The 72,089-nt window shown below is 39.7% G+C and overlaps 2 protein-coding genes across 3 annotated transcripts; both read right to left on the reverse strand.

The window, feature by feature from the left end:
- Positions 1-29,938: 29,938 nt before the first annotated feature.
- Positions 29,939-31,249, reverse strand: LOC147623197 (cellulose synthase-like protein H2). Its single transcript, XM_086821279.1, has 2 exons — positions 31,061-31,249; positions 29,939-30,962 (listed from the first exon to the last, which is right to left on the reverse strand). Exons 1-2 carry the CDS (start codon positions 31,247-31,249, stop codon positions 30,318-30,320), a joined length of 834 nt encoding a protein of 277 aa, XP_086677405.1. The 3' UTR covers positions 29,939-30,317.
- A 20-nt stretch (positions 31,250-31,269) lies between these two features.
- LOC147623198 (cellulose synthase A catalytic subunit 7 [UDP-forming]-like) lies at positions 31,270-34,397 on the reverse strand. Of its 2 annotated transcripts, XM_086821278.1 has the most exons (8): positions 33,956-34,397; positions 33,482-33,818; positions 33,192-33,368; positions 32,953-33,069; positions 32,646-32,858; positions 32,265-32,394; positions 31,860-32,029; positions 31,270-31,416 (listed from the first exon to the last, which is right to left on the reverse strand). In XM_086821278.1, the coding sequence occupies exons 1-8, from the start codon at positions 34,258-34,260 to the stop codon at positions 31,270-31,272; spliced, it is 1,596 nt and encodes a 531-aa protein (XP_086677404.1). In that variant the 5' UTR covers positions 34,261-34,397. The 2 variants fall into 2 exon arrangements, 1 of the variants encoding a protein (XP_086677404.1); XR_015269342.1 differs by lacking the exon at positions 32,265-32,394 and having other exon boundaries at positions 31,279-31,416.
- Positions 34,398-72,089: the final 37,692 nt, after the last annotated feature.

Raw genomic sequence — 72,089 nt, forward strand, 5'->3', positions numbered from 1 at the left:
GGAGAGCATACTAGCTCTCCGAATGGACCAATTGCACATCCATAGTGCATACGGACCGGCTGGACGGTCCGTATATGCTATGCTAACGCATTTGGGTGCATGTCAATTACACCTTGAAGAACTATTTTATGCAAGGTTACTGTAAGCCTCTAATATGGACATAAGTATAGTAAGAAGGTATGATTACAAATTAACTAGTTTCTACTGAGGGAAGAACATTATTCCTAACCTGGGGATAAGCAAATATGCATTGTGCGCTACCATAGCATTTACAAACACTTCTAGGATGATATTGTATGTGTATTATTTTTGTTCAAGTTTTCTTTGATTTTTAATGATATTAATATGACATTAATATTTTATGAATGCAGATTCCGGATCATCCTCTGGGACACCGCCTCCTCCCACTCTTCCTGTGCGTCCATCTCTAGTTGCGAGAGGAGATGGTTCCTCTTCTTCCACATCATCTACGACACTAGGCGACTCACAAACATATTACGTTGAAAGAATCCCATGTTGGTGTGCAGCATGCCATGGCACTCATCGACGAATGCGACGCATATGTTTTGCCCATATGGAGCAGTATGGTCCATGTCCTGATATGCCACCGCAAGAGGAACGGGAGCATCCCATGGTAAGTGATGTCATTTTAGAACTATGTATAAATTCATATCCAAGTTTACTCCGCACTATTAATCGTGTTCCATGTGTGTCTCACCCTTCATATAATCAACAATGATGCATTATTCAGCATGTACCAGTTCTACATCCTCGATTTCATGAGGATTGTGAAGACCATGGAATTGATCCTTCATTCCTTCCACGCACACGATATGGTCAAGCCGTTTTTCAGTTGCAAATGGAGGCATCATCAACTTCTTTGCCCCTCGGTGCCCTCGGAGCCCAATCAGAGACATTGGGTGATCATCCATTGCCTGATCGTCTTCTATCTCTCATTCAAATGTACGATCGTAGACGCTATGGAGGATGGTTGGGAGCAGCCCTTCCAGCAGACGGAGAGGTTTTGAGCTTTTGGGGTGCTCGATATGTGATTGCACCATCTACCATTCCCAATGGTGGACGAGGTCTCTTTATTGCACAAGATTTACGCGTGCCCGCAAACTCAGAGGTGACTCTTATGTCATTTTGTGGGCCCATTTATGGTTGGGGCACATGGCATGCACTTGTTCGCTTTATCAGAAGTATGACAACATATGGGCTTTGTGCTAATGCGGCCTCACTCACCGAAAGAAACATTAGATATAATTGTGGATCGTGGCTTTATATTGATGGAAGACCCTATGCTCAAGGAAATATAGCAAGGCTAATCAATAGTAGTAGAGGGAGAAATGAGAGAACAAATTGTAACTTTATGGAGTGTGAGAATAGTCACGAGCCATGTTATATGATTAGAGATGTACCCATATATATAGTAGTGTGTGCTACAAGATCATTACAAGCTGGCGAGGAATTATTTATAAATTATGGATGGCGTCGGCCATCACCAGCCCCTCTTTGAGAATGAAATTTGAGATAAAGTGTCGGCCTCTTAAATTATGGATGTTTCAAATAATGTATCTAGCTTTGTAGCCCAATGAACATTTAATTTTGACAAATATTTGATGATATATTTCATAGTCTCGTCAGTAATACAACTAAGGGTATTTTAGTGTCTTGTCTAAGGTTATCTTGAGTATAGATTTTTGCTGCTAATATGCTTGAATTGTGTTGTAAAAAGGGTTTTAATGTTATGATTATATCACTTAATAATTCGATTATTGTTACTTTAAATCATTTCTTCATGTAGACTATGTTTATACATGCAGTGTCCAGATGTTGAGGGTGTATCTAGCTCTCACTGAAGTCACCATATCTTGCCAGAGGAGTACATGAGGCTTTTACGTACACAAGATCCAAGTACATATCAACGACTTAGAGATGAGTACAATGCAAAATGCAGAGAAAAAGCGACCAATGAGGGACATGTTGATGATGACATCAATGAGTTTATCGACGATTGGTTCCAAGCAAGTAGTGAAGAAGAAACTTGTCCGCATGAAAAATTTCTATGAGAAGAAGCTTCAAGGCCCGTCTACGATGGTGCATCCATATCAAGATTGAGTGTGACCTTACTCATCTTGAATCTCCAAACACGCTACCAATGGAGTAATGCATCGGTTTCTGCATTACTATCGTAAGTTATATTTGTATTTTGTTTGCATAAAAATAATGGCTCTCAATCACTTTTGTGCTCATTAAATATTTACAATTGAGTGGTAGGCTTCTTTCGAACAAGATTCTACCATCAAACAATGTGATCCCAAAGTCGAGGGATGAGGCAAAGAAAATGATCGCATCCCTTGGACTCGAATACAACACAATTCATGCATGTGTCAATGATTGCATTTTGTATCGTGGAGAGTATGAAAATGCAACCACTTGTCCCAAATGCGGTATTGCTCGTTTCAAGGCAGGAACCTTGAATGTCCCTATGAAAGTTCTGCGACACTTTCCCTTGGCACCACGAGTTGAACACATCTTCCGCAGCCCCGAAATAGCCAAGCTTATGAATTGGAGTTCGAGAAATGCAAGTATAGACGGAGTCATGAGGATTCCAAGCGATAGCAAAGCATTTAAGCATATCGATGCTACATGGCCAGAGTTTCATTGGGAGCCTCGCCATATAAAATTTGGAGTTGGCTTGGATGGAATCAATCCCTTTTCCATGCGATCGAACTTGGCCCGTAGTTCTTATCAACTACAACATCCCACCATTCATGTCAATTAAGAAAGAGCATTTAATATTGTCTTTGTTGATTCCTGGTATGTGACAAATATTTGTTGATTCCTGGTATGTGACAAATATTCTCATTTCTAAATAGCACACTCATTTCTATTTGAAAAATGTCAAATTTAAACGATGCATCAATGTAGGGAAGCGGCAAGTTAAAGACATCAACGTATATCTTGCACCGCTCATTGATGACTTGCAACAAATATGGAAAGGAGTAAATGTTATTGATATGTCAAAACCTGTGGGTAATAGAAGTTTCAAGGTTCGTGGCATTTTAGCATGGACAATACATGACTATCCTGCCTATGGCCTTGCATCAGGTATAGCAGGGCTCTTTAGTTGTTTGTTTGTTTATACAATCAAAAAATTTGGATGTTGAAAACATAAAAATAATTTTTGTTTCTCTCAGGCCTATCAACAAAGGGTTACAAAGCATGTCCACCATGCGGTGATTGGCTACGCTCCAAATATAGTCGAAGTTTGAGTAAAAATATATACCTTCGACATCGACGATTTCTGCCTCCAGATCATGTGCTACGTTCCAAAGCGAATGCGAGACATTTTAATGGCAAAGTGGAGAATGGACGTTGTCCAACGCGAATGACTCCAAGAGATTGGTACGTCAAGTGGACAAACGGACCTCTAATAGATCCGGAGGCAGAACTTGCAAGCGATAATGATAACGAATATGATTTGCGGTAGTCGTCGAGAGGCAAGAAATCAATGACACAGAATTCCTCCATATGGTATACGTTGGAGTATTGGGAAGATCTAAAAATAACTCATTTGCTTGATCCCATGCACATATTTAAAAATGTTACACACTCGCTTTGGAATCATCTTATGGGCTTCAAGGATACAGAGGCTACAAGGGCAGACCTAAAGATTTGCAACTGCAAACGATCACTATGGCCTATAATCAATGAGGAGACAGGAAATATTACTTATTCACAGGCACCATGGGTACTCACAAAGCAAGAGATAAGCGTCATCAATGAGCGGATACGATGCATACGTACTCCTACGGGCTATGGTGCTTCATTGCAAAACATGTTTACCATGGATGATAACTCTCTTTCGGGTCTAAAGACACACGACTGGCATAACTTCATTAAGGTATGGTGCCTCTCTAACATGTATCGTCAATTTCTAATGAAGGTGCCATTACATTATCATTTGTTAACACTAGAGCTAATCTGTGTGCAGCACGTCTTGCCACTTGTTATCGACGGTGGTATTAGGGATGTTATATATCGATTGGGATCATTGACAAGGTATTGACAGTGGAACATCATATTGTTCTTACTTCTGTCACAAAAATCTTATGCTAATCACATTGTTTCTCTTTATAGATGGATTACATCCAAAGAGATCGACTCACGTGATATCCCGCAACGAAAGCTAGAGTGTATTGAGCTCCTTTGTCTGATGGAGAAGGAGATACCTACCTCCTTTTTTGACATTCAAGTCCATGTTATGATCCATCTCGTTGAAGAGATAGAGATTGCTGGGACCGTGAGTACACGATGGATGTTCTGGGTTGAAAGGTACATGGGGTATTGAAAGGATTTGTGCGCCAGCGAGCAAGACCCGAGGGATCCATGGCAGAGGGATGGTTGCTTCACGAGTGCATGTATTATCTATCCGAGTACTTGCAACATGTGGATAACGAAGCTCCTCCTGGTTGGAGAGAAGAACAATCAGACAACGAAACCACAGAGATGTTATGTGGGCAAGGGGTCCCACTAAAGATAAGTGCTGAGGAGAGGGAAGCGCTTAGTACTTTTGTGGTGTATAACTCAGATTGCATGCAAAAATGGATTGACAAGCATGACAAAGAATGCAAAGAGAGAAACAGGAGAAGTAGGGCATCCAAAAAGGGTCGGAGTGCACCTCCAACGATGAGCCTAGAATGGTTGAATACACATATCAGAGAGATGCGAGGGCAGGGGTTTGAACTCTCACGAGAAGAGTTTGAGCTTAGCCTAGGATGCAACACCATGGTAAGTTACTCCAATGTTATATTTTAATTTGAATAATACTACATGTTTTTCTGGATTCTAACCATACATGTTCATGTGGTTCCCATGTGGTTTTAGGTCCGAGCTCACACTAACATGTGGGTGTGTGGTCAGCATCTCCGCGTCAAGAGAATTGATGATCTTCATGTTACTCACGACTCTTGCATCGTTGCGTCCTTTCATCAACTCTCTCGTGCAAGTGCTTGTGACACAAATTTGATTGAGGATGAGCTCGGCTACGTAGGGGATCTGGAGGGCATATACGAAATTAACTATCGTGTTATGAAACCGGTACGCATGATTCGTTTCAAAATATTATGCAAACCAAATGATTGAAATATTCAGCATCTTTGAGTAACAAGTTTATATACATTATAATATTGCAGGTAATTTTGAAGGTGCGTTGGTTACGAGCGGAGTACAAAGGAAAAAGGGCCACCTTGAGGCACGAACAACACGACTTCTAGTCTGTTGACTCATCGAAGCTCCTACGAGCAACCAAAGAGCCCTATCTCTTCCCGATGCATGCGCAACAAACTTTCTTTTACAAAAATCCAAATGGCAATCCATGGTGGCAAATTGTTCATGTGAACCCTAGAAGCCGAATATTGTTTGATACCACCTTTTCTACTGAGCGTGAAAATACACCACACACAACAATGACCTCTACAGAGCCCGATAATACACCAGACACAACAATGACCTCTATATCACATGGGCAAGGAGATACAATTCTTCACATTAGAGAAGCAAATTTGATTTCACAAACAAATGTCACACCACCCTCAACGGATGATGAAGGGGGTGATCTGGGTAAAGATTTATCGGATGATCTAGGAGAAGATCTACTAGAGGCTGACATTGAGCAAATCTCAGAATCCACCTCGAACAATGCTCCACTCCCTGATGGACTCGGCATATGCCTAATAGAGATGGAACTTCAAGAGGCTATGGCTGACAATGACGAGGTGTTCTTAGAGATTGATATCTTTGGCGAGGCATAGTTTCCAATTGTTCATAAACAGCTTGGCTCATCAATTCAAAAGAAAATGGTAATGTGTTTCTACCTCGATATCCTTTTTTTTCATCGCTTGTTTTGATTGTACATGATACTAACTATAGGGTGGGGTGGTAGGGGGAGCCTCTTGGTCTTAGAGTGGCCTTATGCTGCTACTACTTAGGGGTTCGATTCCCCTTAGGCTCATGTTCTATAGTCATGAGTCCATGTACTATGCGTGTGTGTGTTTTGTCTTACAGGCAAAAGTGTTGTGAAAAGAGCTGATCGTGAAGCTAATGCGCAATGAGCAGCTGACGTGGTTGATGATGTAACTGACGATGCTGATGTGGCATCAAGAGCTGAGGTGGCAAATTAGCAACATCTAGTTAGGGTGTGCAAGCATCTAGTTAGCAAGACTGGACTTGAGAGGTTTCCGAGACAAGTAGGGGAGAGAGGGTATAAAACTACTCATACCCTTTATACCGGCTTTATGCCAGAAAGAACTCGCTTCTGCCAGAAGAAGCTGGCCTTTTTGACCAGTAAAGCTGCCCTTTTCCTCTAATGGCGAGGAAGAGCTATGCACAAAAAGAAGAATTGGTGGGCTAATTTGTGTGTGTGTAAGTGCGAGAGTATGTGAACTTTCTAGAGAACGTTTCAGGTGTTTGACATTCCAAACTTTCTTTATTTAATTTAACAATAATTCAACCATATTACTCAAAGAAAGAAGTAGACTTGAATAACATAGCAAAGCAAATAATTGTACCGTGCATTGTTCCGTCGATGCTTTAGAGGCATTTGCATCTCATGCAATACAGCGGTCTCGTCCCAACCAACACCGACTCCTGCGCGAGGATTGCCAACACATATTTCTTGTCATTATCATCTTGATCCCTACAATTTGAAAAAAAAAGTCACTTTAGTTAGATTTATCATTTGATATCAATGTATACAGAGATTTTAAAAAATACATGAAAGAATTGGACTTACCGCCAGTGGATGTGTATCTTGGGCATGTATGTGTGCACGAGCTCTCTCAAGCGGCGACGGAAAAGTGTCCCACCGTCTACATACTGCACTCGCCCACTCTGATCCACCTGAATGCTAATGGGCATCGTGCCCGATAGCATGCGAAGCTCCGAGGTGGCAGGTGGAGGTGCAGAAGGAGGCACACATGGTGAAGAGAGTGGTGATGGTGATGGCTGACTACTATTACTGCACAAAAAACACATATAATTTTTAAGATTCATTTTGGATGGTTTCATGAAAATTACACCTAGACATGGAGTAGATTAATGCATACCTCGAACGGCTGCGCCTCTGTGCCAAGGGAGTGCCCTCAGCCTGTGTCAAAACACTGGGGCCCGGCGTCTGCTGCACCTGCGTCTGCACCAAAAGCGTATGCACGGGTTGGGGTGTGCCGCTACCTCCGGGAATAGGATCCCTCGAAGAGCCCTCCCCAAAGGCTACTAGCCGTACTAGTGTCGAGAGGTGAGTGATGATTAACTCAAGCTGGAGTACAGTCATGGCAGCGTACTCAATCATATCCTCCTGGATGGACTCTCTGTCTACCGCCATTTGTCTCAAGATCCTCTTGATGACCATCAAGAGGATTGATGACCATCAAGAGGGGAGCCTTTTCTTGCTCAGCCATAGCTATTTCAAGGAAAAAAAATTGTAGTCAACTCATGAGAAAGAGAGAGCCAATAGAGATCATGCGTAAAGGACAACACAGTTATGTGCTTGGGCAAGAACTAAGGAAGTGCTGAAAAAGCAAGCAAGTACACGTCAACTTTTTCTCGGAGAAAAAGTGAAACCAAGGTGCACATAGGCCAGCCAAAAGCTACTCTGCCCCCAAGTTATGCTCAAGTGATGCGTGGACTACCCCTTTTATGTTCCCCTCCTACTCTCGCTTTTATTTACAATATGCTCTAAAAATAACAAGCATGTATTCTAAAAAAAACGCAGCTCTTTAGATCCCCAACTCGTGGAATTAAATTTTAATTTTTATTTTTATTTTACCGCGTGAACTCCACAGACTTCACACGTGGGATTAAATTTTAATTTTTTAAATTTTATTATTATTATTATTATTATTATTATGTACCATGCGAACTTCTGTTTCACGCCATGAAAAGCTTTTCACGCGTAAAGCGGACTTCACATGGTATTAAATTTTACTTTTTTTTTAAATGTGAACTTCTTTTTCATGCCGTGAAACACTCTTCACGCAGGAACCAGACTTCACGTGCGTGGGATTAAATTTCAATTTATTTATTTTGGCCACGTGAACCGGACTTCACGTGGGATTAAATTTTAGTTTTTTTTAACGCATCAACTTCTATTTCATGCTGTGAAAAACTTTTCACGCGTGAACCGGACTTCACATGGGATTAAATTTTGCTTTTTTATTTTTTACCGCGTGAACTTTTTCACGCCGTGAAACACTCTTCACTCGTGAACCAAACTTCATGTGGAAATTGAAATTCAATTTTATTTCATTTTATTTTTAATTTTTATTTTGCCTCGTGAACTAGACTTCATGTGGGACTAAATTTTGATTTTTTAATTTATTTATTTATTTTTGCCACGTGAACTTCTATTTCACTCTGTGAAAAATATTTCACGTGTGAACCGGACTTCACGTGGGATTAAATTTTGATTTTTTTTAATGCGTGAACTTCCTTTTCACGCTGTGAAACACTCTTCACGTGTGAACAAGACATCAGGTGGAAATTAAAATTTGATTTTTTTTAAATTCTTGCCACGTGAACCGGACTTCACGTGCGATTAAATTTTTTTTAATTATTTTTTTCCACGTGAACTTCTGTTTCACCCGTGAAAAACTTTTCACGCGTGAACTGGACTTCATGTGGGATTAAATTTTGATTTTTTTCTCTTTTTGGTGCGTGAACCAGATTTCACGTGGAAATTAAATTTCAATTTTTTTTTGCCACATGAACCGAATTTCATGTGGGATTTAATTTTGATTTTGATTTTATTTTATTTTACCGCGTGAACTTTTATTTCACGTCGTGAAAAACTTCATGCGTGAACCGACTTCACGTGTGATTAAATTTTGATTTTATTTTATTTTTTACCGTGTGAACCAGATTTCACATGGGATTAAATTTTGATTCTTTATTTATTCTTTTTTGCGGCGTGAACTTCTATTTCACACCGTGTAAAACTTTTCATGCGTGAATATGACTTCATGGGGGATTAAATTTTACTTTTTTTAAATTTTTTTGACACGTGAACTTTTGTTTCACGCCGTGAAAAACTTTTCATGCGGCGTGAAGTCGACTTCACTTGTGATTAAATTTTGATTCCTTTTTTTTTGCCCCGTGAACTTCTTTTTCACGCCGTGTAACCCTCTTCACACGTGAACCGGACATCAGGTGGAAATTAAAATTCAATTTTTTTTTTCACGTGAACTTCTTTTTCACATCGTGAAAAACTTTTCAAGTGTGAACCGGACTTCATGTGGGATTAAATTTTGATTTGTTTTTATTTCTATTTTTGGCCATGTGAACTTCTTTTTTACGCCTTGAAACACTCTTCACACGTGAACCAGACTTCACGTGGAAATTAAATTTTAATTTTTGATTTCTTATTTTTTTAACCTCGTGAACTTCTCTTTCACGCCGTGAAAAACATTTTAAGTGTGAACCAGAATTCACATGGGATTAAATTTTGATTTTTTTTGACATGTGAACTTCTTTTTCACGTTGTGAAACACTCTTCACATGTGAACTCGACTTCACCTGAAAATTAATTTTTTTTAAATTTAAATTTTAATTTTATTTTATTGCATGAACTAGACTTCATGTGGGATTAAATTTTAATTTTTTTTATTATTTCTTTATTTTAAATTTTTTTATCGCATGAACTTCTATTTCACGCTGTGAAAAATGCATGAACCGGACTTCACGTGGGATTAATTTTTTTTTGTGTCGCTTGAACTTCTTTTTCATGCTGTGAAATACTCTTCACGTGTGAACCGGACTTCACGTGGAAATTAAAATTTAAATTTTTTTGCCACATAAACTAGACTCCACATGGGATTAAATTCTAATTTTTGTTTTTTATTTTTTGCCGCATAAACTTTTGTTTCACGCCGTGAAACACTCTTCACGCGTGAACCACACTTCACGTGGAAATAAATTTTTTTTTTTGCGTGAACCAAACTTCACGTGGGTTTTTTTGCGTGAACTGGACTTCATGTGGGATTAAATTTGAGTTTTAATATTAATTTTTTTTATTTTTTATTTACCACGTGAACTTATGTTTCATGTCGTGAAAAACTTTTCACGCGTAAACCGGACTTCAAGTGGGATTGAATTTTGATTTAATTGTATTTTAATTTTTACCATATGAACTTATGTTTCACGCTATTTTTCACGCGTGAACCGGACTTTTAATGGGATTAACTTTTGATTCTTGTTTTTTTTACCGCGTGAACTTTTTCACGCCGTGAAACACTTCACATGTGCAATGAACTTCACGTGGAAATTAAAATTCAAAACTTTTTAAATGCCGCGTGAATTTTGTTTCATGCCGTGAACTTTTCACGTGTAAACCAAACTTTATTTGGGATTAAACTTCAATTTTTGTTTTTTTTAAAAACCACGGGAACTTCTTTTTCACGCCGTGAAACACTCTTCACGCGTGAACCGAATTTCACATGGAAATTAAAATCTGATTTTTTTTTTGTGTTTCACACCGTGAAAAACTTTTCACACGTGAATTGAACTTTTCACATGTGGGATTGAATTTCAATTTGTTTGTTTTTTCACGCATGGACTTCTTATTTACGCCATGAAACACTCTTCACGCCACATGAAACGGACTTCACATGGAAATTAAAATTTATTTTTTTTAATTCTTTATTTTTATTTTTATTTTTTACTGCGTGAACTTTTTTTCGACGCCGTGAAACTCTTCATGTGTGAACAAGACTTCACGTGGGATTAAATTTTGATTTTGATGACGTGAAACAGAAGTCCACGTGGTTTAAAAAAAATTCAAATTTTTAAATTCCACGTGAAGTTCGGTCCAAGCGTGAAGAGTGTTTCATGACGTCAAAATGAAGTTCGCACGGCCAAAAAAAAAAAGAATCAAAATTTAATCCCATGTAAGGTCTAGTTCACACGTGAAAACTTTTTCACGGTGTCCAAGAGAAATTCACACAGTATTTTTTTTTAAATATCAAAATTTAATCCCACGTGAAGTCCGATTCACGTGTAAAAAGTTTTTCACAACGTGAAACAGAAGTTCACGCATGGCAAAAAGAAATTAAAAAACCAAAATTTAATTCCACGTGAAGTCCGGTTCACGCGGCAAAACAAAGAAAAAAAATTTATCCCACGTGAAGTCCAGTTCATACATGAAGAGTGTTTCACGGCGTGAAAAAGAAGTTCATGGGGCAAAAACAATATTAAAGAAATTGAAATTTAATCCCACGTAGACCGATTCACGATGCGATAAAAATAAAATAAAATAAAATAAATAAAACATTCCACGTGAAGTTCGGTTCACACGTGAAGAGTGTTTCACGGCATGAAAAAGTTCATGAGTCAAAAAAATAAAAAAAATCGAAACTTAATCCTACACATGAAGTCCGGTTCATGCATGAAGAGTGTTTCATAGCATGAAAAAGAAGTTCACATGGTAAAAATAAAAAATAAAAAATAAAGAATAAAAATAAATAAATTTTAATTTCCACGTGAAGTCTGATTAACACGTGAAGAGTGTTTCACGGTGTGAAAAAGAAGTTCACGCGTCCAAAAATAAAAAATAAAAAAATAAAATTTAATCCCACATAAAGACTGGTTCACGCGTAAAAAGTTTTTCACGACATGAAACAAAAGTTCACGTGGCAAAAAAGAAATTTTAATTTTAATTTTCACGTGAAGTGTGGTTCACACGTGAAGAGTGTTTCATGGCATGAAAAAGATATTTACACGTGGTAAAAAAAAAGTTTTAAAAATTAAAAATTAAAAATTTAATTCCACATGAAGTGCGGTTCACATGTGAAGTTTTTCATGACGTCGTGAAATAGAAGTTCAGGTAAAAAAAAATTAAATTAAATTTTAATTTCCACGTGAAGTTCGGTTCAAGCGGCGTGAACAGTGTTTCATGGCATCAAAAAGAAGTTCACGCGGCTTAAAAAAAAAGAATTAAAATTTAATCCCACGTGAGGTCTGGTTCACGCGTGAATATTTTTTCACGGTGTCTATTACAAATTCACGGGGTAATTTTTTTAATATAAAATTTAATCCCACGTGAAGTCCGATTCACGTGTAAAAAGTTTTTTACGGCGTGAAACAGAAGGTCACGCAGCAGAAAAAATTTAAAAAACCAAAATTTAATCCCACGTGAAGACGGTTCACGTGACAAAAAAAAAGAGAAGTTTTATCCCATGTGAAGTTCGATTCATATATGTGAGGAGTGTTTCACGACGTGAAAAAAAGAATTCATGGGGTAGAAAAAATATTAAAGAAATTAAATTTTAATCCCACGTTAAGACCCATTCACGACGTCCCAAAAATAAAAATAATAAAAAATTTGAATTTTATTTTCCACGTGAAGTCCGGTTCATGCGTGAAGGTATTTCACAGCGTGAAAAAGTTCACGAGTGAAAAAAATAAAAAATAAAAATCGAAACTTAGTCCTACGTGAACTCTGGTTTATGCGTGAATAGTGTTTCACAACATGAAAAAGATCGTTTAAAAAAAAGAATAAAATAAATTAAATTTTAATTTCCTCATGAAGTTCGATTCACGCGTGAAGAGTTATTCACGGCGTGAAAAGAAGTTCACGCGTCAAAAAATTAAAAATAAAAAAATAAATTTTAATCCCACATGAAGTTCGGTTCACGCGTGAAAAGTTTTTCATTGCATGAAACAGAAGTTCAGGCGGTAAAGAATAAATTTTAATTTTAATTTTCATGTGAAGTCTGGTTCACACGTGAAGAGTGTTTCATGGCATGAAAGAGATGTTCATACACGGCCAAAAAAGGTTTTAAAAAATTAAAAATAAAAATTTAATCCCACATGAAGTGTGGTTCACATGTGAAAAGTTTTTCATGGTGTGAAACAGAAGTTCACGCAGTAAAGAAGAAATTTGAAATTTAATTTTCTCGTGAAGTCTGGTTCACACGTGGAGTGTTTCATGGCATTAAAGAGATGTTCACATGCGGCAAAAAAAAAATTTAAAAAACTAAAAATAAAAGTTTAATCCCACATGAAGTGCGGTTCACATGTGAAAAGATTTTCATCACGACGTGAAACAGAAGTTCATGCGGTTAAAAAAAATTTGAATTTTAATTTCCATGTAAAGTCCGGTTCAAGCGTGAACAGTGTTTCACGGTGTCAAAAAGAAGTTCAAGCGGCCAAAAAAAAAAGAATCAAAATTTAATCCCACGTGAGGTCTGGTTCACGTGTGAAAACTTTTTCACGACATCCAATAGAAATTCACGCGATCATTTAAAAAATAAAAAAATCAAAATTTAATCCCCACGTGAAGTCTGTTTTACTTGTGAAAAGTTTTTCACAGCGTGAAACAGAAGTTCACGCGGTAAAAAAAATTTAAAAAACCAAAATTTAATCTCACGTGAAGTCCAGTTCATGCGACAAAAAGAAAAAAGAAATTTAATCCCACGTGAAGTCCGGTTCATATGTGAAGAGTGTTTAACGACATAAAAAAGAAGTTCACAGGGCAAAAAGAAAATTTAAAGAAATTGAAATTTAAGCCTACGTGAAGACCGATTCACAACACGATAAAATAAAAATAGAAAAAATAAATTTTAATTTCCAAGTGAAGTCCCGCTCATGTGTGAAGAGTGTTTCACGACGTGAAAAAGTTCACCAGTCAAAAAAATAAAAAATAAAAATCAAAACTTAATCCTACCACGTGAAGTCCGGTTAATGCGTGAAGAGTGTTTCACAGCGTGGAAAAGAAGTTCACGAGTGAAAATAAAAAATAAAAAATAAAAAATAAAGAATATAAAATTTAATCCCACATGAAGTCCGGTTCACGCATGAAAAGTTTTTCACGACCTGAAACAGAAGTTCACGTGGCAAAAAAAAATTAATTTTAATTTTCACGTGATGTCCGGCTCACACGTGAAGAGTGTTTCATGGCATGAAAAAGATGTTCATGGGTGGCAAAAAAAAAAGTTTCAAAAAATAAAAAATAAAAAATTTAATCTCTCATATAGTGCGGTTCACATGTGAAAAGTTTTTCATGACGTGAACAGAGGTTCACGTGGTAAAAAAATAAATTCAAATTTTAATTTTCACATGAAGTCCAGTTTAAGCGTGAAGAGTGTGTCACGGCGTCAAAAAGAAGTTCACGCGGCAAAAAAAAAGATTTAAAATTTAATCCCACGTGAGATCTCGTTCACGCGTAAAAACTTTTTCACGACATCCAACAGAAATTCTCGCGGTAAATGTTTTAAAAAATCAAAATTTAATCCCATGTGAAGTCCGGTTCACGTGTGAAAATTTTTTCACAACGTGAAACAGAAGTTCACGGGGTAAAAAAATATTAAAGAATTGAAATTTAATCCCACGAGAAGACCATGGTGTTCACGATGTGGCAAAAATAAAAATAAAAAAATCAAATTTTAGTTTCCACTCAAAGTTCGGTTCACGCGTGAAGAGTGTTTCATGGTGTGAAAAAGTTCACGATTTAAAAAAATAACAAATAAAAATCGAAACTTAATCCTAGAGTCCGGTTTACACGTGAAAAGTTTTTAACGGCGTGCAGCAACAACAGAAGTTCATGGGTAAATGAAAATTATAAATTTTAAAATTTTAAAAAATAAAATAAAAAATCTAAATTTAATTCCACGTGAAGTTTGATTCACGCGGCATGAAAAAGAAGTTTACGCGGTAAAAAAATAAAATAAAAATTGAAATTTAATCACACGTGAAGACCAGTTGACGCGGTAAAAAAGAAAATAAAAAATAAATAGATAAAATCAAATTTTAATTTTCACATGAAGTCTGGTTCACTCGTGAAGAGTGAGTGTTTCAGGGCATGAAAAAGAAGTTCACGTGGAAAAAAAATAAATTATCTAGTTCACACGTGAATTCTCATCGTACGAGTAGTAAAAAATATAAATAAAAAAATAAAGAATTCAATGTAACGTGAAGTCTGGTTCATGCGATAAAAATAAAACTAAAATTAAAAAAGTCAAATTTTAATTTCCACGTGAAGACCTGTTCACACGTGAGAAAAGTGCTTCACGGCGTGAAAAAAGAAGTTCATACGTCAAACTAATTTTCTTTTTGAAATTTAATCCTACGTGAAGTCCGGTTCATGCGTCAAATGTTTTTCACGAAGTGATGAAATCAAATGTTCACGTGGGCCAACAAAATTCAAATAGTTAAAAATTAAAATTTAATCGCATGTGAAGTCCGGGTCACATGGTAAAATAAAAAATAAAAATAAATCAAATTTTAATTTCCACGTAAAGTCCGGTTCACGCATAAAGAGTGTTTCACGGTAAGAAAAAGTTCACACAAGAAAAAAAAAAATTTAAAAATTAAAATATAATCTCACGTGAAATTCGGTTCATGCGATAAAATAATAATAAAATTAAATATTAATTTCCACGTGAAGTCCGATTTAAGCGTGAGGAGTGTTTCACTGCGTGAAAAAGAATTTCATGCGGTAGAAAATAAAAAAATCAAAATCAAAATTTAATCTCGCATGAAGTCTAGTTCACACGTGAACGTTTTAAAGGCGTGAAACAAAAGTTCACGCGGCAAAAAAAAAATCCAAATTTTAATTTCCACGTGAAGTCCGGATCACGCGTGAAGAGTGTTTCACGGTGTGAAAAAGAAGTTCACGCGTCAATGAAGAAAAAAGAAAAAAAAAGAATCAAAATTTAATCACACGTGAAGTCAGTTCGAGCATGAAAAGTTTTTCACCACATGAAACAAAAGTTCACACGTCAAGAAAAAAAAATTCAATTCCACGTGAAGTCCAATTTTTTAAAAAAAATTATATTTTATCGTGTGAAGAACCGAACTTCACGTGGAATTATATTTTGATTTTTTTTTAATTTTAGTTTTTTTTTTTGCCGCATAAACTTTTGTTGCACGCCGTGAAAAACTTTTCACAAGTGAACCGGACTTCACGTGTAATTAAATTTTGATTTTTTATTTAATTTTATTATTATTACTTTTTGCAACGAGAACTTATGTTTCAGGCTGTGGTGGGAAAAACATTTCATGCGTGAACCGGACTTCACATGATGGGATTAAATTTCAAAAAAAAATCAAAGGTGATCTTCTTTTTCACCCTATGAAACATTCTTCATATGTGAACCGGACTTCACGTGGAAATTAAAATTTAATTTAATTTTATTGTATTTTTATTTTTTATTTTACAACGTTAACCGGACTTCAAGTGTGATAAAATTTTATTTATTTATTTATTTTATCCCGTGAACTTTTGTTTCACGTCGTGAAAAACTTTTCACGCGTGAACCAGACTTCATGTGGGATTAAATTTTGATTTATTTTTTTTGACGACGCGTACTTATTTTTGACGCTGTGAAACATTCTTCACGTGTGAATCAGACTTCATGTGGAAATTAAAATTTGATTTTATCGCGTGAACCGGTCTACACGTGGGATTAAATTTTGATTTTTTTTCCACGTGAACTTCTTTTTCATGTCGTGAAACACTCTTCACCCGTGAAACACTCTTCACCCGTGAATCAAACTTCACGTGGGATAAAAGTTTGATTTTTTTTTGCCACATGAACCGTTCACGTGGGATTAAATTTTAGTTTTTATTTATTTTTTTGCCACTTGAACTTATGTTTCACGCCGTGAAAAACTGTTCACATGTGAACCGGATCCGCTTCATGTGGGATTAAATTTTGATTCTTTTTTTTTCCACGTGAATGTCTTTTTCACCTTGTGAAACACTCCACGCGTGAACCAAACTTCACATGAAAATTAAAATTTGATTTTTTTCTTTGCCGCATGAACTTATGTTTCACGCCATGAAAAACTTTTCACGTGTGAACCGGACTTCATGTGGGATTAAATTTCAAAAAAAATTGACGCGTGAATTTTTTTTCACGCCGTTCTTCACCCGTGAATCGGACTTCACATGGAATTAAATTTTTGATTTTTTTATTTTTTATTTTATTGTCACACGAACTTCTTTTTCACGCTGTGAAACACTTTTCACACCACTTGAACTGAACTTCACGTGGGATTAAATTTCTAATTTATTTTATTTTATTTTGTTGCCTGAATTTCTGTTTCATGGCGTGAAAAACTTTCACGAATGAACCAGACTTCACGTGGGAGATTAAGTTTTGATTTTTTTTATTTTTATTTTCATCGCGTGAACTTTTTCACGCTATCAAATACTCTTCAACGCGTGAACCACACTTCATGTGCAAATTAAAATTCAATTTATTATTATTATTTTAGCCGTGTGAACTTCTTTTTCACATCGTGAAACACTCTTCATGCGTGAACCGGACTTCACGTAGAAATTAAAATTAGATTTTTTTATTTTTTTTATTTTTTTCTGCGTGAAATTCTTTTTCGCATCGTGAAACACTCTTCGCGCGTGAACCGGACTTCACATGGGATAAAATTTTTATTTTTTTTAAATTTATTGCCATGAGCTTCTTTTTCGCATAGTGAAACACTCTTCACGCCGTGTGAACCACTTCACGTGGGATTAAATTTTAATTTTTGTTATTTTAGTTTTTTTACCTCATGAATCTCTGTTTCACGTCGTGAAAAACTTTTCTCGCATGAACCGGACTTCAGGTGGGATTAAATTTTTTTAAAAAAATTCGATGCGTGAACAAAACTTCATGTGGGATTAAATTTTGATTTTTTATTTTTTTTTATTTTTAATTTTAATTTTTTATTTACCGCGTGAACTTCTGCTTCATATCATGGAAAAAACTTTTCACGCATGAACCAAACTTCACGTGGGATTAAATTTTGATTGATTGATTGATTGATTTATTTATTTTATCGCATGAACTTCTTTTTCACGTTATGAAACACTCTTCACGCGTGAACCAGACTTCAGGTGGAAATTAAAATTTGATTTGATTTTTATTTTTTATCTTACCACCTGAATCAAACTTCACGTGGGATTAAATTTTGATTTTGATTTTGATTTTATTTTTTGTTTTTTGCCACGTGAACTTCTGTTCCACGACGTGAAAAACTTTTAGGTGTGAACCAGACTTCACGTGGGACTAAATTTAGATTTTTTTAAATTTTTTTGACACGTGAACTTTTTCATGCCGTGAAACACTCTTTACGCGTGAACTGGACCTCACGTAGAAATTAAAATTTGATTTTTTTATTTTTATTTCTATTTTTATTTTTATCGTGTGAACTGGTCTTCAGCTGGGATTAAATTTTGTTTTTTTTTTAAAACATTCTACCCCGTTAACTTCGTTTTCACGCCGTGAAACACTCTTCACATGGGATAAAATTTTATTTTATTTTTGTAGCATGAAACGGGTCTTCACATGTAAATAAATTTTACTTTTTTTTAAACCGCGTGAACTTCTGTTTCACGCCGTGAAAAACTTTTAAAGCGTAAACCGAACTTTACGTGGGATTAAATTTTGTTTTTTTGTCACGTGAACTTTTCTTTCACACCGTGAAAAACTTTTCACGCATGAACCGAACTTCACGTGGGATTAAATTTTGATTCTTTTTTTTTTACCGTGAACTTTTTTTCATGCCGTGAAACAATCTTCATGCTTGAACCGAACTTCACGTGGAAATTAAAATTTTAATTTTTGTTTTTATCGTGTGAACTTCTATTTTACGCCATGAAAAACTTTTCGCGTGTGAACCGGACTTCATGTGGGATTAAATTTTATTTTTTACTTTTTTTTAATCGCGTGTGAACTTCTTTTTTACATCGTGAAACACTCTTCACGTGTGAACCGAAATTCATGTGAAAATTAAAATTTGAATATTTTTTTTGCTGCATGAACTTTTGTTTCACGGCGTGAAAAACTTTTCACGCGTGAATCGGACTTCATGTGGGATTAAATTTTTATTTTTTTTTGACACGTAAACTTCTTTTTCGCGCCGTGAAACACTTTTCACGCGTGAACTCTGGACTTCATGTGGAAATTAAAATTAAAATTTTTTAATTCTTTGTTTTTTATTTTTTATTTTTACCACGTGAACTTCTTTTTCACACTGACACACTCTTCACGCATAAATCGGACTTCACATGGGATTAAATATTGATATTTTTTAAAATTACCACATAAACTTCTTTTTCACGCCGTGAAATACTCTTCACGTGTAAACAGGACTTCGTGTGAAATTAAATTTTGATTTTTTTTTGTCGCGTCGTGAACTTTTGTTTCAGGCCGTGGGAAAAACTTTTTATGCGCGTGAGCCGGACTTCACGTGGGATTAAATTTTGATTTTTTTTATTTTTAACGTGTGAACTTCTTTTTCACGCTATGAAACACTCTTTACGCGTGAACCAGACTTCACGTGAAAATTATAATTTGATTTTTTTATTTTTTTGCGTGAATTTCTTTTTCACGCTGTGAAACACTCTTTACGCATGAATCGGACTTCACGTAGAAATTAAATTTTAATTTTTTTTGGCGTCACGTGAACTTTTGTTTCACGTCGTGAAAAACTTTTCACGCGTGAACCGGACTTCACGTGGGATTAAATTTTTTTTAAATTTTTAAAATTTTAAATTTTAAATTTTTTTAATTTTTTTTAAAGTTCTAATTTTTATTTTTTTGCCATGTGAATTTCTTTTTCACGCCGTGAAACACTCTTCACGCGTGAATCGGACTTCACGTGGAAATTAAAATTCGATTTTATTTTTTATTTTTTTACCTTGTGAACTTCTTTTTCACACCGTGAAATACTCTTCACGCGTGAACCGGACTTCACAACGTGGGATTAAATTTTGTTTTTTTATTTTGTTTTTTGATAGTTTTAAGAAATTTTTTGAAAGATTAGGCTACTCCTAATGCTTGCAAACACTCTAATCCAAACAATTTCAATAAAAAACTCACAATTAAACTAGAATTAATGATCTTAGATCTATGTTTAAACTAAAGAGAGCAAACATTCATTAAGAAATGCATTCTCTTGCATTGTTTGATGCAATGGATGCAAACTAAGCCTAATTCAAACTATGTGCAAGCTCTAAGAACATGAAAAACCACAAAAACAACAACAAAAACAACAAATTAATCTAAAAATTAAGCAAAAAATATTCTTTTCAAAAACAAAAAAGAGAGCTATTCTACACCAAATCTCACACAAATCCACATCTTTTTCATGGAAAACCACTAATCAAGATAATGGGCAATGGGTTATGTGTAGGTTAGAGACAAAACGATGGACAAAAGCCAAGGGATGGCTCCCTGCTGACAGCAACGCCAAAAATGTTAAGGCTCACCCTAACCCTCCTTGAAACACATCCAAAAAGATATTACCTGGTGAACCACAACTATCGTGAGGATCTTTCCAATGGCCGAGCTCGTAACCCTCGAGGTCTCCAAGCTCTACAACTCCTTGAGAAGCAATTCCACCGCCTCTCCCGTGAGCGTTATCACACTGCCGCGTTGCGCTACGGGTCCTCGTCCCTCCTCTCACCTCACTTCACTCACACACACTCACTAGCATGCATTAGGGAGAGAGATTAGCAAGAGCAAGACTCAATTGCACAATGGAAGAGTATGTTGTATTATGAGAGAAATTCACTTATATACATGGCCATAAGTGTTTACACTCACTTAAACTATGGTGGCCGGCCGAGCACTTTAGGCTCATAAGAGGCCTAATACTATTACAATGACTACTCTCATAATATATCCATGAAGTACATCACTTAGGACTTCATCCTATCTTGCTACCACATGCTCTTGAAGCGGGAATTGCCATAAATACTCCGTTAAACTATTACAAGCGCCCATCCAAGTTGTAGCTTTGGACACTATTGCTTGATATCTTGAATGTATGACCCTTTGATGTATCCACCGTCACTCCTTGATGTAAAATAATGGCGGTAGCTCTTAATAATCCTAGAATTGGATTAACATCCTCACACAAGGTAATCTCTATCCCACTTGTCTCTCCCACCTCTTCATATATTCATGGTTTTTGAATGGTGTGTTTAGAATTAGGGTTTTTGATTGGTATTCTCTTCACTCTCTCTTTCTTTCTCTCTCATGCATAAGCTTCTTATGTTTAAAATTTTTGAATGGTATTCACTTCTCTCTCTCTCTCTCTCTCTCTCTCTCTCTCTCTTATGCATAAGCCTCTTATGCATTCTTCTCTTTCAACATCACCAAAAAGAGGTAAGTGATTTCCTATCTTTTTATCCTCTCTTTCCTCTATTTTTATCTACCAAAAAGAGGGGTTTTGTTTTGTAGGTCCTCTATGCATAGAGCTTAATCTATGAATAGAGCTCTAATCATAGAGCTTAATCTATGCATTAAGCTCTATTCGTATAGCTTAATGCATAGATTAAGCTCTATGCATGCATTCATAATGCATTAAGCTCTATTCGTAGAGCTTAATGCATAGATTAAGCTCTATGCATGCATTCATAATGCATAGAGATCTATGCATAGATTAAGATTTATGCATAGACCTCTATGTATGCATTAAGCTCTATGCATAGAGCTTAATCTTTTCGATTCTGTATGTATGCATTAGGTTCTTAGGGCTTTTGTATGTATGCATTATTAATCCTTTCCTCACCCTTTTGTTGATTTTATAGGCATTCATAAATGCATAGATTAAGCTCTATACAACATTAAGCTCGATGCATGCATGCTTAATGCATAGTACCGAGGTACGGTTTAGTTTAGGCTAGCGTGGCTTGCATAGTGCTTTATGCATAAGCCTCATGCATAGCTTTATGAATAAGGCCTCATGCATAGCTTCATGCATAGGCTTTATGCATAAGGCCTCATTCATGGTTTATGCATAAGCCATATGCATAATGCTTTATGCATAAGGCCTCATGCATAGCTTTATGCTTAAAGCTTTATGCATAAGGCCTCATTCATGCTTTATGCATAAGCTTTAGCATAACTTGCATAAGGCTTGCATAGCGGCACTCTTTTGTTGGTTTTGTAGGTTCTCTAATCCTCTCTTTCAATATCACAAAAAAGAGGTAAGTGCTTTTCTATCTTTCCTCTATTATTATTGCACCCTTGGGTACTGGGGATTTGTTTTGTAGGTTTGTGCATAAGCTTGATGCATAATGCTCATGCATGCCTTATGCATAATGCTCATGCATGCTTTATGCATAAGCTTTATGTATAATTCTTTATGCATAAGCCTAATACATAGCTTTATGCATAAAGCCTCGTGCATAAGGCCTCATGCATAGCTTTATGCATAGACTTTATGAATAGGCTTTATGCATAAGGCCTCATGCATAGTTTTATGCCTAAGGCCTCATGCTTAAGGCCTTATGCATAGTGCTTTATGCATAAGCCTTATGCATAATGATTTATGCATAAGCTTTATGCTTATGGCCTCATGCATAAAGCATTATGCTTAAAGATTTATTATGCATAAGGCCTCATGCATAAAGCATTATGCTTAAAGCTTTATGCATAAGGCCTCATGCATCCTTTATGCATAAGCTTTAGCATAGCTTGCAGAAGGCTTGCATAGCGGCATAGTTTGCATAAGGCTTGCATAGCGACATAGCTTGCATAAGCTTTTGTATGTATATATTACTAATCCTTTCCTCACCCTTTTATTGGTTTTGTAGGTCCTCTAATCCTCTCTTTCAACATCACGAAAAAGAGGTAACTGCTTTTCTATCTTTCTCTTTCCTCTATTATTATTGCATCCTTAGGTGCTGGGGGGATTTGTTTTGTAGGTTTGCGCATAAGTTTTATGCATAAGGCATCATGCATATCTTTATACATAGGCTTTATGCATAGTTTTATGCATAAGCCTTATGTATAATGCGTTATGCATAAGGCCTCATGCATAGTTTTATGCATAAGCACAAGGCCTCATGCATAAAGCATTATGCTTAAAGCTTTTTTATGCATAAGGCCTCATACATAAAGCATTATGCTTAAAGATTTATGCATAAGGCCTCATGCTGCATGCTTTATGCGCATAAGCTTTACCACAGCTTGCATAAGGCTTAGGGCTTGCAAACAAGGGGCTTGCATAGCGGCATAGCTTGCATAAGCTTTTGTATGTATGCATTACTAATCTTTTCCTCGCCCTTTTTTTGGTTTTGTAGGTCCTCTAATCCTCTCTTTCAACATTACAAAAAAGAGGTAAGTGCTTTCATATCTTTCCTCTAATATTATTGCATCCTTGGGTCCTAGGGATTTGTTTTATAGGTTTGCGCATAAGCTTTATGCATAATGCTCATGCATGCTTTATGCATAAGGCCTCATGCATAGTTTTATGCTTAAGGCCTCATGCATAGCTTTATGCATGAGGCCTCATGCATAGTTTTATGATTAAGGCCTCATGTTTAAGGCCTTATGCATAGTGCTTTATGCACAAGGCCTCATGCATAGCTTTATGCTTAAGGCCTTATGCATAGTGCTTTATGCATAAGCCTTATGCTTAAGGCCTCATGCGTAGCTTTATGCATAAGCTTTATGAATAAGGCCTCATGCATGCTTTATGCATAAGGCCTAATGCTGCATAATGCTTTATGCAAGACTTGCATAAGGACTTGTATAAGGCTTACGTAATGTATAGTGCTTTAAACATAATGCATAGTGTTTTAAGCTTATGCATAATACTTTAAACATAATTCTTGTATAAGGCTTCTCTAGCTTGCATAAGGCTTGCATAATATTTTTTAAATATTCTCTTTGTTTGTATAGATGTGGCATGGGTCCTCGTCCTCTTGTCCCAACAGACCCACAAGTTGAGGCTCGAGTCTCAACGACGGTTTGCTAGAGGGAGGTAGAGGGCATCATTGGTTGTAGTAACATCCCTAAGAAGTTGGCAGCCTATGCAACAGGCACCCCTTTACTGTCAGGTCTGCCCACAGTGCCCAATAGAGTCCATTGCCAGGCTCTTTGCCCTTGCTAGGCACTTCACCTGCCTTTACATTCACCCATCATCCGTCGTCAGCCCCCCAGTTAGTGCAACAAGATCTCCTACACCTCCACCTTCAGGAGATGTGACACCTCACAGTTATCATGGCTCTCATGAGAGTGGCAATCGTCGTCATAGAGGGAGGGTAGTCGTTTGTTGGAGATAGTGGCGGTCGTACCTCACACCGCACTAGCACTGAGAGTGGAGGTAAAGGAGATAAAGGATGCCTAGGGAGTGCTTTGGGGGTGGGGATAGTTCTTCAGAGTCACCACCACATCATGGTGATATATCATATTATGATATCACAGATGTGGGTGGCATAGTTTATGGCTCTCATGGGAAGGAGGAGGTGGTAAACTACTTGCGCCAAGTAGTTCTTGCACACTATAAAGACTGCTTTATACATTTTAAGCAGCAAAGGGAGAGCTTAGTGGATGATTGCATTAAAGCTATCCACAAGAAGTATCCTAATCCTTACGACCAAAGGTTTAACACTAGATGGGTGCGACACAAAATCAAAGACATCTTTAACACTAGTTTGGTACCAAAACAGGACACTTGAGTGTCCTTTTTTGGGGGTTGCGAAAAAAAATCAAACTCCTAATGTAGGCTTTAAAAACCAAAATGCTTCATTGGGCATGTAGAACATAACCCTATGCTTATGTAAAAAATGCTAAACATATAAAATGCCTTTTTATTTGGAAGTACATAAGCAACAAAGTAGCATATGTCTTGAAAATGAACATTTTTCAGGATTTTTCCAAATATGCAAGGTTCATTCTCTCAAAAAAAAATCCAATGATATCAATAGCATTTTTCCCAAGATATTTTGATAGTATACATCAGTCCAAGGAGGTAGAAGTTCACCAAAAAAATCATTTTCCTTTCCTAGAATTTTTTCCAAAAAAGTTGTATGAAATCAGCAAAAGTAACGCGTATTATCAAAACTCAATCACGCCACTAAAAAAAATTGTAGCCCTATCAATGAGAATGTTTATTATTGGTTTTCATGCTTGAGAAGAGATAAATAAGCCATAATTTGATGTGTATGACACTAACTTAGCCTCCACTTAAGTAGATTCTTATTGCCTAGTTCTAAAAAAATTGTAAAAAACAAAAATACAAAATTTGATCATCTTTTTTCAAAAACTAATCATAACTATGCTTGCACAAGTAGTCTACACCTATAGTTACAACAAATAATGCACTTACACAGCTTTCCCCTTTGATGAAAATCAAAATTAGGCTCATAATTAGACATTTTACGTATTGAAAACAGGTTGCGCAAAAGACCATGTATGAGAAGAGGCCCAAAAAGTGGCTCTAAAGTTTTGGAAAATTCAAAACAAAGTATTATTTACCCTATATAACATGGGTGCACCTCAAGTTTTACATTATTAGCTTGCATATGGAAGGAGAAAAATTCATGCTTCACCTGTATAAAAAACATCATTTCAATATTAGCGAGTCAAAAATTTATCCAATAATTATCGTTTGATGATTCCAAGATTTAGTTTACATCATGGGCTTTCCATCAAGCCAAGTTTCATGATCAAACTATGTCCCTTCTAAAAGTTATGTACAAATTACTACTATTTTGAAAACAGCAAAAATCATGCGTTTTATCAGCATGTGTCTAAGAAAATTAAAATATTGCCTTGCAAAAGCTAAGAAAAGTGCAATTTAAAAAATCTCAAATTTTTTTTGGGTCTTGAGGAACATCTGTGGATGTTAAGCATTTCAAAACTCTTAATAGATTGCCCACAAAAATTCAAGAAAAATGCTAACTTTCAGGACACTTTAGTGTCCTCAGGACACTTTAGTGTCCAATTACAGAACTAGTGTTAAGAATAGGAGGTCTCTAGTAAGGAGACATGCAAAGGAGGAGAAAGCCCGAATAGATGCCGATCACATGGTAAGCCATCTACTGCTCATCATAAGGGCGAGTGGAAGAAAGCCAAGAAGGAGCTCTTAGAAGGAGTAGTGAACCAGCAACAAAGAGAAGCATGGAGAATACAAATGGAGCAATATGGATTGTCGCACTTCGGATCTGGAGGTCGTGCATCATGGGAGGCTGAGTTTGTATGTATAGTGCAACTTCATGTCTTTTCTTTGTATTCTCTCTATGAGTTGTGTCATAATGTTTGTCTTGTGATGTAGCATGACATTGTGTGTAGAGAACCTACCCCAGTAGAGATTGGCTACCATCGTCGCCACCACAGTAGAAGAGATACATGGGATTACCTTCATAAACAATGAAGGGATCATCTCCAACAAACAATACAATCGAGCAAGGAGAACACTAATGCAAGTAACACTTTTTATTTTTATTTACAAAACATGTTTCGACCTTTATAATACTTTTTATTTTTATTTATATATATCTTCACTTTGTGTAGGCACAAGGTGGACAAGATGACTCGGAGAGTGATGACTCCTCCGAGTAGTCGCCCGCTAGTTTTTCTTCATGTATAGTTTTGGTTTATGCAACTATGTTTCTTTTTCAAGCCTCATGTGGCTAGAATCATGTATGGACAACTTCTTGGATATAAGATGAAATTTTTTGTCTTCTTTATGTATTCATGTTTTTATTCAAGCCTTATGTGGCTACAATCATGTATGGAAAAAAATTTGGATATAAAATGTAATTTCTCATTTTCTTTAATCAATATTCGAAGAGTGTTCACAAATCTTTTTGTGTATATCTATCTTTAATTTAAGTTTTTATGTTGATATCTCTATTGATCTTGATTCATCTATATACAACTAAGCAAAACGTTAAACTAGAGAGCTGCCTGTGTAGAAAATGCACCTGCATGTGCAGAAAATGCAGTTGTACATCTGCATAGGCAGCTCTCTGAAAAAAATTTAAATTTCAAAGCTCGTCTATATGTGCGTCTATAATGGAGGCTATAAGCGCATCTATACTGATATAGACGCACATATAGACGCCTGTCTCGTCGGTAGACGCGATTTTAGATGCGCTTATAAACGCGTCCATAACATTTTAAACCACGTTGTCAAAACGCATCTATAAACGGGCCTACGGTCACTTTTCCTTGTAGTGATTGATTGTGTCTCCGTGTTTGGAGCTATGTTACAACTCACAAATTTTAAGCTAATCCTTGGCTTAAAGTAATGAAATCTAAGTCTCTTAGGCTCTAATTTCATGCAAATCACCAATGAACTAGAGTTTTTCCTTTCTAATAGAGAAAATTATAATTCCCTAAAAAATAACAAAACTTACACATCCAAGGCTCTAATTTTAAAAAAAAAACTTAAACGTCCAAGGTACCAAAACTGTATGTTTTTCAAAGTATGACCTGCTATAATCAACATCAAGCACAATATAATTGGGTGATCGCAATAAAAAACTTACACATCCAAGGCTTCAAAACCATATGTTTCTCAAAGTATGATCTCCTAAAATCAACATCAAGCAATATTGGGTGATCCCAATAGCCTAGAATGGATGGATAACTGAAGCTAGGCCAATCCATGAACAATAGCACCAAATATGTTCAAGTTAATACTAGTTTGGTATGATAGGACATAAAAGTGTATGTGGCATACTTATGTCCTCTTTATTGATTAACTTTATGAGTTATTTAGAACACATGGATAATGAAAACCAAAGGTTTCCTTTTTTCATATCAACAGATGTATAGTGAAGGAAAATTGGGATTTTTGGGATCACATTAGTTACCTCTAGGCTTGTCAATTTCATACGAATTCATAGGCTTAATTGCATTCGTAATATAGAGCTATTTGGACTATATTTCGATCTAAGGCTTTAGTTAGCTGATTTTTCATTGCTTTTCAAATTGTTTTGATACACATTGTTTCTCAAATATATATATATGGTGTAATAAAATCCAGCTTAGACTCAAAAATCAATTAGAAAGTAGGGTCTATAAGAGGAGTCTTACACTAGCCTAGGTAAGAGGCAATGGACTTGAGTAGATACTATGGACGGATGTTCAGCTATAAGATTCTTCTAACTCTAAAATTTAGGCCTTAATGAGAATTATAAGATATTTAGCTATCTCAAAAAGTTAAACTTTGAGTATTTCTATAGCTAATCAAACAATCGTAGACTAGGACCAAATCTTGCACATGCTCGGTACAATGTTATGCTTTGCTGATTACCCTTTTAGGCACTTTGTTTTAGATGAAAGTTTATAAATTTTGAACCATATTTATTACTATAGAATAAGAGACTACTTCATGCATTTTTGAACAGCTCATAAGGGTTTATATTTTGATTTGCAACAAGGAAAGACTATTAACTTTACTGTCTACATTACACAAGTACTACAGTGTTTCATAGATCTACCCTTGCATGCTCATTCTCTATTGTTTTGTTTTTTGTTTAGACAAAACTATAGATTGTTTAAATTTCATAGGTCATGTTAACCTAATCCTTCTCGAGACATTTTACCTATTGTGAATAAGGGTATTAACACTAGTTTGGTACCAAAACAGGACACTTGAGTGTCCTTTTTTGGGGGTTGCGAAAAAAAATCAAACTCCTAATGTAGGCTTTAAAAACCAAAATGCTTCATTGGGCATGTAGAACATAACCCTATGCTTATGTAAAAAATGCTAAACATATAAAATGCCTTTTTATTTGGAAGTACATAAGCAACAAAGTAGCATATGTCTTGAAAATGAACATTTTTCAGGATTTTTCAGGATTTTTCCAAATATGCAAGCATCATTCTCTCAAAAAAAAAATCCAATGATATCAATAGCATTTTTCCCAAGATATTTTTATAGCATACATCAGTCCAAGGAGGTAGAAGTTCACCAAAAAAATCATTTTCCTTTCCTAGAATTTTTTCCAAAAAAGTTGTATAAAATCGGCAAAAGTAACGCGTATTATCAAAACTCAATCACGCCACTAAAAAAAATTGTAGCCCTATCAATGAGAATGTTGATTATTGGTTTTCATGCTTGAGATGAGATAAATAAGCCATAATTTGATGTGTATGACACTAACTTAGCCTCCACTTAAGTAGGTTCTTATCGCCTAGTTTTAAAAAAACTGTAAAAAATAAAAATACAAAATTTGATCATCTTTTTTCAAAAACTAATCATAACTATGCTTGCACAAGTAGTCTACACCTATAGTTACAACAAATAATGCACTTACACAACCTTCCCCTTTGATGAAAATCAAAATTAGGCTCATAATTAGACATTTTACGTATTAAAAACAGGTTGCGCAAAAGGCCATGTATGAGAACAGGCCCAAAAAGTGGCTCTAAAGTTTTGAAAAATTCAAAACAAAGTAGTATTTACCCTATATAACATGGGTGCACCTCAAGTTTTACATTATTAGCTTGCATATGGAAGGAGAAAAATTCATGCTCCACCTATATAAAAAACATCATTTCAATATTAGCGAGTCAAAAATTTATCCAATAATTATCGTTTGATGATTCCAAGATTTAGTTTACATCATGGGCTTTCCATCAAGCCAAGTTTCATGATCAAACTATGTCCCTTCTAAAAGTTATGTACAAATTACTACTATTTTGAAAACAGCAAAAATCATGGTTTTATCAGCATGCGTCTAAGAAAATTAAAATATTGCCTTGCAAAAGCTAAGAAAAGTTCAATTTAAAAAATCTCAAATTTTTTTGGGTCTTGAGGAACATCTGTGGATGTTAAGCATTTCAAAACTCTTAATAGATTGCCCACAAAAATTCAAGAAAAATGCTAACTTTCAGGACACTTTAGTGTCCTCAAGACACTTTAGTGTCCAATTACAGAACTAGTGTTAAAAAAATGACTTCATTTTGGAGAACCCTTCAATTTTCCTTCCAATACTTTCAAGGTATTTTGGTGTGCGTGCTTAAATTTCAAGTCACTGTAGGGTTCAAATACGTTCTCAAGCTTCAAATGATGCTTAAAGTTAACCAAACATTGCAACCATGAAACCTTAAGAGATCACTAGAACCTTAACCTGAAGCCCAATACGATAGGGTGCGAGATGTAAGAGTTGATATGTATATGTGTATTTTTGTGTATACATTTATATTTAAAAAATGTAGATATGTATATTTATACGTATATGTGGATACATGTGCATATATGTATATATATATATATATATATATATGCACGATGATGCTAAAAGTCACTAAGGAATGTGGCACCATCTTGAGGCCGAAGCGAATATTAAAGGCTTTGTACGTTGAAGAAAATATAAACCTCATTTTGGAGTACAAATTAAGGCAAGTTCAATGGATCCTCAAGTCATTTTGATTCTTGAAGTACCAAGGTACTAGGTGTAGATTAACAGCCAAACGGGAGTAGTAGGTAATTTGTACTGGATTGTGGTGTAAATCGTGATGTGCTGTCAATTGTGTGGGAGTCTGATGTGTGTTGTGTGGGAGTCAGTTGTTAGTGTAGAGAGATGACGACCACGGCAAGAACAAGGCCAGGGCAACGAGGGAAGAGCGCACGACGGTGGAGGAACGAAGAGCTAGAGGCCCTTTTCGACCCTGGCACCATAAGCACAACCCTCTTGCGAAAGGCTGCAAAACAAACAACACCCACGCAGCACACGCGGCCTCTACAGTGATGGACGGCAAGTTGCGGCCACGCCATGATCTCTCATCTGCCCTACTGTGATCACCGAAAATAGTTAAGCAGGTGCGGGATATGGCCACCACTACAGCTCCTGCGTTCAGCAGCACCAATGCTATGGGAGGGATAAACAGTGGTGAGTTACAGTTCACCGCAAAGCCCTGCACGGGCTGCTGCTGCTGATCATCATTAACATCATGATCATTGGAAGTGCTGCTGCTTACGATGTGTTGTTTAGGTGTCACGACGAACGTGGTCTCGGACAGGCCTGCAATCTTTTTAAGCACCTTGAAGGTAGCGAAGACGTTCGAGGTAACCGCCACAATGAACTCCATTCTCTCGTTGTTCCACCACTCCCTTGGCCCCGCACCTAACAACATGCTTTCATAATAGCTGGTCCAATACACCCACACAAATAGGCTAATTGGGATCAGAATTGCTGGATCATCCACCTGCAAAGGCAATTTGCATCATCATTAATTATATACTTAGATTATAAGAAGCTTTGATGAACATCTTTCATTAAGCGCTTGCACTAAACACGGCACACCTTCGGGAGTAACGGCCTATCTGCAAGTAACGACAATGCTGGCAGCAACGCATATGTGAACAATGGAATGCATGCTAGCGGACTTAAGAAGTAGCATATGTAACTGATCCTTTGAACTGCGATTAGCCCTTGAGTTTTTCTCACTAAAAACGGAGAGTTGGTGCTGAATAAAATCTCTAGCCATCCCATGCTGAATCTTTCTCTCGTTGTTAAAGCATCCTCACTCGTCGTAGGGCACAGCCCAAGAATGCTGGAGGGGTCGATGGTGCATTGCAATACACTGACCTCCAGCCTCTGTTATGAATCATTAAACACGTCATCAAGTCTTCCGTTGTAGAGCCGTAGATCAAGCCAATCTGAAAAGCCATGATGCACATGCAATGTGTAAAACACTAATACTACATAGTAGTCGTTTTAAGAGACTGATAATTTATAGCTACTGACACTTTAATTAGGTGCCACTGGCCAGGGCCTGAAACTTGAACCTACTCATTAGTAGGCCAAGGTGTTACATCCACCAAGGACTATATATATATATATATATATATATATATATAAGGGTAGCAAATAAGGGTACATATAACATAACATTTGAACCTACTCATTAGTAGGCCAAGGTGTTACATCTACCAAGGACTATATATAAATATGTATATTATATATATATATATATATATATATATATATATATATAAGGGTTGCAAATAAGGGTACATATAACATAACATAACATGTCACACAATATGGTGTGCATTAATCTCATTACAGAACAAATACTTATGAAACGGGGGTACTGTACCTCTTTGCCCCAACTTGTCTTGTGTTCATAAGTGCAATCAAGCAATTTAATGGCCTCCTCTATCAAGGCATGGCCATTCAGGAGAGGGCTATAGTTCCTCATGTTTGATGTTATGCTTTGGGCACAAATAGCAAGACTTTGGCAACGGCCCAATAGCTCTGTTTCACGTCCTGCATCAACCCACACGCACAGTACTGTTAGCTGACATTATCCAAATTGTGAGCTAATTCTACAGTATAAGGTCTTCGTTTGAAAAAAAGAAAAAAGAAAAAAGAAAAAAAGAATTTCAGTAGCATAATTTAGAAGTTATTAGTGGGTTTAGGTGGAAGCTTAAAAACCTTGAAAGACAACCTAGCTCTCCATTTGAGTAGTACACGTCTACTCAAGAATAGCTTAAATACTTACCATTAATCATGACCTTATCTGTCCCAACAACAGCATGTGGCTTGTTGCCATACAAGGCTTCTCTCTTGTGAACGCACCCTGTCCCAAGGTATGCCGGACCTTGGAAGCCATCCATTCCTTTCATATACATCTGGAGTGAGGAATTACCTTAGCAAATGTTCTTATCCCTTAAATGCCACAACTAGAGAGAAAAGGAAAATCTTAACAATTGCACAGAGCCTTGTACACGTATACAGGCTGCAAGGGCTTCAACGAATCAATGAATAGTGCAACGACATCCAAAGTTTTGCACACTTCAGGCTAATAGAGCTTGAGATTTTGTCCTCGCCTTGAATGCTAATGTAAAGCTTGTATATGCATGATCATTAGTTGAATGTATACCTCCATGGTTGTCTTCATGCGATTTCCGTAGATGTCATCCTCGTCTACGCTTTCAAAGCATTGAGGAAACTGCACAAAGCCCGTTTCTCTGCTGGTGCCCAGGTCCATGAGAAAGCACAGGGCTCGCAGAATGGCTCTGGCGTCGTTCACGTACATGTCACAGTCCAGGTTCAGAATAAAAGGGGCGTTTGTAAAGACCCCGGAGACGCGGATCTTGGAATTTATAAAACATTAGTTTAGTAGGATTGTTCAGTGAAGCGGCTGCACCTTATAATCAGCGTCATGACAATGGGTAGAAAAAGAGTACCAATGCATTCATGGCACCGGCTTTGTAGTGATGGCTGTGCTCGGGACGCTTCTCGCGGGAGATATACACAAGGCACGGTAAAAAGTCAGCTTCACTTTCAGGCTTCTCCACACATATCTGTGCAAAATTTCATCAACAACATCAGTCTAAATAGGGCAGCCCACTGTCTACATGTGGTGGACGTGGTAGACTATAGTATTACAAATTACATCTTAAACATGCTTTGATTAGGGCCTAACCTCACAGTAGGCTGGATGATTGTGGTGATCGTAATTGGAAGCCCACGATGAGTATCGGTCATGTCCATCGGAACTAGTTAATTTGTCGAGTAAGAGCTTGACTGCTTCCTCCTTCGAATTACTGCAGTATTTTGCGGCCATAGAGCTTAATCGGCTTTGCAGCGCTTCGTACTCTGCCTGCAGATCGGGATATGGTGATTAAAGCCTGAGGATATGATTAAAAGTATGGTCACTAGCTAATTGTACATTAACATGAGAAAGAAAATACATAGGATACCTATAGGGCTTACCTTCGTGGCGTGCCACTCCTTTGAGTAGCCTCTGAGCTGGGCGTCAGCAGCAGCGGCCTTGCTAGCGAAGTGGGGACCAGGGGCCCGCGGCTCTGTTATCTGAAATCGCTTGCAAAAGGGCACCCATGCCCTGGCAAAGGTGGCTGCCTCCTTGACAGCCCAGAGCGTGAGGAGGGAGCCTCCGTCGTCCGACACATAGCAGGCAAGCTTGTCGGCCGGATAGTCTAGTGCTAGGACAGATAAGACGGTGTTGACGGCGATTAACGGTGGCTCTTTCATCGGGTCAGCCGTGGTCACAAACACGTCCACCGGCGGAAGTTCTGGCAAGTGGCCGGAACTACACTCAAACATTGAAGAAATTTTAAGACACTGCATCGATCCATGGGGACCATGGCGCTCAACATCTATGCAATAGAGACGTGATGTTTTTGGTGAAGGTGGGAATTGGTAGAGCTGCTAGCTACACCACTATACCTTATCAAGGCCAACAGCCTCTCCGGGTGCGTTTCGCGCTCGACAAGGAACCACTTCGCGAACATGAAAAGATGAGCCGAGATCCCTAGCCACACCTCGCACGCCAACGCTACAATCACGAGGCCATCCAAGCAAGTGCAGGTGCTAACGCGGTAGATCAAAAATAGAACACAGAGCCCCGTGCGAACAAGAAGGACAGCCTTGTGGTAGATCTGATTCTTGACAATCTTAGAAGTAGCAACATATTCGTGGAGATGGAGATCAGAAGACTGTCCTCCTCCGCGTCTTCCTCCTCCTCCTTCCATATATTATAGGTTAGTTCGTATACGTAGCCGGAAGGGGGAAGAAGATGATCACAACTGAGCTGATGGGAAGAAGGGGGAAGAGATGACTTCTTGTGAAGGCCCTAAGAAGATGATTACAGTTGAGCTCGGGATACGGCCCACCAGCAGTTCAGGGACCGGCCAATTTCGATAATGGAGGCAGTGTCAGGAACTTTACCTTTTTCCAAAAAAAAATCAAAGGTTTTAATAACCTCCAAGTTGGGCTTTAAAGGTTTTTAACCTTTCAATACATAACTAGAAGGTTTGATCATTTGGGTGAGGTGAGGGGAAAAAGTATTTCAAGAGAACCTTCTATACTATCTCTTACATGGCTTACACTGCCGTCCATGCGTCAACTTCTTTTGCGTATGCATCGCTCACATCCACGCCGCCCCTATTTGATGCTGGGCGGTCGGTTGCAGAGGTTGCAGGTGTTGCAGCTCCCAGGTTGCAATTCGCCGCCCTTATTTAACTTCATGGCGTTTTGGTCCGCTCCCCTCCAGGCCTCCTATTCGCGCAGTGCCCCGGCGAGCTCTTCATGTCCTTTCTTTTTGTCAACTCCCGATTGTGCAGGCTATTGGAACCGTCGACGTCCGTGCTCTCCTTTTATCGGTGGGCACTGTCTAGCTCTCTCTCTCTCTCTCTCTCTCTCTCTCTCTCATTGTGTCGCGGATTGCTTTTTTTGTTGGCATGTAGGCTTTGGGAAGCATGGATGTGCAAGCTCTTGGAAGTGCCGACGAGCTCTCCTCCTATCGGCCAGTGTCCAGCGACGAGCTCTCTATCCCCTAGTTAGCATCTCTCTCTCTCTCTCTCTCTCTCTCTCTCTCTCGGACCTATAGGCTTCCTACGAGATGACATGGCAGAGGGTGACGGTCGGCCATGCAGTGGGCATTTGCCTCAAGGGCTAGCCAATGATCTCACGTTTGCCGTGTTGCCATATATATAGGCAGTGATGTTTGTGAACACACTCAGGACCGCCGGGGTACTTTTTCCCTCTTTAGGAGGTTTTTTCCCCTAGCACCCATCATTCTAGGGCTAACTTATCTTTTGTACATTGACACAATCTAATACATTGTGTGTTGTGTGCATTCTTGCTTCTTCTTCTCCAAGCTTTGTGTGCTTTCCTGCAACCCTAATTCCAACAATTGGTATCAGAGCAGGCATCAGCTCCCAGAGCTACGCCGCTAGCACCCTCTGACTCACGTTCTCCAATTGAGGTGACCTTTCTCGAGCGCTTGCAGATCCCTATACTCTACAGACAAGCGTTCTCTGAAATTGCATCTGACCATAGGGTCTAGCGTTCTCTGAAATTGCATCTGAGGTCGTTTCGGGCTCCATTTTTGCATTACAAGTTCTGTACAAGTGTTTTCGTCACTTTATGCAAAAATTTTGACAGTGCAATTTTCTGCAAAACAGGTATACATATTCTATTATGGACCGTGCTATATAGCATGAGTTGTTTTCTGTTCAGTCTTTGCTTCATTACAGGTAGCTTTTGCATCAATTTCAATCAATGGCCATGGCTGATAATATATAGCAATGAGATGTATTTCGCATGTTGTCTGTGTTGATGACATGGAGATAGCAACTACCCACTTTGGGCATACATGATGCAGCATGTTTTGGTTGCAAAAGGAGTGTGGAACATTGTGCAGGGTATGGATGTATGTCCAGGTTCTGTGGATGTAGGATCTGTTGAGGATGTTGCAAGTTCTAGCAACTCTACTATTGCTGCTGTTTTACCCACTGCTGAACAAGCTCGTTGGGATGGTAAAGATGCGCAGGCTTATGCCTTGATTGCACTTCTGTCAAACGTAACATCACTCCACATATTCGTTCAGCTAAAACAGCAAAACAGACTTGGGATATTCTAGCTAGTTTGTATGCAGGTTACATAATGAGGCGAAAATCTCTTACCTGCATAAAGAGCTAGAATCGAAGATTATGCAGGAAGATGATGACATGAATGTTTTTCTTGCTGAGATTAAAGATCTCAAGGAACAGTTGATTTCTGCAGGTGAGATTATTCCTGATCATTCTCTTCTGCAGACTGTTCTTGATGCTTTACCTAAGTCATATCAGACTTTTGCTTCCACGTGGAGACTTGTTACTGAGGACAGACCTGATGTTGTCAAGTATGATACTTTAGTCAACAAGCTCTTGCAAGAAGCGCAGTCCAGGCAAAATAGGGCTAGGCAGCATGCAGTTGATCAGGCATTTGTTGCTGCCCAGCAGAGAGAAGAAGTGGTAAGGCAGCCCCTTCCACTGTTTCTTTCCTATTAGTAGGTCTGCAACTTCTTCTCCTTCCACATGTAGCAACAATAGGTCGTCTGAGAAGGATCTTGATAAAGGCAAGAAAAAGATTAGGTGCAACTATTGTAAGGCAACTGATCATGTCATTAAGAATTGCCCTAAGCTAAAGGCTAAAGAGGCAAAGAAGAAAGAGTCAAATGCAGCCACAATAGCGGATGCTTCTACAAATGCAGATTCTGCAAATGTTGTGCAGGATACAGAATGGGCGTTTAGCGTGTATTGCTAGTATGACCCATCTGTACTACATAATGCATGTTTGGCAGTTTCTGTTGACTCTGATGTATGGTATTTTGATAGTGGTGCTACAAAGCACATTACCTCGCATCGTGATATGTTCACTTGTCTCTTGAGGCTGTCTCTAATGGGAATACTGTCACATGTACCAACAATGCTTCTTACCCAGTGAAGGGCGTTGGTAAAATTATGCTTACTGCTACAAATGGCAGTGCTTTCACACTTTCAGATGCTTTGTATGTGCCAGGGATAAAGAAGAATCTATTGTCTATCTCTCTGCGCTTGCTAGACTTGGACTTATAGTCAAATTTATGGATGACAGATGTACTGTTCATGATTTGACTTTTGGTGATACGATTATTACATTTGGCACCTTGTTTCGTGGGCGGTATAGGTGACAAGTGTGTGGAAGATTCAACAAATGCAGTTTCTGATGAAAAGGCAGTTTCAGATGCAAAACTATGGCATGCTTGTTTTGGTCATTTGAACTTTGCTAGTTTGCTGCGTTTGCAGAAATTTGATATGGTTGCTTCATTGCCCCCTCTTGAGGCACCATTGAAACATGTTTGTGAAGGCTGTATTTTGGACAAAATGCAGCGTTTTGCGTTTCCAAAGGTTGGTTCTGTGCGGGCCACTCGTAAATTGCAACTTATACATAGTGATGTATGTGGGCCTATGCAAACTCCGTCATTTAGTAAACACTTGTACTTCGTGACTTTCATTGATGATTACTCAAGGCATGCATGGGTATATCCACTAAATGCAAAGTCCGAAGTGTTTTTGTGCTTCAAATAGTTTTTGCTTATGGTTGAAAATATATCCAATTATACTGTGGGCACCCTCTGTTCTGATCGAGGGGGGGAGTACATGTCTAAAGAGTTTGATGCATTTCTGGCTAGTCATGGTATAAAACACCAATGTGCAGTGCCGTATACCCCTCAGCAAAATGGTGTTGCTTAGAGGAAAAACATGTCACTTATGGAGATGGCACGATGTATGGTCAAGAGCCAAGCTTTGCCACATACGTTTTGGCTGGAGGCTATCATGTGTGCTGTATATGTACTCAATAGGTGTCCCACTAAGGCCTTGCAGTCTGTTACTCTATACGAAGCTTGGCATGGCAGGAAGCCTTCTATTGGTCACTTACGTGTCTTTGGTTGCTTGGCCTATGCTTTAGTGCCTGTGCAACAACGTAGAAAATTGGATGATAAGGCTGTCAAATGCATTTTTGTTGGTTACAGTGCTGAGAGCAAGGGTTACAGATTGTATCATCCGCAGTCAAAGCATATCTTGATTAGTCGAGATATTGTTTTTGTGGAAGATGCTATGCACCCTTTGTTATCATGTACCAAAGAGACAAGTGTGAGCTCACGGGATGTATTTGATACGTTGTTGCCTCTGTTTACAGGTGGGAATTCAAATGTAAGTCCTAATGAGGCAAATATTCAGCCTATGCAGATTTCAAATGACATCATAGATCAACCTATTTCTGATGCAGATTTATAGGATGTCATTTATGAGGATAGAGCTGACAATGAGCAGGCTAGAGGTATGCCTAAATGGCTGGTGTAAACCTTGCGTGATAGTAAAATTGATGCACCTATGTCTAGTCATACTCGTTTAGGTTTTCAGCATGCCTCTTATGCATCAGATTATTATGCTTGGCTGTGTCTAGTATGTGTGAAGAGGAAGAACCTCTTTCATTTGATGAGGCACAAAAATAAAAAAATTGGTTGGCTGCAATGCAAAGTGAATATGATGCTATAATGAAGAATGGTACATGGTCTTTGTGTGATTTGCCTATTGGTAAAAAGGTCATTGGATGTAAGTGGGTTTTTAAGTTAAAACAAAAGCCAGATGGCAGTGTTGATCGCTATCAAGCTTGACTTGTTGCAAAGGGTTATGCTCAAGAAAAGGGCATTGATTTTGATGAGACCTTTGCTCCCACTTGTCATATGACTACCATTCGTAGCATTTGTGCATTGGCAGCTCATAATGGTTAGAATGTACATCAGTTGGACATAAAGATTACGTTCTTGAATGGAGATTTGCATTAGGAGGTGTATGTATCGTAGCCTTGTGGTTTTGTTCAAAGAGGGCAGGAAAACAAAGTGTGCAGGTTGAAAAAGGCTTTGTATGGTTTAAAGCAAGCTCCACGAGCTTGGTATGAAAAGATACATGCATATTTGACTACACATGGTTTTCAAAATAGTCCAACAGAAAGCACTTTGTATGTTAAATGTGTGGAGGATGTACATCTAATCATTGCTCTCTATGTCGATGACATGCTGCTTGCAGGACCAAATGAGAGTCATATTGCTGATTTTAAGGTTGATTTGAATGCCTCTTTTGAGATGTCGGATTTGGGGCATTTGCATCATTATTTGGGGATACAATTTACGTAGTGTGATGGAGGTATTGCTTTGTGTCTGACAGTATATTGCGACATTGTTGCAGAGATTTGGCCTTGAAGACTGCAAGCCTATTGCTACTCCAATGGAGACAGGTTTGAAGTTGAGTCTTCATGATGCTAGAGATCACTTTGATGTCACATTCTATCAGACAACTATTGGTTGCCTCATTTACGTATGCATTACGAGGCCGGACATTCAGTTTGCAGTCTCACAGGTGAGTAGGTTTATGCATAGCCCAGGGTCTCAGCACATTGGAAGGCAGTTAAATGCATCTTTCGCTACTTGAGTGGCACCATACATCTTGGGTTATTTTATCCCAAGGGGGGATCGTTGCCGCCTGATTTACATGCTTTTTCGGACTCGGATTGGGCTGGTTGCTATGACACAAGAGTGTCCACAAGTGGTTTTTGTTTCATGCTCGATAGCTCATACATATCTTGGTTGAGCAAGAAGCAACCTACTGTGGCCACTTCTAGTTTTGTGAAGCTGAGTACACGGCAGCTTTCACAGCTATGGTTGACTGTGTGTGGCTCAAACGGCTTATGGGTGACTTGGGAGTTGGACAGGAGTCTATCGCCTCTATCTACACTGACAGTCAGAGCGCACTGGCAGTTGCGAGAAACCCAGTTTTTCATGCTCGCACAAAGCACATTGAGGTGCATTATCACTATGTCAAGGAGAGACTCTTTGCAGGAGAGATCAGCTTGGCCTATATGCCAACACAAGACAACCTCACCGATCTTTTCACAAAGGCACTTCCTCGTGAGAAGTTCGAAGCTTTCCACAAAGCTTTGGGCTTGCTCCCCTTTGTGGACTGATCTACTTCAGGCATGGCACTTCCCTATACATGAGTGCCAGCTCTCGTCCACACCATCACTCCTAGGGGGGATTTGTTGCCATATATATAGATAGTGATGTGTGTGTGAACACACTTAGGACTGTCGAGGCACTTTTTCCCTCTTTAGGAGGTTTTTTTCCCCAGCTTGTATATACGCCCATCATTCTAGGGCTGACTTATCTTTTGTACATTGACACAATCTAATACATTGTGTATTGTGTGCATTCTTGCTTCTTCTTCTCCAAGCTTTGTGTGCTTTTCTGCAACCCTAATTCCAACATGCCGTAGCCGGTTGACACCACCCCTTTTGCCAACCATGCAGTGGGTGTTTCCCTCAACGTCCTTCGACCATGCATCAGTGCTACCATCATGCAATGGGTGTTTGCCACATGTAGTGTGACGGTTGACACCGCCCCTTCCACCAGCCATGCAATGTGCGTTTGTCCCTCCACGTGTCTCATTTGCGTGTTCTGTGTGTGTGTGTGTATGAGTGTGTGTGTGCCTGTGTGTGTGTGTGTGTGTGTGTGTGTGTGTGTGTGTGAGAGAGAGAGAGAGAGAGAGTATTTGAAATAGTGTGTCCGATTTGAGTATGTGTGTGTGTGTGTGTGTGTGTGTGTGTGTGTGTGTGGGTGGGTTTTTAATTGTTTTTAGTTTTTTTAAAATGTTAAATTTTTTAAAATATATTACTAATTTGAGTGTGTGTGTGTGTGTGTGTGCCGTGTGTGTGAGAGAGTTTTTTTACTCGTAGTTATGTGTGTGTGTGTGTGCGGTGTGCGGTGTGTGAGAGTTTTTTTAATTGTAGTTGAAATTTTTTTAATTGTGTCGTGTGTGCGTGTGTGTGAAGAGATATATATATATATATATATATATATATATATATATACAAGGAGAGAGAGTGTATTTTGTGGGTGTGGGTGGGTTTTAAAATGTTTAGTTTTTTTAAAATGTTAAAATTTTAAAATGTTTTATTATTTTTTCATGCATCGTCTTAGCAAAGATCCATTGTCTTCTTCTCAAAATCTTGCATTATATTGTGTTGATATAAATTTATGTTTATATATATATGTATTTATGTACATTTGTATGTATGTATATATACATACACATACACATACATATATATGTATATATACACTCATATATATATGTTATATTTATGTAGTTATATTTATCTTTTATATGTGTGTGTGTGTGTAATAATTATATATAATTCATGTATTTATAGTTATCTTATGTGTGTGTACAATATATGTATGTGTGTGTTATTTATTTGTGTGTGTTAATATATATATATATATATCTTATATATATTTGTGTGTGTAATAATCATATATATATTTATGTATTTTATAAAATTAAAAAATGATTTTTTTTTAATTTTGAAATGGCATGTGTGTGTGTGTGTGAGAGAGAGAGAGAGAGACAGAGAGAGAGAGAGAGAGAGAGAGAGAGAGTGTGATTTTGGTAAGAAAAATATTTTAGTTTTGAGAATAGAAAAGTGTGTGTGTGTGGTTGTTGTTGTGTGTTCTTGAAGTTTGCATATGTCTTACATTATACTCTCTTTTATGTGTATGTGTGTGTGGGGTGTGTGTGTGTGTGTGTGTGTGTGATTTATTTATGTTTGTGTTTATATATACATATATAATTTATGTGTGTGTATAATCTATTTATGTGTTGAAATATATTTATATATATATCAATATGTATTTATGTACATTTGTATATATGTATATATACATACATATCCATATATATGTATATATACACACATATATATATATGTTATAATTATGTAATTATATTTATCTTTTATATATGTGTGTGTGTGTAATAATTATATATATAAAATTCATGTATTTATAGTTATCTTATGTGTGTGTTTATATAATTATCTTATATATATTTGTGTATAATAATCATACATATATTTATATATTTTATAAAATAAAAAATAATTTCTTAAAATTTTTAAAACGCCGTGTGTGTGTGTGTGTGTGAGTAAAAGAAAGGTAGGGTTTTTTTGCGTGTTAAGTTTTTTGTTTGTTGAGAGGATTTTTGTGTGTTATCTTTGTAGAGTGCATTGTGCCATATATTTTGTATGGTAGGTTTATAAGAATCCAAGTTGCACTTACACCTAGGGAGAGTGGATTAGTTATAGAGAAACTCTCAAACACTCTCACACAGCAAGAAAAAGGGTGTGCACTTATGTGTCTTTAATTAAACACACATGTATACACACAAAGGCTAAGCACACCCAAGTGCATAGGTCCAAATATCCATGTACACACACAATGTATTCGCATTAGTATATTTGACACACATTGACGTATATAGTATTCATGCTTCTACTTATATAATTGTATGTATGATTCACAGATGGAAGAGATGACTTGCATTTTTTTTAGCACATGAGAAGTACTCTTTCCTTTGAGGAAAGGGTGAATTTAGTTGTCGAGTTTGAGTGTCGTTATTGACTTGCATTTTTTTAGCACATGAGAAGTACTCTTTCCTTTGAGGAAAGGGTGAATTTAGTTGCCGAGTTTGAGTGTCGTTATTCCCATGTTCCAAGTTGGTCTGGGCCATGGCCGATTTATACTGTTAATTGGAACGATGTTTTTCAAATTACTATACGATTAGATTAAGATAAATTAGATGAAAATATTACACTCATGATTATTCAAGAAATACTGAGCTTGATTGATTGTTATGAAATATACTATAATTTCCATGGTGATAGAGATCAAGCACGACAAGTATTCGATGAGGTTATCAAATGTGTCCCAAAGCATAAGCTCCTTCAAAAATAAATTGGTGGTAGATTGTATAAGTATTTTTTATTCTTTCTTACTATCTCTAAGTATAAAAAAGATCATGATTGCTATTAATATATAGCTTGATTATGTTTCATGGAGAGACATGTCATTAAATAACTTAAAGTTGATAACAATAACAAATTGTTGGATACGATCTTCTTTGAGGAGATGCCACAATTGGGATTTTTTTGGATAGCCCAAAATGGAAAGTTCTTGGCTTTGATGGGTGGGATGATATTAATCCTCGATATATTTATAAAGTCCTAGATCCTTACAGGTTAGATGACAATCTCAAGCTCCTTTTAATGCATTGGGATTATTAGATGGCTTTTACATTGTGGGTAGTAGATGTAGTAGCTCCAAGGAAAAGCACTTCATTTTTTGGGAAATATTGAAATGCATTTCATTGAAAAAGTTGGTAAAGATAGTGTAATAAGATTTAAGATTATTGATGGATGGGTCTTCTCTCTCTCTCTCTCTCTCTCTCTCTCTCTCTCTCTCTCTACCACCAATAGTTATTATTGCGCTTTATTTTGTATTTGGTGTGAAATATAGTTAGGAGAGGGTTAAAAAAATAGAGAGATCATAAGTTTGTTATTTTATGTGTCTTTGTATGTGAATGTGTAGAAGCAAGCACAAGGATGATTGAATCAAATTTCGCACTTTTGAGTATAATTCTCTCTTCAACTTGAGATTTGTTCTTTTGATGCCATCACTGTCTCTCTCAATTTTTGTGTTAAAAAGGGATGCATAGAGTGAGGATTACAGAGAGAGAGAGAGAGAGAGAGAGAGAGAGAGAGAGAGAGAGAGAGAGAGGAAGATACTTTTTTTATGTCTTTCTATCTTATGAGTGTTTTGTAATCTAATTGCAAATATTAGTGTAATATTGATGTTAGAAACCTTTCATTTTTTGGACTTCTGCCTTTGAGATTGTTCATAATATATAGAATATACAAATTGTAGTAGCCTTGGAGAATATATGCATTTAGTATCTTATATTAATTGATAAACATTCTTAAAAAAGCAAAAAAAATCCTTTCATAGACAATTATATGTATCACTATGTTCTTCTTTTTGTTGCGGTATACATGTAGGTTACTAGGGTTAGGTATATGTTGGCAAAGATACATAGAGATAATTGTAGAGCTTTAAGATATTAATTTTAGATTTCAGCAAATGGAGCTTCAAAATGATAACTGCTCCAAAGATGTAGCTACTGTGGATGATTCTTCCAATGAAGAAGTAGCTTTGTCTACGCCACGCCTGAGTTGATGAATGTTCAAGCTGCAAAACACCTTGCTCGGTGAAGGTCTCCATCTGGACAAACAAGCTCTAAACGGCTACAAACTATTGCGGATACATGCAATCGCACTAAGAAAAATTCGGTTGCTTGCAAGGAGTACTTAGATGCCCTTTGGGATGAGATTCATGGAAGTGGTAGCCAAAGGGGAGATACATTAAGAGATGAGTCAAGACTCATCATCTCCATCACGTCCATGGCAGTAGTGGTCACATGGAGGCAACCCAGCTAGACATGATTTCTTTCATGGAGAACATGCATGTTCAAATTGGGGAATGTCTATGTGGATGTAATGGGCTATGTAAAGAACATGTAGATTCTCTAAAAGATCAAGTGCATACATTAGACATGGAGGTATTGATTCTAAAGATATCTATTAATTGACTCAATGCAATTATGAAAAAGATGTGCCGTGTTTTAGAAGCCAGGGGGTGCTTAGAGATTTTGTGAGAGGGATGATGGTTTTTTATCAAGGGTCAAATTGTGTTCCAACTTTTAGATTTGGCTCCTCATTTTGGTGATATATATGAAGTTTCTATTTTCTCAAATTTAATACTTCTCTCTTCCATCTCTCAACATATTTCAACTCTGCCTTCCTTTATCTCTCTCTCTCTCTCTCTCTCTCTCTCTCTCTCTCTCTCTATATATATATATATATATATATATATATATATATATATATATATATATACACACACACACACTACAAGAATGGTCTATACATAGCGACCCTCATATAAATATGAAGAAAATAGCGGGGGTCGCTTTTGTGGATGCTTATGCAACGTTTAAATTGCAGTTGTGTATGCCACCATTGTAGCGACCCTTGCAAACTGGAAATGAGTGGTTTATGCATCGGACTTGCGATGCATAAGCCACCTTTTGTTTTTGGGTCGTTTATGCATCGCGAATTTTTAAAAAAACTAAAATGTGAATGCTCGACTCCTTCCCCTCTGGGTATGAGGACCAGAAGCTGGTCCACTACTGCGAATGCATGGGACTCTGCGGCATACCTCTCGAACCGTTAGTAGCAGCTTCCTTCTAAATGACGAAATGAGTGGTTTATGCATCGGACTTGCGATGCATAAGCCACCTTTTTTTTTGGAGTCGTTTATGCATCGCAAATTTTTAAAAAAACTAAAATGTGTTCATTTTCTTCCTCGTTTCGCGCGAACTGTAGCATCTTCAAACTTTTCCACGCTGTGCGTAGTTCGTCTCTCAATCCATGCTCACGGCGGCCAGGTAAGGTGTCGTGACTCACAATTTTGTCCCTCCTCTGTTGGCTGAATCAAATTGCAGATATGTTAGGGAATACCTGCCTTACAACCCTATACAAAAGATCTGGCCTTTGATGGATCTTGCCTCATGTGATGAAGTCATATTCCCAAGATTCTAGGCTGTCAAAGATATTATCTTCAAGATCATGTACCACCACTGCCTTGCATCTGTGAAATATGTTAATGTAATCTATATTCTCTAGTAGCAACTACCTTTGAAGATCCTCAACATCCTTATTTATTTGCAAGTAAAATAATGAATGCAAAGTTTATGGTGGGACAGTCAGTGTGGTCAACACAATTTGTGCATCTATCATATCCCATTCTTTAGGCCACACATGATGTGACTTTCTAAATTAGATAGGTCCTCCAATGAGTTCCTCTTCCACTATTATTTGTGGGTAGCTAACATGTCCCTCTCTATGAAGTGACCATTAGAATTAGGATTCTGAGCTAGATAAAGTAGGTGACCACTGACAATGGAATGAAGCTTTAGGATTTCCAATGACTTGTACATCTATGAATGAGATGAATCTAGCTGGTTATGCATTGATTAGGATTCCTATAGGTCATCATCCATGCAACACTATATTTCAACATTCGCTATTATATGTTCAGATGCCCACCCTATTATTTGATTCAAGGGAGATTCCATTGTCTCAAGATGGATTCAACCCTCTCTCATAGGTTATACAATGTCGCACCATAAGAGGCTCAATATGTTTTTGATACTCTGAAAGAGGACTTCCATCAATCTCGCCAGGATTGGAGCAAGCCTATTCCTCAGGTTACTTATAAATTGCAGCTACCATCTCTGGTACAACCAATCTATCCTTGGTGGCTCTTTTGTGGAGGGGGTGTACTTTGCCTCCCATGGGTTTTATGAAGTTCACCTCACCGATGCCTTGCAGAAGCAGCGTGTGCTTGAAATTTCTCCTTTATTTTATGGCAGGAAAATGGTACATGCTATGCCATGGTTCCCCAATAAGGACGATCAAAGTCTCATACGACATCATTGTCCTGTCTGGGTGGAGGTGGTTAATTTCCCAGACTATATGCGAGAAGAATTGCTAGGATTGACCGCTGCACTGGGCCAAGTTATCTTCCCCCTCGCCCTGCTGGGAATCGTAATAGATTTTGTTTTGTGGGACACAGATACCCCTACCCTCCCCTCCATTGCAGTCGAGGTTGAAGGTTTGCCAATGGGCCAAAAGTACTTTGAATTGAAATGGGAAATTTTGTAGGTGCTTGTTTTTCATGCCATAAGTACGGGCATCTGGCCTCTGAATGCCCTACTGTCTTGCATCCCCCTCTAGCCACTGCTATACCTTCTCCCTTGGTTCAGCCCACTCATAAGCAAGAGACTACTGGGTCCAAGAATTTGGATAAAAATGCCTCCAAAGTTGGGAAAGTGGCTTCGCAAACGCTAGCCATAGCTAAAGGCAAGGACAAAGGTAAAGAGAAAGAGAAAGAGAAGGCCCCTGATAATGATGGTTTTTTACAGCCCAAGAGGGTGTTGAGGCAAAGACCCCTTCAATCTCGCCACTAGGATGCATCTACTCCTACTCCAGGCCAAGCCTCTACCTCAGCCACTCCCCCGGTTCTTCTCAATTGGGTTGGAGTTCTCAAAAAACACATTCCTGTTTGTGAGTCTGAGGAAGGGCTATCCTTTGACCCAGGGAAGGAAGGGCTGCAGCCCATGATGGCTGATGCTTAAGCACTCTTTGGTTGTATATTCTTGGTCTCCTCCTTTGTATATATCCTCATGCTTGACAAACTCCATTGTGTCACTCTTAATGTACAGGGTCTCTGCAATCCTTCTAAAGTGGAGGCTAGTGTGGAATTATGTTTTAACTAGGCAGCCGGGCATTCTCTGTTTGCAAGAACATAACCAACATTCTATGGCTGGCCAGGCTGGCTATTTTGGGGGCTATGATATCCACTATGCAGGTACTAAGCATTTCTCGGGTCTTTGCATATTGGTCAGACATGAACTGCAGCCCCAGCTTGCCTTCAATGATTGTGATGGCAGATGGATGGTGATTCAATGTGATGTCAATGGTGATATTTGGGAATTTGCCTCTATTTATGCCTTGCAAACTTCTGCTTCCAGAGCTTCCATGTGGCATGCCATTGCTTCTTACCCATGGCGATCTTGTGCTCTTCTTGGCGGGGACTTTAATAACTCTCCCATGCCATCAGACAACACTACTCATAGATCTCATATGATCCCTTTTGAAAAGCGATCATGGGAGGAGTTACTTACCATGACACATGCACAAGATTTATGGACAACTATGCACACTGGAATAGTGGGCTACACCTATCATCATAATGCCTTTACTAACTACTGGGCTCGCTTGGATAGATGGTATTTACTGTATGCTCAACAATATACAGATTTCAGTCTTCATATTGAGGTTGATCACTCTCTTGATCTCTCTGACCATGCTCCTTTATGGCTGAATATTCAGTTTGGCAGCCCTGGGATGACATGCCTTTACATTCCATTCGGATGAAACATAACAATAAAGAATACCTGCAGCATGCACAATTTCAACAATTGATCCGATATGCCATAATTCCTCTTACAGCCCATGTCCATTATGACTGTAATTTTGCATGGCAACGCCTTGTGAACAGGCTTCAGCATGCTATTCATGAATATGGGAGTAATTTCATGCCTGACTGGAGAGTTAAAGTTCAGCATGCCAAAGCAGTAGTTCAGTCCTTGACTGCACATTCCCAATTGCAGCCCCTCTCCTCTCAACAAATGGACACTCTCTCTCAGTCACAACAGCTCTCTTGCAAGCTAATGACCGATGGAAATTGGCCAAGTGGCAGGTTCGGGCAAGGATGACAATTCATGGATAAAGGCTGCTCTTCAAAATCTTTCTTTCAAGGGTTACATGCTTCCAAGAGGAAGACCTCTTGCCTCAGAGTCCGTAAACTGGATGGTGAATGGACTCGGTCTTTCTCAGAGCTCCAACATGAATGCTTTTCTTATTTTCAGAAATTGTTTGCACCCCCGCTACCACTTCTTTGCACGAATTACAAGCTCGGGATACTCTTTTATAGCATGTTCTTCCCATTCTCAACCCACAGGAAGCTCTCAAACTTGATATGCCTTTCAGTGATGTGGAGCTTGATGATGCCTTGTCCCATCTCAGCACTGGTAAGGCACCAGGGTATGATGGCCTCACGGTGGAATTTTTCTTACACTTTTGGGAAGACCTTAAAGGTGTTATCCTGCAAATGATTAATGAGGATTGGCATATAGGAGTACTCCCCCAATCATGGAAGCATGGCATAGGTAAACTCATCCCCAAGCGGAATTTGTGTGAGCATCTCATGGATTGGAGGCCCATCACATTGATGCCTATTGCAAGTGCCTTATGAGGGTCTGCATCCCTTGCAATATGGCTTTGTTCCTAGGCGGTAGATCCATGATAATATTGGCAATGCTCTCATGGCTATTGAATATGCAAAATATTCTGACCAAGATGTTTTTATTATGCAAGTGGACTTTGCTAAAGCTTTTGACACGGTCAACTGGGATTTTATCTCACAGACAATGGCTCAGATGCGATTCGGGCCAATCAGATCAATTGTTGAAATTGTGCATGCTGCAGGTATCCTTTATTGATATGTTTCATCCGAATGGAATGTAAAGGCATGTCATCCCAGGGCTGCCAAACTGAATATTCAGCCATAAAGGAGCATGGTCAGAGAGACCAAGAGAGTGATCAACCTCAATATGAAGACTGAAATCTGTATATTGTTGAGCATGCAGTAAATACCATCTATCCAAGCGCGCCCAGTAGTTAGTAAAGGCATTATGATGATAGGTGTAGCCCAATATTCCAGTGCGCATGGCTGTCCATAAATCTTGTGCATGTGTCGTGGTAACTCCTCCCATGATCGCTTTTCAGAAGGGATCATATGAGATCTATGAGTAGTGTTGTCTGATGGCATGAAATCCTTTGAGCCAAGACTCTATATACTGTGGGAACTGAACGGCAAATGCTGCTAAAACTGCTTGGAAATACTTGAGTCACCCCTAACCTGCCTGTGGAAACCTTTCACCTACCATCTCCGTCGTTCCTGAAGCTCTGAACCTCCTGAGGTGATGTTGGAGCAAACTTTCGTCTTCTGTGGAAGAGAAACCCCCTGCTGCTGCCAGTTGAAGCCCAAAACTTATGTCCTCCTGAAGCTCTGAACCTCCTGAGGCGATGTTGGAGCAAACTTCCTTCTTCTGTGGAAGAGAAACCCCCTGCTGCCAGTTAACTGCTGCCAGTTAAAGCCCAAAACTTATGTCCTCCTTTGATGATGGATGTCATTCTTTCCCAAAGAGTTCATGGGCAAACATGTATGCCTTGCAGATGCAAGATGGACTCCTAAGATGACTGCTAAGATATCTGCTATGCAAACCATGTGCAACCCTATATGCTGTGCAAGAATGCAGATGGATGGGTTACTAATGCATACCTAAGGGAAAATCCCTAAGGGTGGCCTGCAAGATTTTGAGAACTGGGTTTAACTGTGCGGAAGCGATTAACATGATGTCTGACTGAATGACTGATGGAATGAACATGATGTAAGGCTGGTTACCCTGTAACGCTCTGATACCAATGTGGCATGTGAGGCTTCGACCGTAGTAATCACAACCTTAGTCTAACTAAACTGCACTTAATGATGTTTAAGAGATAGACAAATATGTGTCAATGCAATGCAGCTATATAGATGATGAATGCAGTTACAATGAGATCCAAAGGGATGTATGCTGTCCTAGATGATGTCTACCCCTGGAAGAGAGGGAAACATGCTGAATAATGATGAAGGATGGCTGAAAGATTGCTGTCCTGACTCCAATGCTGAGTTCCACCACTTGTATGCTGGTATCCCTCTATGTAGGAGTTGGGAAGATGGCTGAATATGCTGATGCGTGGATGCGCTGCTGTTCCCAGCCCTCTTGGTGTAGAAACACTGAAGGAACACACTGTTGGATGCTGAACTGTATCCCCCTTTGCTCCTAGGAAGGAAACCGCTGAAGAGATCCAAATGTCTATGCTGAAATGATGCGTTTCTTTATATATGGGGAATTGGTGCTGGTCGGCCTGCTTGGCTGCAGTCGGCCAGCTCTGAATATGCTCATGACTGCCATTTAAATGCCATAAATGCTTTAAAGGCTGGTCGGCTAACTTGAATGCTGTCGACTGCCTCCACAAGCCCCAATGCTTTTGTCTAGATGGTTAATATGATGCTACAATGCTGAATCCAACCCATACCATGTGGTACATGCTGAAAACATTCATTTAAATGTCCATAAAATGCCTGATAAATCCTGATTAAATGCCTGATGATGCCATGCCATAAAATAATGCCATGTCACTGTACACCTGAATGGTGTGCACGTGACATTCCCCGCTGCTAGTATGTTTTGCTGGGTGGTATACCTGGCAACCTTCGACTCCTCTGTGATCCTTTGCCTCTAAACCGCTGCCCCCTTCTGTCTTCTGCTGCCGGGACTGAGGTCGTTTGCAGGAGTGAAATCCTTTGAGCCAAGACTCTATATACTGCGGGAACTGAATGGCAAATGCTGTTAAAACTGCTTGGAAATACCTGAGTCACCCCTGACCTGCCCATGGAAACCTTTCACCTACCATCTCCGTCGTTCCTGAAGCTCTGAACCTCTTGAGGCGATGTTGGAGCAAACTTCCGTCTTCTGTGGAAGAGAAACCCCCTACTGCTGCCAGTTGAAGCCCAAAACTTATGTCCTCCTTTGATGATGGATGTCATTCTTTCCCAGAGAGTTCATGGGCAAACATGTATGCCTTGCAGATGCAAGATGGACTCCTAAGATGACTGCTAAGATATCTGCTATGCAAACCATGTGCAACCCTATATGTTGTGCAAGAATGCAAATGGATGGGTTACTAATGCATCCCTAAGGAAAAATCCCTCAGGGTGGCTTGCAAGATTTTGAGAACTGGGTTTAAGTGTGCGGAAGCGATTAACATGATGTCTAACTAAATGACTAATGGAATGAACATGATCTAAGGCTGGTTACCCTGTAACGCTCTGATACCAATGTGGCATGTGAGGCTTCGACCGTAGTAATCACAACCTTAGTCTAACTAAACTGCACTTAATGATGTTTAAGAGATAGACAAATATGTGTCAATGCAATGCAGCTATATTAGATGATGAATGCGGTTACAATGAGATCCAAAGGGATCTATGCTGTCCTAGATGATGTCTACCCCTGGAAGAGAGGGAAACATGCTGAATAATGATGAAGGATGGCTGAAAGATGGCTAGCCTGACTCCAATGCTGAGTTCCACCACTTGTATGCTGGTATCCCTCTATGTAGGAGTTGGGAAGATGGCTGAATATGCTGATGTGTGGATGTGCTGCTATTCCCAGCCCTCTTGGTGCAGAAACACTGAAGGAACACACTATTGGATGCTGAACTGTATCCCCCTTTGCTCCTAGGAAGGAAACCGCTGAAGAGATCCAAATGTCTATGTTGAAATGATGCGTTTCTTTATATATGGGGAATTGGTGCTGGTCGGGCCAGCTTGGCTAGTTGGCCAGCTCTGAATATGCTCACGCGACTGCCATTTAAATGCCATAAATGCTTTAAAGGCTGGTCGGCTGACTTGAATGCTGTCGGCTGCCTCTACAAGCCCCAATGCTTTTGTCTAGATGGTTAATATGATGCTACAATGCTAAATCCAACCGATACCATGTGGTACATGCTGAAAACATTCATTTAAATGTCCATAAAATGCCTGATAAATCCTGATTAAATGCGTGATGATGCCATGCCATAAAATAATGCCATGTCACTGTACACCTGAATGGTGTGCACGTGACATTCCCCGCTGCTAGACTGTTGCTGGGTGGTATACCTGGCAACCTTCGACTCCTCTGTGATCCTTTGCCTCCGAACTGCTACCCCCTTCTGTCTTCTGCTGTCGGGACTGAGGTCGTTTGCAGGAGTGAAATCCTTTGAGCCAAGACTCTATATACTGCGGGAACTGAATGGCAAATGCTGCTAAAACTGCTTGGAAATACCTGAGTCACCCCTGACCTGCCTGTGGAAACCTTTCACCTACCATCTCCGTCGTTCCTGAAGCTCTGAACCTCTTGAGGCGATGTTGGAGCAAACTTCCATCTTCTGTGGAAGAGAAACCCCAAAACTTATGTCCTCCTTTGATGATGGATGTCATTCTTTCCTAGAGAGTTCATGGGCAAACATGCATGCCTTGCAGATGCAAGATGGACTGCTAAGATGACTGCTAAGATATCTACTATGCAAACCATGTGCAACCCTATATGCTGTGCAAGAATGCAGATGGATGGGTTACTAATGCATCCCTAAGGGAAAATCCCTAAGGGTGGCCTGCAAGATTTTGAGAACTGGGTTTAAGTGTGCGGAAGCGATTAACATGATGTCTAACTGAATGACTGATGGAATGAACATGATCTAAGGCTGGTTACCCTGTAACGCTCTGATACCAATGTGGCATGTGAGGCTTCGACCGTAGTAATCACAACCTTAGTCTAACTAAACTGCACTTAATGATGTTTAAGAGATAGACAAATATGTGTCAATGCAATGCAGCTATATTAGATGATGAATGCGGTTACAATGAGATCCAAAGGGATGTATGCTGTCCTAGATGATGTCTACCCCTGGAAGAGAGGGAAACATGCTGAATAATGATGAAGGATGGCTGAAAGATGGCTGTCCTGACTCCAATGCTGAGTTCCACCACTTGTATGCTGGTATCCCTCTATGTAGGAGTTGGGAAGATGGCTAAATATGCTGCTGCGTGGATGCGCTATTGTTCCCAGCCCTCTTGGTGTAGAAATGCTGAAGGAACACACTGATGGATGCTGAACTGTATCCCCCTTTGCTCCTAGGAAGGAAAACGCTGAAGAGATCCATATGTCTATGCTGAAATGATGCGTTTCTTTATATATGGGGAATTGGTTCTGGTCGGCCAGCTTGGCTGCAGTCGGCCAGCTCTGAATATGCTCACGACTACCATTTAAATGCCATAAATGCTTTAAAGGCTGGTCGGCTGACTTGAATGCTGTCGGCTGCCTCCACAAGCCCCAATGCTTTTGTCTAGATGGTTAATATGATGCTACAATGCTGAATCCAACCCATACCATGTGGTACATGCTGAAAACATTCATTTAAATGTCCATAAAATGCATGATAAATCCTGATTAAATGCCTGATGATGCCATGCCATAAAATAATGCCATGTCACTGTACACCTGAATGGTGTGCACGTGACAGCAATGGCATGCCACATGGAAGCTCTGGAAGCAGAAGTTTGCGAGGCATAAACAGAGGCAAACTCCCAAATATCACCATTGACATCACATTGAATCACTATCCATCTGCCATCACAATCATTGAAGGCAAGCTGGGGCTGCAGTTCATGTCTGACTAGACCCGAGAAATGCTTAGTACCTGCATAGTGGATATCATAGCCCCCAAAATAGCCAAAGAGAATTAGCATGTGAATGAATCCATGGTGACGGCTGGAGGAAAGAGTATGTCATCCTAACCGTTAGGTCAGAAAGAATAACAGGACGAGAATTTGAGCCCACCGGGTGTAACTGCCAATCCTGTAATCTGTCCCTGTTAGATAAAGGAGGGATGGGAAGAAAAGGCTGCAGCAAGTCACCAATTTTCCTCCAAATGAACCTGTGATGCATGGCTAGTGGATAGGAAGCCATAGCCCAAGGGAAGGAAAGCATTTGACCAGTAGCATCAACAACATCATTTATGCACCTAATCCCCAATTTGCTGAGATTGTATGTCCGAATTGGCTCTTGCAGGGCCAATGGAGAATCAAAAACAGCACTCCAGTAAATGCTTTCCTGCCCCCGAAGGGAATTGGCATGAGACAAAAGGAAGGGTGCCCAATGAGCATGCGAAAGGACTTGTTTCCAATCGCAAAATAAGTGAAGTGGCAAAAGGGCAGCCTGGGATAGAACCTACAAATCTGCCCAAAATGACCTCCCAGTGATCAATGATCCATGCACCATGTCCAGAAGTGCGTAAGGCCGTGCACATGGTTGCAAGCATATGAGTCCATGGCTGCGTCTGATGAAAAAAGGTGAGTAGGAGAGGATTTTTCCTTGCCAAGACATGATGCGCAATATTCAGCACATTCAATCCGCCATGCATCCTCGGGGAACAAACTTTTGCCATCCGCATAAGTCTTAAAGCTTTAGCACAGAAGACTTTGTTTTCCATAACAGCTCCATAGTCTGAGACATGAAAGCAGAAGTATCCTGAGAGGTCCAATGTATCAAAGGCAAATAGTACGGAACATAGGCCATGATAATCGACTGGACAATCCGGAGCCTAACATGGAGTGGCCAGGTGGAGAGCTTCCAGTAGTGGAGCTTGGCATGAAGTTTGTCAAAAATCCAATTTAACTGTTGTTTCCTATAGTGATGTACCAGCCAATAGGGTAACCAAGATGGCGGACCACATCATAGGGTCGCATAATGTGTCCGGGCCATAAAAGAACATGCCAATCATATAAATGCAGAGGTATGAGGCTAGATTTGTCAAAATTGACATGCAAGCCAGCAGCCATGCCATATATAGAGAGAGTGTCCATAAGAGTCTTCAACTGCTATGGAGAATTATGCTGCATAAAGAAGGAGTCATCTGCATATGCCTGAGCCATAAAGGGAGGGGCTCCAGGAATCTGAAGACCAATGAGAAGGTCCTGCGCGATAAGATGATCCAAGTATCTGAGAAGTGGGTGAGTGGCAATGGCATATAAGAGGGCACTGAGTGGACACCCTTGTCTGACCGAACGACCCAAGGACCAAGATTGAGAAAGATGATTGCCAAGGATGCATTGGGCTGTAGAGTCAGCATACAAGCAGTAGATGACATTAGCCCATAATTCCTCTTACAGCCCATGTCCATTATGACTGTAATTTTGCATGGCAACGCCTTGTGGACAGGCTTCAGCATGCTATTCATGAATATGGGAGTAATTCCATGCCTGACTGGAGAGCTAAAGTTCAGCATGCCAAAGTAGTAGTTCAGTCCTTGACTGCACATTCCCAATTGCAGCCCCTCTCCTCTCAACAAATGGACACTCTCTCTCAGTCAACAGCTCTCTTGCAAGCTATTGACCGATGGAAATTGGCCAAGTGGCAGGTTCAGGCAAGGATGACTCAATTCATGGATAAAGGCTGCTCTTCAAAATCTTTCTTTCAAGGGTTACATGCTTACAGGAGGAAGACCTCTTGCCTCATAGTCTGTAAACTGGATCGTGAATGGACTCCGTCTTTCTCAGAGCTCCAACATGAATGCTTTTCTTATTTTCAGAAACTGTTTGCACCCCCTGCTACCACTTGTCATGTGCATCATAGATGCCATGGACATTCTCAGGGCTAGATCCAGAAAAGGCAACCAGATAAAGAGTATGAACTAGTAGAAGATAGGTAGAACCAGAGTGTAGGAGCTTCAGGTGTAACATCTGAGGTGGACATGGAGCAGGACTTGGAGCAAGAAGCAGTCGGCTGGTTCCAGAAAGGACTGTCGGCTGACATCAGCAAGACAAGAGATGAGTAGGCTGGTTGCAGAAGGTGTCGGCTGCCCATAGCCATGGTCGGTTGAACCAACACATAGAGGCAGTATAGCAGGTGCTAGGGTGTGTGTGGACTGGAAAGCAGTCGGGCAGCAGCATGCGCAGGAGTGATCCAGTCGACTGTGTTTAAAAGAGCATTAATAAATTTATGAACTGGCCGACCAGTTCCCCATGCATTCAAAGGGGCTATAAATAGCCCAAGTGCTCCTTGTTTTTAATTATTCAGCCCACTAGGGGTTTGAGTCAGTAGGAGTCCTAGTTTGGGACTGAATTTTGGGGTGTTATCACCTTTTCAAGAAGGCAGCCAAGGGCTGCAGACATGTAACTTTTTGTACCATAGATTATACTGAATTTCCAGCACTTCTCTCGCTCTCTACTCTCTCTCTATATCTGCGTTTTTGCATCAGATGGTGCATTTTTGCATCAGATGGTTTCCAAGAGTGTTTAGGGCTGAAAGAAGACTACCCAGAGCTTCCGCGTGCTACATTGGTATCAGAGCATCAGGCTCAGCAAAGCTAAAAACTAAATCAGTCCCAGATGATGGTGTACAGGTCCAAGGTACAGGAAAGTACACGGATTCGAAGCCCAAGACAAGAACACAGATCGGGAAGAACTCCCAGGAGGTTTGTTGGTGGTGTTCCACAGTGCCAGATGGGGATGGCAGTTCCGTGAGCCAGATAGGTTCTCAGGTAACGGTCCCAAGGGAGGTTGATCCTCCAAGGGTGATGTGAGAGTGCCAGACTCAGTTCCAGGAATGAAGACCAAGACCGTGTTCAGAGTTAGGGCAGGAATGGATTGTGGACTAGAGGAAGACCAGATGCATAGATCTTCATCAGAGACAGAGTGGTTTTAGAACAGGCAAGGTTTTCAGAGAAAAAGGTTTGCGAGGAATGGATGATGACAGATGGACTTCGGGACAGGATTGGGATGATGACAGTCATCCAAGAGCAGGTTGGATTCCCGTCATCAAGTTTAGCAGAGGGGGATGTCATGTGCATCATAGATGCCATGGACATTCTCAGGGCTAGATCCAGAAAAGGCAACCAAATAAAGAGTATGAACCACTAGAAGATAGGTAGAACCAGAGTGTAGGAGCTTTAGGTGTAACATCTGAGGTGGACATGGAGCAGGACTTGGAGCAAGAAGCAGTTGGTTGGTTTCAGAAAGGACTGTCGGCTGACATCAGCAGGACAAGAGATGAGTAGGCTGGTTGCAGAAGGTGTCGGCTGCCCATAGCCATGGTCGGCTGAACCAGTACATAGAGGCAGCAGGCAGGCACTAGGGTGTGTGTGGACTAGAAAGCAGTCGGGCAGCAACATGCGCAGGAGTGATCCAGTCGAGTGTGTTTAAAAGAGCATTAATAAATTTATGAACAGGCCGACCAGCAGTCGGCCAGTTCCCCATGCATTTAAAGGGGCTATAAATAGCCCAAGTGCTCCTTGCTTTTAATCATTCAGCCCACTAGGGGTTTGAGTCAGTAGGAGTCCTAGTTTGGGATTGAATTTTGGGGTGTTATCACCTTTTCAAGAAGGCAGCTAAGGGCTGCAGACATGTACCTTTTTGTACCATAGATTGTGGAGGCAGCCGACAGCATTCAAGTCAGCCGACCAGCCTTTAAAGCATTTATGGCATTTAAATGGCAGTCGTGAGCATATTCAGAGCTGGCCAACTCATCATTTCAGCATAGACATCTGGATCTCTTCAGCGTTTTCCTTCCTAGGAGCAAAGGGGGATACAGTTCAGCATCCAACAGTGTGTTCCTTTAGCGTTTCTACACCAAGAGGGCTGGGAGCAGCAGCGCATCCACGCATCAGCATATTCAGCCATCTTCCCAACTCCTACATAGAGGGATACCAGCATACAAGTGGTGGAACTCAGCATTGGAGTCAGGACAACCATCTTTCAGCCATCCTTCATCATTATTCAGCATGTTTCCCTCTCTTCCAGGGGTAGACATCATCTAGGACAGCATAGATCCCTTTGGATCTCATTGTAACCGCATTCATCATCTAATATAGCTGCATTGCATTGACACATATTTGTCTATCTCTTAAACATCATTAAGTGCAGTTTAGTTAGACTAAGGTTTTGATTACTACGGCGACGCCTCACATGTCACATTGGTATCAAAGTGTTACATGGTAACCAGCCTTAGATCATGTTCATTCCATCAGTCATTCAGTCAGACATCATGTTAATTGCTTTTGCACAGTTAAACCCAGTTCTCATGATTACTGCGGGCTGCGGGGTAGGCATGACGGCACCGCGCGGCACGAGGGGGGGCTGTGGGGGCGTGACGGCACGGCCCGGGGGGGCTGCGGGGGCGTGACGGCACGGCACCGCCGGGGGGGACTACGGGCTGCGGGGCATGACGGCACGGCACCGCCAGGGGGCGGACTGCGGGCTGCGGGGGTGCGACGGCACGGCCCAGGAGGGCTGCGGGGTGTGACGGCACGGCACCCCGGGGGGGCTGTGGGGCATGACGGCACCGCGCGGCACGAGGGGGGCGCGAGGACGGCACAGCACCGCCGGGGGGGGGTGGGGGGGCGTGAGGGCACGGCTTCCGCGGGGGCCGGGGAGGGTGTTCGGGCACGGCACCGCGGGGGCCGGAGACGTGAGGGCACGGCTCCGGCGGGGGCCGGGGAGGGTGTTCGGGCACGGCACCGCGGGGGCCGGGGGCGTGAGGGCACGGCTCGGGGGGGCCGATCGGGGGGGCGTGAGGGCACAGCACCGGGGTGTGAGGGCACGGGGGGGCACGGCTCCGAGGGGGCCGGCCGAGAGGGGGGGCGTGAGGGCATGGCTTCGGGGGGTGTTCGGGCACGGCACCGCGGGGGCCGGGGAGGGTGTTCGAGCTCACCAAGGTGACGGCACGGCACGGCTCCGTGGGGGCCGGGGGAGGGTGTTCAGGGCACAGCACCGCGGGGGCCGGCGCGGGGGTGTTCGAGCACGACACCGCGAGGGCCGGGGAGCGTGTTCAGGCACGGCACCGCGGGGGCCGAGGGAGGGTGTTCGGTCACGGCTCCGGGGGGCCAACCGGGGGGTGTTCGGGCGCGGCTCTGGGGGAACGGCCGGGGAGGGTGTTTGGGCACGGCTCCGGGGCTGGCCGGGGGGTGTTCGGGCATGGCTCCCCGGGGGGCCGGCCGAGGGGGGCGTGAGGGCACGGCTCTGGGGGGGGGTGTCTAAAGGCGATTCTCAGCTTGGCTGGCCTCCTTCCTTTTGCGCTGAGCAAAAGGAGCCTTTCTCCTCACTTTTAGAGCTGCGATTCACTTTTGGCATATGCCTTTCTGCTGATATAAATGACCTTAGCCAGTTTTGGTGTGCGATTTCCTTTGAAGGCTAGATCTAGCTCTAACACGCACCCCCAGCCCTTATGCTCTCTCTCTCTCTCTCTCTCTCTCTATCATATGCCTTAGGGACATGGGCTACCCTAGTGGCCTTTAGGTTTCCATACTTAGGAAATTGTAGAAGAGTTAATCCATAGCAAGCTGCGAGGAGTTAATCCACAGCAATCCACAGCTGGCTCGTATTAAACTTATCTATCCTTCACTAGCTACTTGTAGCCATACCATCTCGCTGTACTTGTGCTCATATCAGAGCCATACAATATCTTTAGGACTACCTCTCACTAAATAGCTTAGGTGTCACGTGCACACCATTCAGGTGTACAGTGACATGGCATCATTTTAACATCATAAGTATCATCAGGATTTATCAGGCATTATTCAGGCATTTAAATGAATGTTTTCAGCATGTACCACATGGTATGAGTTGGTGGATTCAGCATGGTAGCATCACATTAGCCATATAGACCAGCATTTAGGGCTTGTGGAGGCAGTCGACAGCCTATTTACATCAGCCGATAGGATGCTACTTCAGTCGACCAGCATTTATGCTATTTTTGGCATAATATATTCAGTCGTGGGCTTTTGCATCTGGCCAACTGCAGCCAGGCTGGCCGACTAGCCCCCCTCACCCATATACAGCATTCAGTTCAGCACATCATCATCATCTATCATCAGCGCATCTCAACGCATCTCAAATAGCAGCATTCAGCAGGGTGTTCTCCAACGCATCTCCTCCAGGAAGCTTTGGGAGCAGCATATCCAGCCAACGCATCAGCACATTCAGCAATGCATCATCATCAGCATTCATCTTCAGCAAACGCATCTATTCTCCTCAGCGTTTCCTTCCCAGGTAACAGGAGCACATCTGCGTTTCATCATCAGGTCAGCATAGCATCTGTTCCAAAGCATCCCTTCAGCATTTCCTTCCCAAGAGACAAGGGAAAGATAGTGGACAATAGTTCATTCATCATATCAAAATATTCAGCATATAGACAGCATATTCAGTAGTATAGATCCCTTTGGATCTCATTGTAACCGCATTCATCATATAATATAGCTGCATTGCATTGACACATATTTGTCTATCTCTTAAACATCATTAAGTGCAGTTTAGTTAGACTAAGGTTGTGATTACTACGGTCGAAGACCTTTACATGTCACATTGGTATCAGAGCATTACAGGGTCACCAGCCTTAGAGCATGTTCAGTTCATCAGTCATTCAATCAGACATCATTTTTATCACTTCTGCACAGTTAAACCCAGTTCTCAAAATCTTGCAGGCCACCCTTAGGGATTTTCCCTTAGGTTTGCATCAGTAACCCATCCATCTGCATTCCTGCACAGCATATAAGGTTGCACATGGCTTGCATAGCAGATATCTTAGCAGTCATCTTAGCAGTCCCTGCAAGGCATACATGTTGCCCATGAACTCTCTGGGGAAGAATGACATCCATCATCAAAGGAGGACATAAGTTTTGGGCTTCAACTTGATGTAGGGGGTTTCTCTTCCACAGAAGACGGAAGTTTGCTCCAACATTGCCTTAGGAGGTTCAGAGCTTCAGGAACGACAGAGATGGTAGATGAAAGGTTTCCAGAGACAGGTCAGGGGTGACTCAGGTATTTCCAGGTAGTTTAGGAGCATTTGCCATTCAGTTCCCGCAGTACATAGAGTCTTGGCTCGAAGGATTTCACTCCTGCAGACGACCTCAGTCCCGGTAGCAGAAGACAGAAGGGGGCAGTGGTTCGGAGGAGAAGGATCACAGAGGAGTCGAAGGTTGCCAGGTATATCACCCAGCAACAGTTTAGCAGCGGGGAATGTCACGTGCACACCATTCAGGTGTACAGTGACATGGCATCATTTTAGCATCATAAGTATCATCAGGATTTATCAGGCATTATTCAGGCATTTAAATGAATGTTTTCAGCATGTACCACATGGTATGAGTTGGATTCAGCATGGTAGCATCACATTAGCCATATAGACCAGCATTTAGGGCTTGTGGAGGCAGCCGACAGCTTGTTTACATTAGCCGACAGGATGCTACTTCAGCCGACAGCTTGTTTACATTAGCCGACAGGATGCTACTTCAGCCGACCAGCATTTATGCTATTTGTGGCATAATATATTCAGTCGTGGGCTTTTGCATCTGGCCGACTGCAGCCAGGCTGGCCGACAAGCCCCCCTCACCCATATATATAGAGACTTCAGCATTCAGTTCAGCACATCATCATCATCTGTCATCAGCGCATCTCAACGCATCTCAGATAGCAGCATTCAGCAAGGTGTTCTCCAACGCATCTCCTCCAAGAAGCTTTGGGAGCAGCATATCCAGCCAACGCATCAGCACATTCAGCAACGCATCATCATCAGCATTGAGTACTTCATCTTCAGCAAACACATCTATTCTCCTCAGCGTTTCCTTCCCAGGTAACAGGAGCACATCTGCGTTTCATCATCAGGTCAGCATAGCATCTGTTCCAAAGCATCCCTTCAGCATTTCCTTCCCATGAGACAAGGGAAAGATAGTGGACAACAGTTCATTCATCATATCAGAATATTCGGCATATAGGCAACATATTCAGCAGTATAGATCCATTTGGATCTCATTGTAACCGCATTCATCATATAATATAGCTGCATTGCATTGACACATATTTGTCTATCTCTTAAACATCATTAAGTGTAGTTTAGTTAGACTAAGGTTGTGATTACTACGGTCGAAGACCTTTACATGTCACATTAGGAGCTTCTGGTGTCCATCCATGGTTCTTCTAGTAATTGTCCTTAATGTATGTATTAAATTTGATTAATACAAGTTGGTGACATCTTTATTACAGGATGAAGGGCCAGCACACATGGAACTGAGAGAGAGCATGTACACATGGTGCATCTTGCACAATTGGAACCTAGAGCAGCTATAGTGCTGGAGCGCGAGGAAGAAGGAAGTCTGGTTCACGCGTGAAGAGTGTTTCATGGCGTGAAAAAGAAGTTCACATGCGATAAAAAAAATGAATTTTATTTTTCACATGAAGTCCGGTTCACGCGTAAAGAGTGTTTCACGGCGTGAGAGAGAAGTTTACGTGGCAAAAATAAAAAAATAATAAAAATCAAAATTTAATCCCACATGAAGTCCGGTTCACGCATGAAACAGAAGTTCACGTAACAAAAAAATTTATATTTTTTTCAAAATTTAATGCCACGTGAAGTCCGGTTCACGCGGCCAAAAAAAAACACTATGGAAACCACCCCTATTTGAAGGCCCGTAACTCCTAAACCGTATATCTGAATCTCTTAAAACGTATATCCGATGAAGGTGCTCTAGGGCTAATTGAAAAGTTGACATTGAGCTCTTTGACTTTGGACTTGATCATCCGAAGTCAAAATCGATCATTTTGCCCTCCGACCAGCAGCCTCAAAATTCGAGACAAAACAGCACAAAAACCATAAAAAATTCATAAAAAACAGCACCGACGAGCCATATTCGGGCTATTTTTTGAGGGTCTAAACGATAAAAATAGAGACGAATCAAGGAAACAAAGTTGTAGTACTCCAAAAATACACACGCAGGTGGAAGAGGCAAATTCAGAGGCAAGGGGAGTCAAAGAGGCCGTGGAAATTGTCAAAGGCAGTATAATGATGCACGTGAATGCTATTATTGTGGTAAACCTGGACATGTGCAGGCAGAATGTTATAAGAAGCAGGCTGACATGCAAAATGGAAAAGTGCAGCAAAACAACTATGCATCCTCAAGCAGAAATAATGAGGATAATGAAAGGTTGTTTGTTATGCAGCATGTCCTGAATGCCATGTCTGAAAATGTTGATGCAGCACAAAAAGATGATGTATGGTATGTGGATTCAGATGCTTCGAACCATATGACAAGTCATGGGGAGTGGTTCAAGGAGATGAAAAACCCGGAAAGACCAGGTTTTGTGGAAACAGGGGATGACACTGCTCATCCAATTGCCCATGTTGGAGATGTGCCATTGTCTATGCAGGATGGCAAAGTGAAGTACCTTGCAGATGTACTTCACATTCTGAACATAACAAAGAATCTGGTTTTAGTTGGCGAGATGATTGAGCAGGGTTTGCAGGTTCGGTTTAACCCTGATGGTTGTTATGTTGAAGACTTTAAAGACAAGTGCAAGTTGGTTGCAAAAGGCAACAGAGTGGGCAGAATGTTTACGTTGAATGTAGACATGCCTGAAATGAGTACTGCGATGTTTGCAAATGGTTCAGGAATTGTTGCAGCAGACACAGACATTTGGCATAAAAGAATTGGACATGTGAATGTGCAGCGAATGAAGTCTATGCAGACTAAAGGAATTGTGACAGGGCTGCCAAAGTTTAAAGTGGAAGGTATGTAGAGAATATGTGAAGCATGCCAATTTAGAAAGTAAACAAAGCATGTATTTCCACGTAATAGATATGTGAGCAAAAATGCACTAGATGTTGTGCATTCAAATGTATGGGGTCCTACGAAGACCATGTCTATGGGAGGCTACAGATATTATGTGACATTTATTGATGACCACAGAAGGAAAGTGTGGGTATATTTCATGAAGGAGAAGAGTGAGGTGTTCACTCACTTTCAGAATTTCAGAGTTTTGGTTGAAAAACAAACAGGGAAATATGTAAAGTGCCTAAGGTCAGATGGAGGGGGAGAGTACTTCTCCAATGAGTTCTCTGAATTTTTGAAGCAGAATGGTATTCGGAGACAGTTTACATGCAGATACACTCCCCAGCAAAATGGAGTTGCTGAGTAAAAAAACAGGCACATTGCTGAGATTGCGCGAGCATTGATGGAAGAGAAGAATATGCCGCATAGCTATTGGGCTGAGGCTATTTCTACAGCAGTATACATCATGAACAGTACTCTAACTGCAGCCATACATGATGTAACTCCAGAGGAGAGGTTTACTGGCAGAAAACCTGATTTGTCTCATCTGAAAGTCTTTGGATGCATTGCATATGTGCATGTGCTAGATGAGCTGAGAACTAAGCTGGATCCAAAAGCTGAAAAATGTGTGTTTATTGGATATTCCCTCGAGCAAAAGGGATACAGGTGTTATAACCCTGCTACACGTGAGTTGAGGGTAAGGAGGGATGTTGTCTTTGATGAGATGAGCAGCTGGTATGCTGCTGGAAAAGAAGCTGTTGGGGCTGATGTGAGTGGAAGTGTGGTTGCACGGAATGCAGGTCAGCAATCACAGTCTTTGAGTGGACCAGGAGAGTGGACCAGGAGAGTCCTCATCTAGTGGGTCTTTTGATAGACCATGGAGTGGCAGGCTGCGTCATAATACCAGTCCTGCAAATGTGATTATTACATCACGTAAAGGAAAAGAGAAAGTGGTTGAGCCCCTTGGTATGCCTGACATTTCTGCATGGCCTTCTCATGTTGATGGAGAGTCTAGTGGCTCAGATATGAGCCTTGATGAGGAGCTTGGGATCCCAACTATGAGAACACTTGGTGTAAAGAAGGCTATGGAAGCCATGAATGAAAAGCTATGAAGATCTGGGAGAGTGAAGAACCCTGTGCAGAGGTTTACTTATGATGGTTATGTAGCACATCACTATGCATATATGGCAAAGGTTATGCAGGTTGTTGAGCCCACATGCATTGATGAGGCTGTTGGAAATGTGTGTTGGGAGAAAGCTATGGATGAGGAGATGGATGCACTATATGGAAATGAAACTTGGGATTTAGTGCAATTGCCTAAAGGCAAGAAAGCCATTGGATGCAAGTGGGTGTACAAAGTTAAACATAACAGTGATGGAAGCATAAACAGGTACAAGGCTAGATTGGTAGCCAAAGGGTATGCGTAGATATATGGCATTGATTATGAGGAAACTTTCAGCCCAGTTGCCAAGATGGCAACAGTGAGAGTTGTGATAGCAGTGGCTGCATCAAAGCAATGGTCTTTACATCAAATGGATGTAAAGAATGCATTCTTGCATGGGGATTTGCAAGAAGAGGTGTATATGCACCTGGTTATAAGGATGTGGGTCACCCCGAGCATGTTTGCAGGTTGAAGAAAGCCAAGCACCAAGAGCATGGTCTGACAAGATTTTTGAATATCTTGTCACTATTGGCTTTCATGTAGCCAATGCAGATTTCTCGCTGTATGTGAGACATGGTGATAGAGGGGTTATGCTTGTTGTCATCTATGTAGATGACTTGATCATTACGAGGGACCATGATGCAGAGATCTTTGATGTAAAGATCTTGCTTAGACAGAAGTTTGAGATGAAGGATCTGGGAGAGCTCAGATATTTCTTGGGCATTGAGGTGATTAGGTCACCACATGGTATTGGACTACTGCAGAGACAGTATGGCTTGGACATGTTGTCCAAGTATGGTATGACAGGCTGTAAGCCTATTTTCGTGCCATTAGATCAAAATGGCAAGTTAAGTGCAGATTCAGGCGCATAGTAGGAAGCTTGATCTACATGACGATCACCAGACCAGATTTGAGCTATGCTGTTGGGTTGGTGAGTCAATTTATGCGGGTTCCACGGAAACCGCATTTGGATGCATTGAGACGCATACTGAGGTATGTGAGGTCTACTTTGCATTGTGGACTATTCTATGAGACTGGGACAGAGATGTGAGATCCCTGTCCCTACCACGCAATGGATTCGGGGGCTAGCAGCAGAAGTAGCACTTCTTCTTGCGCAGGGCAGGGTCTCACACTCGGGGCCTCGCCCACGGATATCCGGACAAGAGACTAATCCGTCAGTTTTTCCAAAACCGAACCCAGAAAAACTTCCTTTATTCGGAAAGCACGGGCGATTCCACCAGGATAACTTTTCACTCTAACGTAGTCAAGACCATTACTGATCAAACTGATCCGACTGTACTTATAAAGGTACTCGATCAGATCAAGGAAGAACTTGCACTTGGATCATTGGGATCAATGCTTTTTCCCCCATCAAGAGGCACAGCCGTGGATTCCTATCCATAGAACAATTACTATTCGGGATTTACTTCATCTATCGTAATAACAGAAATCGAGTCTCGATTGATGGATCCATCAGTCCAGCCTAACCCCATCCAATCCCATGGGTTAGCCAACCGCCCAACCACTGTAGTGATGGAATCCAATTAGGAATTTGGTTAGGTTTTGTCCCGGGTACCAGGGAAAAGAGTTCCCAGGCCCCCTAGCCGGAAGTTGCAAACATAAAACTTGTCACACCACTTACACACCCAATATGAAATTGCCTTTTTCTCAGCATCAGCTAACTTTAAAACAATCCTTTAATGAAACCATTATGTCACTGATGACAATCCTCAAAATTTCTGGTTGAATCCATATTTCCAATCATTCATTCATCGGTGTACTTATGGCATCATTGGAACCAGAACGCTCACCACCTGTTCACTCAGGGGCCTTTTCAATAGTTCCTAGCTCATAGTACCCGACAATATTTTCACATTAAAAAAATCAAGATGGAATCCTCGTTGAAGATCAGCAAGATCAATCAACAGATCCAAATAAAAGAGCCATGGACTCATCCGTTGAGGATCAACAAGGTCAATCAACCAGATCCATGCCCGGTTTCAGAAAACAACTCTTAATCCTTGTTCCAATATCTTCCACGACGCATGTGTGGGTATCTTCGGCGACCCAGAGCCCGAGCACCGTATGGTCAGCACCCTCTAGGATCCTTCGCAGGTGACCTAGCGCTTCACTCATAGGCCGCTTCCTTGGTCCCTCATCCACCATACCGGAAGCTCACCATTTAAATTGAACCGAGGCTGGGCAAGACCTCGGTCAACCTTGCTACGCGAGACATCCTCCAATGACTCTCCGTCCACAGCAGTTGCAACTTTATCAGTTAGGTCTCCATGACCTTAATCCATAAGACGGTCAAAATGCTTCCCCAGCATTCTTGACATAAAACAGTCATTTACAAACAGTCACAAAATACAGTTTCTATACCGAACTCTCGTCTTTCCACATTATCCCTCCTCAGTCCACATTACTTATTCCACATTCCATTCAATGTGTACTCATTCTCATCCATTCACTCATATCGACGATACATTATTTCACATACACATTCACATTCATTATTATGCATACATATCCATGTTCGTACATCCACATCATACATCCAATCCCATATCCGCATTCATACATACACATCCATACATCCACATCCACATACACATCCATGCATCCACATCTACATGCATATATCCATTTTCGCATCCTATTCATACATCCACATTCACATACATACATCCACATCCGCATTCACATTCACATCCTTACATCCACATCTACACCCACATTCACATCTATACATACACTTCTACATGCATACATCCATTTTCACATTCATACATTCACACTTCCATTTCCACATCTACACATCCACATTCACATTCATACATCCACATCCACATACATACATCCACATCCGTATCTACATCCATATGTCCACATCCACATCCACATCCACATTCACATTCACATCCATTTCCACATTCCCCATTCATATAACCACATATGCCTTCACATCTATTCTTTTACATCACATCCATTCTCGCCCTATCGCAACCCATATACATCCCATCACATCCATTCTCGCCCTATCGCAACCCATATACATCTTATCCCATCACATACACTTCTTACCTCATCCCATACACATCTTATCATCTTAACTCATCTTATCACATCCTAACTCATCTCATATGCATCTTATCACATCTTAACACATCTCATACACCTCTTATCACATCCTAACTCATCTTATCACATCCTAACTCATCTCATATGCATCTTATCACATCTTATCACATCTCATACACCTCTTATCACATCCTATCAAATCTCATACACATCCCATCACATCTCATATGCATCTCATCACATCCCATCACATCTCATATGCATCTTATCACATCCTATCACTTCCCATATCTATTTATAGAATACAAGAGAATTCTTATATTTGATATAAGATTTCATTACGCATCTATTTATGCATAAATTTCCTTTAAGGAGATTAACACTTTCGAAAATAAAGATCAATCTTTTATGCATCATCTTATGCATAAATTCAATTTAGATGAGAAAGACACTTTTGAATTAAAAATCAATCTTTTATGCATCTTCCTATTTTTAAATTCAATTTAGTAGGAATTACACTTTTAGAATAAAAGAATTTCTCTTATGCATCTAATTTATGCATAAAATCCATTTATGATGAAAATCACACTTTTAGTATAAAAAAATATCTTTTATGCATACCTCTATGCATGAAATCCAATATGATAAAAGTAACACTTTTACAATAAAATAATCATCTTTTATGCATACCTCTATGCATGAAATTCAATTATGATAAAAGTAACACTTTTATAATAAAATAATCATCTTTTATGCATACCTCTATGCATAAATTTCAAATATGGTAAAAGTAACACTTTTACAATAAAATAATCATCTTTTATGCATACCTCTCTCTATGCATGAATTTCAAATATGGTAAAAGTAACACTTTTATAATAAAATAATCATTTTTATGCATACCTCTATGCATGAATTTCAAATATGACAAAAGTAACACTTTTATAATAAAATAATCATTTTTATGCATACCTCTATGCATGAATTTCAAATATGACAAAAGTAACACTTTTATAATAAAATAATCTTTTTTATGCATACCTCTATGCATGAATTTCAAATATGACAAAAGTAACACTTTTATAATAAAATAATCATTTTTATGCATACCTCTATGCATGAATTTCAAATATGATAAAAGTAACACTTTTATAATAAAATAATCATTTTTATGCATACCTCTATGCATGAATTTCAAATATGATAAAAGTAACACTTTTATAATAAAATAATCATTTTTATGCATACCTCTATGCACGAATTTTAAATATGATAAAAGTAACACTTTTATAATAAAATAATCATCTTTTATGTACATAATCAAAATACATCTTCTATGCATGAAAATGATACTTTAAAATATAGAAACCATAAGGATTACTCTTTTAGAATAATAAAAGATGATTTTTTTAAAACTAATTTCTAGAAATTTTACCATAATCTCCTTTGTATGGCTGACCATTTTTCAAATTTCTAAGTCTTTATAACTAATTAAAAGTGTACCAAAATATTAAAATTATCCTAAAGTAAACATTTTTCCACTTAATTGAGATAAACATTATAAAAAACTTGTCATTAATCAATTAACCATTCACCTAGGATAGAGAATGGTTGGTTTTGCTAGAGAAGAGAAGGGAATGCCTTTTTGTTATGAGGCATAACATTTTTAGAGAAAACATAAAGCATAAAAACTATTTAAAGCCATAAAATCCATAAAATAAGTGGAAAAAAAAAGAGAATCACCAACTTACTAATGACTTTGATAGCTTTCCTTTGGCTTGATGGTTTGAGGGTTCAACTCTTGTTAAACAAGAGTGGCCACCAATCTTTGGAAGAGGGAAATGTCAAAAACTGGTGAATTATTAATGAATTCATAGTTCTTGGCTTGGGTGGAGTAGAGTAACAGTGCATAAAACACTATCTTTTTTTCAACAAGGGGGAGGCTTCTATTTATAGGAAAAATTGAGCTCCTAACCAAACAAACTGATTCTAGAATTTTCCAAATCAGTTTGGTCAATTTTTGACCATTTTTAGGTCAGTTAAGCTAACTTTTTGGAACTAGACTTGAATTAGGAGAGAGGAGAGATGAAATATCTCAATTTTTGATGATTTAAAACTCAATCAAGCATGTGAATTAGGCGCCTCATTGAAGGCCCTCCCTTTCCTTACATATGTGTCAAAAATGGAATCATTATACCCAAAATATCTCATATTTTGATATTACTCATAGATTCTTACTAAACCTTGTACATATTCAACTCTTCATCTTATGTGAGCATTGAAGGGACTCCCCTTCCTTACATATGTGTCAAAATGGAATCATTATACCCAAAATATCTCATATTATTAAAATTACTCATAGTTTCTTACTAATAAACCTTGTACATAGTCAACTCTTCATCTTATGTGAGCATTTACTCATTTTTGGATAATTTCTTTTACAAACTGGATTTATCTCCTCCCCACACATGGATTGATCTTATTGGCCCAAAGGAACCTTAATTGGACCATAATCCAAAAAATTTTGAAAATCTAGACCCTTAGGCTAAGGTCCTTTATACCCATTTCCAATTTATTCCAATTGCACATTGGCAAGTTCTTTTTGAATTTCTATTTCAGGGGAATTCATTTTAATAATATGATAAATTTTTCTATCTAAAAATATTTAAAATCTGAATATTCTCTCTCTAGAATATTTTCTCTCTCTAGGTTAAAACAGTTAGAAATAAGATCTTTTATATTTTTGAAGAGGGAATTGATTACTGGGGAAGATGCTGGACATCTTGAGAGGCTGGGGAGGAATCTGTCATTCTCTCCCACCTTAAAAGCGTGAGATGTCCTCATCTCGCAACTGGGGGTAATTTCGCAAGATGCACGAATATGAGACTAAGAGAAAATTTAATTAAGATTTACCACCAAGAAAAGTCTCAAAGAGAGTAAGACTCAAGACAAGAACAAAGATTTCAACTTTATTCACTCTTGGAACATATATAGCAAGATAGAAGAACTTTTTACAATTCCATAAGCCCGTCCATCATATGGTCACAAAAGCAGCACTCACAAGCTGCACACGTATAAGGTAACTCATCTATGGGAATAATTCGGTCGGTTATTACAGCACCTATCTCATTGGTATGAGGTGACCTATTAAAAGGACCTCTGAGAGGCAAGCCAAAAACGGGATAAAGGCATATCTTTTGATGAGCAAGAAAACACGCTAGTAAGAAGACCCGCTCAGAAAATCCACCATGCCTTGATCTCATTACGCAGTAGTATCGGGGACCCAAACCCAAAGCTTCAATAACCATAGCCAAGCGGACATTGTTACTAAAGTGCTGCCGACCCCACGGTGTTACCCTAGTTATGTCTCGACAGGTCAACCCCAACAGAATACGGGGATAAATATCCCTTATATAGAACTCATCATTAAATAACAATTCATTCAGATCATATTATTCATATCTTTAACACGATAATGGTCCATTAGACCGAAAAAATTTCTTTCTGAACATTTTCCCACGGGAATTTTCAGTCAAGCAAGTTCTCAATTTGTCATCCCTTAACTTGATCTACCGTGTCAAGTGTTAACAGTAGCAATTTGACAGCACAATCCACTAATCTCATAGTGATTTGCTGAAATCATTATCATCATTCTAGTTATGAATATCATCACAGGGATTCATCCCATTCATCCTCATTATGGTTTCGCTCACGTTATTATATTTTAATTACTTTTTAGAAATCATCATTTTTCAATCAGAATCCAAATCAATTTATCAGTTCTCAAATAGAATTAAAAATCATATCAACCACATTCAAATTCCTCAACTGGATAGCATTAATGCTTATAATTTCAAGTCTTAGATTTACTCGTATATACTGCTGGTAAAGAGCTGCAGTTATACCCTCGGTATATACGGGTAGTCATGGTACTTGGAACTATAAGGTAAATACCATCATGTCTAGGCATCAAGCAAGTCCGGGATT

This window comes from Cibotium barometz, chromosome 27, assembly GCF_041138505.1.
Source record: "Cibotium barometz isolate CiBa-2024 chromosome 27, ASM4113850v1, whole genome shotgun sequence".
NCBI classification, from domain to species: domain Eukaryota; kingdom Viridiplantae; phylum Streptophyta; class Polypodiopsida; order Cyatheales; family Cibotiaceae; genus Cibotium; species Cibotium barometz.

Excerpts from the sequence above, each read along its gene's own strand:
- LOC147623197 (XM_086821279.1), bottom strand. The coding sequence starts at position 31,249 with ATGGGATGGCTAGAGATTTTATTCAGCACCAACTCTCCGTTTTTAGTG. Across the intron at positions 30,963-31,060 it reads ATAGGCCGTTACTCCCGAAG|GTGGATGATCCAGCAATTCT; the intron begins GTGTGCCGTGTT and ends TTGCCTTTGCAG.
- LOC147623198 (XM_086821278.1), bottom strand. The coding sequence starts at position 34,260 with ATGGAAGGAGGAGGAGGAAGACGCGGAGGAGGACAGTCTTCTGATCTC. Across the intron at positions 33,819-33,955 it reads AGGCTGTTGGCCTTGATAAG|TTCCGGCCACTTGCCAGAAC; the intron begins GTATAGTGGTGT and ends GTTTGAGTGTAG. Across the intron at positions 32,030-32,264 it reads AGATAAGGTCATGATTAATG|GACGTGAAACAGAGCTATTG; the intron begins GTAAGTATTTAA and ends GGGTTGATGCAG.